This window comes from Amia ocellicauda, unplaced genomic scaffold, assembly GCF_036373705.1.
Source record: "Amia ocellicauda isolate fAmiCal2 unplaced genomic scaffold, fAmiCal2.hap1 HAP1_SCAFFOLD_34, whole genome shotgun sequence".
Lineage (NCBI taxonomy): Eukaryota > Metazoa > Chordata > Actinopteri > Amiiformes > Amiidae > Amia > Amia ocellicauda.
Window position 1 is genome coordinate 213,049 of NW_027102909.1, and position 70,693 is coordinate 283,741.

A 70,693-nucleotide genomic window follows, 5' to 3' on the forward strand; every position below is an offset into this window, starting at 1 on the left:
AAGGGGATTTGCTTGTAACTGACAAACATAACTTTTTGGCTTCTTTCTGCTTTGCTCTATTGCCAAACAGCAGAGAATGAAGACTCTGTATAGGAAGTTGAAGAAAGTGTTTTGTGATAACTATATAATGTTTTATATTAATACTAGCATTAGAAGTAGTTTGTATACAGACTGAGCAGATTAGATTTAGCAGCACAAGTAAAGGGTCAACAAGGTTAGTTTGTTAGAAACTCCTGTCAGTAATGAAAGATCACACAGTGCCGAAATAGCCTACAGATGTCTGCTGAGAATTTGTTTATGACTTAATCGTTTCTCCAGATAGGCAGGAATTGTTTCTGTTAACGAGCGATTGACACTAGGTAAATGACGACCGTGGGATCGCATCTTCCTAGTGCACATCAAAGACGGACATCTGCTTTGGATCCATCACCTCTTCACGGGAGGAAAGATCATAAAACGGACCCGGACCTGTATCTTCTGATTGGATGAACGGCCATAAGATGTTACGTCATTTTCCTATAAAGCTGCACTCATGTTGGTAAACATTAAGTTCTCACTGAAGGAATTATTCCTGACATGGGGCTTCCGAGCGGCTCGATTAAAGTTCTATTTGCTTTATCTCCACGATTTCTCCACTTATTTCCCACACGGTTCTACACCATATAATCACAGTTTAAACGATATTAAATCAAATCGCAGCCAATCAGCTTTTCTTCATTTTGAAATCATTTAATGAGAGCATTACATTTATTTTGGTAAGACTAAATTAGAATGCATATTTCCTGTAACCAACTAAACACATTTATACATTTTGCTACAAGTAAGACTTTAAAAATAGATCATGTAGTACTGTATACCCGCTGCTACAGCCATCACTGTGATTCTCTCTCCGTCACAAAAGAGGCACGTCATCAGGGGCCCAGTTGATAAGGACAGTACAGGAACCTAAAACATGCACTGCAGCAGTCACATGATTCACAGCAAAAAAAATGTTACAATACAGCTTCATGTGAAACCCTCAAAACCCAGCACAGAAGACTGGAGAATAATCATGTACTGGCACTAGGAAACACATGAAAACAAAAAACAATGAGCTCGTACCTTATCCATATTAAGATCTCTTTGTAGTGGCCTTACATAGATCATGGCAGAGCCAATGTGGATTTCTGGGTCCCTTCAATATTTCATGAGTACCCCTCATCAGGGCAAGGAATAACATCCAAGATCCTGAAATCTTCATGAGTTCAAATCCAGCCCCTCACTCAGTTTAGGATACGATTCCAAGAACTGATTTCTGAATCCTTCACAACTGCGCTCACATCCTGACATGAAATACAACTCAAATGTGAATCTAATGAACATCTTACTCACTAATAGACAACCTTGGATTCACAATAGGTTTCTATTCTTTTCATTTGTATAGCATGTGCACGTAGAACAAGCGAATGGATCACAAACGGGCAAATATTCCCGATCTGAATTCCACACATTTCATTAGGAGAGGCATCTGAAAGGATTTGGGGAGCTTTCAAATTGTAATAGTTGATGATATTTCAGTAGCACAGGACAGTGCTTTAATAAAACGTCTAAAATATCCAAGGTCATATAACATTACATGTCACTCATATAGCTGTCTTGTTTTCCCAATGTTTCTTGTGCTGTGCAGTATATGTACAACTAAATAACACTTTATAAGATCTGTCTTCTAGTTGTTTTACGGTGCTGCTCCGGTGGCGCTGCGGGTTAAACGCCCAGAGCATCAGAGCGGCGGCGGCGTCAGAGCAGCACTGGGCCCCCAAACAGCGCGGCTAGAAACCTACATAGAGCCAAACATTTTAACCTTTTGACTTGTCCATTATAACCCCAATTAAATCATTAATATCATATAGAACTCTTTTAATAATCATTATTGTAATCATCGCTTCACTGCACCGGCTCATTTCATGCTGTATTACAGCAGTGCTCTGTTCACACAATCTCTCTCTCTCTCTCTCAATTCAATTCAATTCAATTCAAGGGTGCTTTATTAGCATGACAAACAGTTTCGTAGTGTTGCCAAAGCAGTTAATATTATATACATAAATTGAAAAATAATAAAAGGTAAGAAAAATAATGTATAAATAAAATCTTAATAGACATGTACATTTACTTTATTTATACTTAACAAGTTTACAGCTGGTGCTCCTGTATGTTTTCACAGTGAGCCCCTCAGGCTGTGGCAGGCGGCTACATATTGGGCGGCCAGGGGGGCAGTGTGTCCCTCCCCCAGGAGGATAGCTATTTGTTTTTCATGTATCAATTCAGAAAATGATTTTACAATATTTATGAATTTATTAAAGAATGTGTCCCTTATTTTGGCATATTTATTGCAGTGGAGGAGGAAGTGCATCTCTGTCTGGACCTCTCCTGTCTCGCAGTGACCACAGCGCCGCTCCTCTCTGGGCAGCCAGCTCTGCCTGTGTCGGCCTGTCTCTATGGCCAGGCTGTGATCACTGAGCCTGTACTTGGTCAGGATGCGTCTCTGCTTCGTATCTCTGACAGTGAAGAGATACTCTGTCAGGGTGTTTTCTCTGTTTAGGGCCCGATAGCAATCCAGTTTACTTTGGGAATTTGGTTTCATTGTTCCAATGTTCCAGATAGGAGGTTTTGATTATCTTTATGATTTGGTTGACTCTAATTGGGGGCAGGTAAGCAGTGCTGACCTGAAGCTGGTCTCTGTTCGCAGTATTAGCGGGGGTCAGTGCCGTGAGCTTCAGGGCCAGCTGACTCAGGGGACTCTTTTCAGGGCTGAACTCTTGGGTTTGGAGGACCTTGTACTGCAGTGAGTCTGACTCACTTTTCTTCAGGTGCACCAGAATTGCAGTGCTCTTTTCTTTATATTAATGAGAGTTGGGTAGCGGCCTTATTCTGCCCTGCATGCGTGGTTTGGTGTGTTCTTCTTCTGATTGTGTAGAAAGCTCTTCTTGTTTTGTCTTTGAGTGCCTTCACTGCCAGGTTAAAGTCAGGGGTGCTGAGGACCATGTTGAACAATTTAAGCTCAGCCTCCTGCAGTTGTGCGCTGCTGTGTTTGAGCATCTCAGTGCTGATGCTGTCCGGGATGCAGGCTTTTCTGGGTGGAAGTGCCTGGAGCTTTTTAGATATTTCCTGTAGGGTGATTGGAGCATCAGTTGGGTTTTGATTATTTTTAATTGATTGTTCGAGTAATTTCAGTTTTTCCCTGGGTTCAATTTGTTTGTGTGTCAGATCATTTTGTTGGATATCTTTATAAAGCTTTTCAAAGTATTTTTTCCAAATGGTTCCATTTTGTATTGCCAATTCTTGTTGTTTTGTTGAATTTAAATTGTTCCACATTTCCCAGAACTGGATGTTTTTGATTGGATAGGTGCCTTAAATTTGTTCGTATTGATTTACACTCATCATCAAACCATGTCTGTGTGTGTGTGTGATTCTGGTTTATCTTTTTCTTTGTCTTTTTAAGATTTGCCATTGTGGCTGCAATTTGAAATATTTGATTGATATCATTTATGGCCAGATTTAGTCCTGAGATGTCAGGCTGATACTGTGAGCTGAGGAAAGAGTTGATGATGTTGGTTATTTCTGTAGAACTGATTGCTTTGTTCAATTCCTCTGTGCTGGTTGGAGCCCATCTGTATGTTTAATTAAGGTTGTACAGCTTACCGGGCTGTGTCTGTGTGTTGCTGGCCTGACTTCTGCTTTTCAGAATCGATTTGCAATGGTCATTTTGACCAATTAAGCCCAAGAATTGAGTCAATTAAGTTGTCAAGGACTACCCAGTGAAGACGTGAACTCACGACTAGGTCACACTGTGAGCTCACCAGAGCAGACATTACACTGAGCTCACTGTGAGCTCACTTAGCGCTTTTCCAGCGACATGGTGCCGGTGCTGGAGCCGGAGCTGCTGCTCGGCCTGGGATCCAGCTGATCTTTTTTGAACCGGCCCGCTTTTCCACCGGTTTTGACGTCACTGGATGTGGGCGTTCCCAAGCATGGAGTAGAAGTGGAGAAACACAGCAATAGTAATCAGCACTGAGGCGACTGCGTCTTTAAACCCCATTTAACATCACAATCAAACTCATTCCGCGTCTATGGCAAATCGTAACCCTAATGTTACAAATGTTCCCTAAATATGTGTTTTGCAGAATACACAAGCAAACGTTATGGAATATCAGCATTTTATCAACACACATGATAGAACTTATTGTTCTTTAACATTGATGAGAATAACATTAAAGTCTTTACATGCTATTTGATATATACAATCACAGTATATTTGAAATGAATGTTTAAGTTATTAATGTGTTGTACTTCTAACATACTCTTATAACATGGTAGGTGGTGGTGAGGGCGCTAAAAACTCGTCATACTTGACTGGCATTTGTAAGAACGATTTATTGTGTGTTGTGCTTTACAATAAAATCCCCCAAATCACAAAATAAATTAAACCAGATATAATTTAACTTCAGTTTTGATTCAGTGTTGGCTGTTCATCTTAATTTGTATGGTCAAAGCACAGTATTTTTATGACAAATAAATATAATCCCCAAATATCTGTGGACATAATGCAGGGTTTTATTTATTTTATTTTTATTTTAGGAAAAGAAGGCGAACTAAGAAGAAAACTTAATGACCTAACAAAAATGCCCTGTCCTAAAATGAAGAGATTACCTAAACCAAACAAAAAACTTCAAATTTCAGATGATAGTGACCTTGATGAACCACAGTTACCGGTGAGATAATTACTGCAAATATTAAATAAATGTATTGCAGGATTGTTTTTTTTTAATCATATTCATATATATATATATATATTTTCATTTTAAACTCTTTTCCTCTCTGAATACAGCACAAAATAAGAAAGAAAACCGATGGAGCTTCAAGAATTAGATCCCGTCATATTCTACAGACATTTAAAGAGTCCAGTGAAGTTGAGCTACAGCAAAAAGTTAAGCAGCTCGAAAAGGAAAACACAAGACTTAAAAATGAAAACCAATGTCTTCGAAACCGTATGGTTGATGGTAAGTTTTTTTATTTATAGCAAATAATTCCTTACCTTGATAAATGTTATTCTTCAGTAATTTAGATTCCAGAGTAATGTATTATAGTTGATCATACTGAAGTAATCTAGAACCACAATACAGACTCTTAATGTGCACTGTCTAATAGTTTAATAATACTGATTATTAAATAAAGTTTTTCAACATAACTTCATAATCCTACATTAATGACTATATGCATTACATTAGACCTGGTAATTCTTGTATTTTATCTTTTTTATTTTTTTCGTAGCTAATGTTAATGACCCACAAAAAGGTCAGTTTGCCAATAACATAGAGCAAGTCTCTCAAGTATAATTGCAGGCATTGATGGTTTTGTTTTCACTTTGTATTAAATATATTACTAGAAATGATTATCATTTAATACTAAGGTTTTTTTCTCCAGAGATTCCAGACCTTTTGGACAATCTGAAAAAAATTGTAACAAAAGCCACATTTATCAGCAATGAAGACAAAAGTGTGTCACCATCAAGTGGTTCTGACAGCCCCACAGCAAATTGTTCTGAATCTGACAAAGAATCACCAAAACAGGTATAACACTCTTGGTCTACAATATTACAAAGACAAGGTAAAAATATATATATTGAAAACAAATATTGGTTGTAAACAATCTAATGATGCTACATTATCAGTTATATTCATAGTTATAGTTGATAATAAGAATGTAATTGAATTATGGGTGTCACAGATTCACTGACTTTATTATGTCTGTAAATTAATAAACTTAGAATTGAGACATACTGTGGTCTTTAATAACACATTTCTGTAACAAAATCACAGCCTTACTGATAATGTATTCCACTTAACATAATATAAGAATAGTTTGGGGATAAACTTGTTTTTTATTTACCATTGTCTTTTAGGTGGAAATATTCCCAGGCACTGGAGTTTACATTGACAAACTGTCCTGGATCCTTGCAGAGAGGTGCAGCACGAATACGTCATATGCAAGAACCCTGACGGTTGCTGTCTTTGACTTTCCAACATTATTAAAGAGCAATCTTCGTGGTGGTGGCAGCAAGAGAGATCCAACTTCGGAGAAAAAGACACCTCTGGATCGCTTAAAGGTGGAAGCCATATATGGTATGTAAATGCTGTTGTACAAAATTTCTAACTCTCCTTTTTAACTGTATAGAACACAAAGGGTTAGCATTTGAAATGTTCCTTTGGCCTTTGTTTTAGTTTCAGAGACTAGAGTTAATTTATTAATAAATAATAATACCTTACATGTAGCAGCTGGAAAGATCCCAAAGTGCTCTACAGACTCACTTCACCCACCACCCTCTGGGGTGCAGCCATTTTGTACCAGCAGATTACTACACAGCAGTAAAGGTGGAGTCATAACAAATTTGTTAGACCTGATTGAGGGAAGCCTGACTTAGAATTCAGCCACGTCACTCTTTCAACAACACCTTGTAAATCACCTTGGATTAATGCTTCAGACATATTAATACATAATAATAATGAATAGTGCCATGGGATCCTTGACAATATAAACTTTCATGTCTCATTTAAATTTGACTTTTGAGCAAATACTTCACATTTCAGTCCAGTTGTGCCACATCAATGTAATGCTTAAGCAAGGTATTAATGGAGAAAAGACTGCCTTTGCATAGCTGCTTCGCCAAGTACAGATTTTACTATGAACTAGTGTAAGACAAGTTTAAGAGCATACACCAAAACGTTTAAATACACCCACACACAAAAATGTTGATTTACTGTGGCAATATGTAACTAATGAACCCTTCTCAAAGATATGTGGTATGTTTATTAAAAGATTTTTATATATTTATGTGCAAGTCATTAAATCTATGTGATACATGTTTTTTAGGGGCTACCTTGAAAAAATTGCCCAGTACCCCAAAGAGTGTAATTGGTGGTGCAATTAACAGCAAGATAAATGAACTACGACACAGAATGAAACCAGAGTGAAGATTTGAAGAACCAGATCTGTATTTTTTGTTTTGTTTTCAACAGGGTTGGGGTCAATTCCAATTCAATTTTTAATTCCCTTTTCAATTCAATTCCAATAAAGAATATTCTGTGAATGCAAAAAGTAATTGCAATTTTGAATTGATTTGTAGGAGGAATTGGAATTGAAAAACAGGAATTGACCCCAACCATGGTTTTCAGTGAGTGTTGTACAAATTGATAGGTCAGGGTTTCTGTAAAAACTTAATAGAGGCCAGCAGGCGTGCACGATCTGGGAAAAACTGCTCCACTACAACAGACCTCTTTCCCTTCGTTTTCTCTAAAAACCTCCTGATATCCTTCACTGCAGCTCTGACTCACCGAGGACGAGGAGGCGAGAGAGGAATCCGTGAAGCCGCCCTCACTGTCACTCCGAGCCGCGATGCTCCAGCGTGTAGCCGGACCTTTCCCCACCAAGCCGCTCGCTACCCCAGCTTCACTACTGTGCCACCACTTCTTTTACTGCCACTATTTACCAACACCGTCCGTGCTCCCTCCCAGCACCTTCTTAGTGCGTTTTTTCCACCCGGCGCCTCGGCTTGTACCGCCGAGCCTGGCCCTGCCTCCTCCTCGGCTACACCCTGTGTGTCTGTCCGCCCGTCTGCTGGCTGCTGAGGTTGTTCCTCGTCACTAACCAGCGCCCCGTGCACCGCCTCAACACCATCTCCCCCCGGCGTCTCGGTCGTCACTATCCCCCGCTGCCTCGACCCCGTCCCCCAGCTGTGCGTCATCGCCTCCGGGCAGCTCTTCCCCCGTCACGGCATCAGTGGTACCATCGGTCCGACCGGCGACTGTCTCCTCCGCCGGGGCTCGATCTCTGTCTGCCCGCTGCATCTGTGGCTGCGGGCCGGTGTCTCTATTCCTCCCCGCGTCGCCCCGCTCCTCCTCCCGCTCCCTGTCCTGCTCGGGACAGTTCCTAACGACATGCCCCTCGCTCCCACACCTGAAACACTTCATGGACTCCGAAGTAGCGAACACGACGTAGTCGGTATTGTCGATCTTAAATTTAAAAATGACATTAAGATCCTCATTGATGTTATTGAGGATCATATACAGCTGCCTTCGGAAGGACACGACGTGTTTCAGTTGCGGGGCTTTGCAGCCCAGCGGGACCCTCTTAATGCCGGACATCAGCTGCCCGAGCCGGTGCGGATGAACGGAGGGACGTTAGACAGCGTTACCTTCCGGGCAGGAGCAGCGAGCGGCAACACCGGGGTGAAAGTGTCGTCTAACACTGTGCCATTAGCCACTAGCTGATTGAGCAGATCAGTGGTTTTTAAGAAGATAACAATGGCAGCAGACTTGATATTTTCACACCCTGCTACCTCCCCAACCGCTAACACACACTGCTCTAGGGGGCAGAACTGCACCGGAGCGATCTTGACTCCATGGCGTCGGGTCAGTTTTTCAAAAGACGCATTCAGGGGGTCCGACCCCCCGACCCGGGAAGAACTACCGGTACTCCCCCCTCCCCTCCCCTGTTCCCCCACAATAAGAAAAGCCCTGAAAACAGAAGACAAAATAAACAAACTGAAAAAAGTAAAGCAACAAAAAAACGCAGCCAAAGGACAGAGCTCTCAGCAGCACTCCCGCTCACTGCAGACCCCTCCCACACACTCCCAGCTGAGAGAGAGAGAGAGAGAGAGAGAGAGAGAGAGAGAGAGTTAGTGTCTGTCTGTCTCTCTCTCTCTGTAGATGCATCATAGGGAACATATGTAACAATCTCTCTTTTTGTTTACCAAAAATGAGAATGAACGTATTTCAAGTGGGTGTTGCCTTGGTTGGAAACGTTTTAAGATTATTTATGAAGTGTAAAGTGGATTTGTCTCAGTTCTCCGTAGTTTTCAATGTATGTGCCATTCAGTAGCGTTCATGTTACAGATGTGCCCTATGCAGTGGTAGGGTCAATAAAATGTCAGTAAAACTTTATTTTAGCAATTATGGAGGGGAAGAACTGCAAATAGCGGGTCCCCACTAATTATCTAACTTACCAACAACGTTTCAAATTAGGTCTTGCGAAGCTGCCAAATAATGCTGTATAATCGTATGTGTCTTCATACACCGGCTGCTATAGTCTGATAGCTTTGATTATATATATATATATTCTCGTGAACCACAAATGCTATTTGCTTGATTTTTACAGAGTATGTTATAAATACCATTGTTATGAAGCCTGACAAATTGTATGCTGTAATTATGAATATTTTCAAATCATTTGTTTGTTTTTCCTAACATGTTACAAATGTTCCCTATGTGAAAGATGCATTATATCTTAATAACGTCTAAACAATTAAAGATATACAGATTATTATTTTCGGTAAAGTTATAACACATTGCTATTAACTATGTGTGTCAGTAAAAGTTTAAAAAATCCTAATAATTTTTTATTGATCCTGCAAAATAGGTGTTTAGGGAACATTTGTAACATTAGGGTTACGATTTGCCATAGACGCGGAATGAGTTTGATTGTGATGTTAAATGGGGTTTAAAGACGCAGTCGCCTCGGTGCTGATTACTATTGCTGTGTTTCTCCACTTCTACTCCATGCTTGGGAACGCCCACATCCAGTGACGTCAAAACCGGTGGAAAAGCGGGCCGGTTCAAAAAAGATCAGCTGGATCCCAGGCCGAGCAGCAGCTCCGGCTCCAGCACCGGCACCATGTCGCTGGAAAAGCGCTAAGTGAGCTCACAGTGAGCTCAGTGTAATGTCTGCTCTGGTGAGCTCACAGTGTGACCTAGTCGTGAGTTCACGTCTTCACTGGGTAGTCCTTGACAACTTAATTGACTCAATTCTTGGGCTTAATTGGTCAAAATGACCATTGGTTGAAGGTACTCAGGGACTGATGTGTAGAGAGACTTATTAAACCTGCAGGATTGTGGTTTTCCCAGAACAGAATTAACCAGTGTAGCGTTATGTTGGGTGTATTCTGATAAGAGCATTTTAGCTCTGAGCTGAAGCACTGATCTAAAGAAGACCTCTCCCCCCCAAATTTATCAGATTTCCTTAACTCATCAGCATGTGAACTGGTTTACATCAAAGTGACAGTCTTGGGAGGATGGCACCAAGAATGGGCCAAATAGCTTGGAATCCCTGCTGTGAGATGTCTGGGGAAGGGGGCCTGTAGGAAATAAAAACTCTTTGAAATGGACGAGAGCCGAAATCCCGACACAGAGCTACGAACCCGTGCCAACCGGCATTTCCAAAAGATGGCATGGATTGACATCAGTCATAAATCAAGCCCCCCTCCAATAGGACACTGGGGGCTGAAGCCGAAATCCAATCTCACAAACTAAAGAACCAATCACCTATTGATCTGACAGGCGTATAAAGGGTAACGCACGGCATCTCTCTCTCTCTCTCACCTAAACCATTAACTCGCTGCCACAGCTCAACTTGTATCTCTGTTGCCAGAACCGGAACCAGAAACCAACTAAGTCTTTACCAGCAACAGAAGGGTTAAACTGGGAGAAGGAGATTGAGCCGTACGAAGAATTCTTTTAAAGGACTTTATTAAATAAAGAACTTTACAGACTGCGCTGCCCGCCTGTGCCCAGCCATCCAGCTGGACAATTGACTAAGTCGACTGAATACGAAAGTCATTTAAATAGCTATTTGAGTCTTAAGAAACTTGACCCTTGGAACGAACAGGGCCCTGCTTTCCTCAAAGACTTTGTCTTCAAGTAACTACGGTGGAACCCTGCTTACAAAGAAGATTTTGTGCACAACCTTGGAGCCTTCAAACCAGTGGAAAATCTGTTTGGAAAAGACTCTACATTCGCGAAACCCCAACTTCCAGGTGCATCGACTGAGTGGAAGTTCTTGGACAAAGCCGAACCGGACTGCCTTTGTTCCAAACCACACGGACCTCGTGCCGTGTGCTGTTATCTGAGCCCGAAGCCAGAGAGGCCTCTCTGCGACGAAGTTCACATAAGTTTAACAGTTTGGAGTTTGTGATTCATGACATTTGAGAAATCAATTAGAAATGTTAATCTGTGATTCATAACTCTAGAATGTGTAATATCATTTAGTTTTCTTAAATATAAATGTGTGTTGCATTCAACTGTTTTGTTGATAATTTTAGAAATAAAATCTGTCAACGCCGAGAAATATCTTCTCATTCCTGTTTAACTGTTTAGTCTGAAATTGACACAAGTTAATAGACACCAGATTATAGGTGGCCCTGCCTATCCTTAATCATTGAATAATAATCAGTTAAGGGAAATTGTGGTAACAAGTAATGATAGGATCTTTCTCTCCACCTAAACGTTAATGAGACTGATATATATATAACGAGAAGTTACCTGACATAAATACTAACCTGCATAGTTATTGAATGTCTGACTAACAATACTAATGAGAGACTCACCTTCGTCTTACTAACCGGTATTGTAGTCAATGTGTTTATAACCTTTTTTGTTTAATGATTTGTGTGTTATCATATGCGATCCCATGGTCTTTGATTTGGTCACGGAAGTGATTTGTCTTTGATTTGTTGATCTAGAGTTGAATTTTAATTAGTTTTTCCCTTTTGTATAATTAGTGTAGTGCTACATTTAGTCTTTGTTTTTGAATAAATTTGACAATTTATATCTTTGGAATTGGTGTCTGCATCCAATTATTACAGAAAATGAGTTCTACAAGATTCCAGGATTCGTGATAAGGTGATACTATAAATTCACTTCTTTAATTGAATTTTATAAGTGTACCTTACGCTACACCTTTGACCACCACGTCTTCCTCCTCCCACTGCTTGACCTCTATTGTGACCTGGATCACCTGCCGGCTCCATGTTATCGCTGTGTTGTTGAGGTGGATAGCACGCATTTCACTCGATACTCGTACCACAATGTGAAATCAATCATCAATAACCAGTTGGCAGTATTGGAAAAGCAATTACAAGGGCCTGCATACATACAGTAATGTCAAATCTGATGTGGAAGAACAATTCCTTTATCCCTCTGTTCTCCACCAGGGTTGTGCTGATCGCCTCGATTGGCAAGTTTGCAGTGTGAGGAGTGGATCCATGTCGTCGTTCCTAGGCACTTCACAGCTGTGTGGGTGGTCAGGAGCACCTGGTAGGGCCCTGTCCACCTGGGCTGTTGGGAGGACTTTCTCTTGTGTGCTTTGATATACACAGTCATCTTGCTGGAAGGGGCGGTAAACCTGCTGGGATGGTTCAGTCTGGGCGGCTTTCATCTGTGAATGGACAGCTTCGAAAGCACGTGTTAGTCCCATACAAAAAGACAACATAGCATCATCCATCAAGTGGATGTCCATTTCCCTTACAGACAATGGAGGAGTGATGGAGAGTCTCATAAGTCATCCCATAATAATCTCACACGGAGAAAGACCTGTATTTCTCAATTTGCTGACGATTTCATTGTCATTAGGACTATAGGAAGGGGATCTGGACGTTTGAGTCCTGTTTGTTTGCATATATTAGACAGCTTATTCTTTAATATCCCATTTTGTTTCTCCACTGCTCCAGCTGACTGAGCCTGATGGGGCAGTGAAAATGTTGTTTACCTCGCAGGGCTTTGCATAGTTCCTGCACTATTGTCCCAGTGAAGTGAGTGTTCCTATCACTGGAAATTTCCCTGGAATGCGAAATCTACATATAACATCCCTTAACTGTATTTTTGCTACTTTTACTACTTCAGCCTTCCTACGGGATAGGCTTCAACCCATTTAGAACACCTATATATTATTACAAGTATATATTCATATCCACAACATTTAAGCTTTTGAACACAATCTATTTGCATATTGCAGGATTATGAGCTTGACAAATGTGGCAAGTTCTACAATATTGCTAAGCTGTTACTATAAAACCTGGGGCAAACCAATTTAAAAGACTGATGCACACATCCCCCCTTTGCCCGTGTGGCCAACACCATGCGCCACATGGGCAAACCAGGGAAAGAGTGCCTGTGAGGCAACCAATGCATTAGCAAATGTTTGAGCTCTCTTATGGAAGGTGCAGTGGCCAGTTGCAATTTCCTGGAGCTTTTACAGTGCATCTCAAATTAAATTTCATCCAGCCCCAGGTCATAAAAGTCAAACCCTAGTTACGACATACATAACACATACATTTTGTTGCTTCAAAGAGAATACAAAAGTCAGCAAAACATTCTTTTTTACAAATTCAGTTTGTAAACTGTATTGTACATATATTTGTTGCGTTTTGATTTATAAACATTATACATTGTACAAATCTTAAGTGAAGGGCAATGGACTGATTCTGACTTCATGGCTGTCATTCTATTCATTTGAATAATGTGACATCTCCACTAATAGTACATTATAAATTAAACTATCAATAGAAGAATATGTGCTACTGCGGACGTCATCTGAGCAGTTTCACAATATATTGTAGATTCCTATAATCTGGAAAACCTTTAATTATAGTATTTTAACTTATTTCTCCACTGAGTCAAGCATCACTTCAGCGTAGTGGACCTCAGCATTGGTCTGTTCAAGTTGCTGTGAGGCTGTCTTTAAAGCCGCGCCCTCGGCCTACTGTGTCTCAACAAGAACACCAGCATCTTCTCCATATGGGTCAGACATCGGTTCCTTCAGGACACGATTCATAATATGCATATCTGCCATGTGGAATAAATCAGTCTGAAGACACAATGTGTGGTTCACACAACATCAGAGATCGTCCTTATAAAAGGCATCTCTATCACATTAGTTGACATTCGCACAATCTATAAGGTTTCTAGTAAAGGGACAATTCAAAATAATAATAATCTTGATTCCAATTTATCTCATTTATCAAATTATTTCAGTACAGCACTCAGCTGTCGTCAGCAGCATCATATCTCCTGTGTTTATTGAATCAGCTTTACTTCCTAGTGTAGATACTCTTTTTGTGTGGAGTTGTCAAAGTTTCAAAACAATGTGCTTATCTTTGTCCTTTTATCTAACTTAAATACCTGAGACCATTACAATAACTATTACAGCAGCTCCTTCAACACCATAGTTAATAGTAGTTGGGTAAATGATGGCAGTTATTAATCTTTGTTTCTCAATTCATTTTTTACCAATAAACCATAATTTGAAATTATTTCCATACTCCTATTATTCCTATTTTCATTATTATTAGTTTTATGCGGTTGTCATCTAGTATGTGACGTATTCGTCTGTATCAACATCAATATTATTATCATTATTAATACAAGCAGTGTAAATTACCATTCATTACACTCTTGCTCTGTTTGTAATAAGTTATGAACCCTTACACGTACTTACAGTCTCTGCCTTGTCTCTGACTCTCTCTCTCTCTCTCTCTCTCTCTCTCTCTCTCTCTCTCTCTCTCTCTCTCTCTCTCTCTCTCATCTCAGGCTGCTTGTCTGCTCAGGCGAACAGGGGGAGCAGAGGAGCACATACGGCCCTTGCCCCCTGCCCCCCTCTTCCTAATTGATAGGGTATTTCTGTTTGTGAAAGGACTATTTCCAAACAGTTTTATAACTTGCCATGACTATGTTTCATTAAATTAGTTATGTTACACCTTTAGTTATACCTGTAGTAACTTCATTATTTTCCCTCATATTCCAGTCAATCACCATCAGAGTCTCTCGTGGCAGTACATTTGTCTCACACAGAACAAACTCTCCTTTCTCAACCGCTTTCAATTTTGGATAACATCGCACTGCATCCCAACAGCTGTTCTTTCTCCTATTCCTAATTTCTTACAAGAAAATGCAAGTTATATTTGATCGATTTGTATTATTACTATTTATATACATTTCACTACATTATTGTAGTTAATGAATGTATTTAATCTTTGGAAAATAAGCCTTTTCATTGATCTCAATAATGATGTCCAGGTACTTCAGGAAAGCACATTTTCAAAAAATGTGTCCAGTCAATGATTTCCCCAACTAAGAACCTGCGTGGGCACTAAGACTGTCCTCCTGCGCGGCTCATGTCTTTATTGTGTCACTTCCTCCTATTGAAGTCCAATCTACACCAGTACAGGTTCAGAAGAACTGTTCCCGAATCCAGATTGAACTGATCAATAGTTAATTTCTTACCTACACATTGTATTTAGGGATCTATTACTAGGGATTTAAAAACTCTTCATTGTGGAACTCATAGCTTCCAAATGAGCACATCGTTAATTTCCTGGAGTATCTGGTTATCTATTTATCAATATGTAAGAAACCTTCACCGAATGTTTGTGGTTGCCTCGGATTCCTATTTCTAAATTTGGCTCTAATTCCATTTCTAACATGTTACTTTTAACTTCTGTATTCGTAAGACCTATTTAAATAACTTAATTTTGTATTATTATTTCTGTTTGCAATAGCATTCTGTGTACAGTTAAATGCTGACTTTCTTGTAGGTCTGTTATTACAACATATTTAACTGGCGTTTTTTAGCTATCATTCTGTAACTATTTGTGACTTATGACTCTCTTAGTCATATTCTGGACTATACAGTACATGAAAAAGTCAAAATATGGACATTTACCTTGCGCAAACTGAAAACGTACAAACATACAAAGAGACACATATTAATTTATATCCATAGTAAATTCAGATACCATGGTTTTGGTTGGCATGTTATATTGACCTGCAGTGTCTCAAACTACCCTTATTTATTACTTATCTAGTAATTTTCCTTCAGTATCTTGAGGACTGTCATTTATACTGAAAAACATATATATATATTTTTAATTTGTCTTCGGGGCATTCAGATTGAATTATGCCTGTTGTCTTTTCTTTCTTTTCTCTAACAAATGTTTTAAGATAGCTAGCTTTGGTTTCTCATTTCTTAATGCTTTGTATTCCTATTTTGCAAAACCGTTTTTAGGTGCTCAAGTCTATCTGAATCAAAAGTCCCATCTTCTGGAAACCTTAATTTTCTGTCACCTATTGTCCAGTCAAACGCACCGCTTCACTCCATAGTTATCATACATGTACCTTACATGTGTACCTTTAAGTGGCGGGTCGCCCGTCTTACTAGAGCTGTTCCCACACAGTAACACGTTTTCCCATTTTCTATGTATCGTTTTGTACACAACAACCAAGGCGTGCAAGCCCGCAAAATAACAATAAACGACAGGGGAGAAAACATAGCAAAAAACAAGAAAACACAAATAATACTAAATCCTATATAGGAATAACAACAAACATGCTTTTCAATGTTTGCATTTATAGAACTTGTATATAACTTAATGACTTTTCTTCATTTACCATAAACACTATAAACTTCTATAAACTATAAACACGTTATTTTATATTATCACCGGCGTATCAGATATTGAACAATTAATTAGCGCTCCTTTTTTTTTTTTTTTTCTAATAGTAGGTCAAACCCACTTAAGCCTGCGGGAACCCAGACAGGAAAACGCAGTCCTGTTCCTTCACAAACAAGAAGACACAGTCAAGTCTATGGTAACCCTAAGAAACCATGCTCCTCGGTTATTGGTGTCAATGGATCTCATTATCCTGAAACTTTCATGATCGAAACATGGAATACTGTTTGTCAGTTTCCATAAAACTATGCATTAAGAGTAATGCAACAGTCACTTATCATTTTGAGCAGCTGTATCAATTGATAGTTAGATCTTTGTAATGAAATGAATAGACAGTGATCTCAGATGTAATGTGTGAATTGCATTTTGAAATGGTAATACTTTGATGTTAAGTTGTGTCATTTTAGTTCAATGAACAAATGATCTGAGGTTGATGTGTATTGTATCCAAGCAATTGTAAAAAAGTGTTAGAGTTTTGAAAAATGTGCATTTTGATCATCGGGTGTGAGTTTAGTGTCTAGAGTTTTGAAAAATGACATCAAGGTTCTGAAATGAGTGCCAAAGTGATTGTAAAAAAGTGTAATATCAGGGGACAGTGGCTATTAGTGATCTGGCCTTCCGTGGCCTCTGTATTAATGTAACAGGTCACATTGTATGTGTACACTGATACTTGATAGTATAATATAGTACAAGTAAAAAACATACATAGGTATCATAGAAGTATTTTGCAGAAATGATTATGGATAGTTATCAAAATGGAGAGGAAATGCTAAATCCAGTCTCCCCAGGCTGAGCTTCTATTGCTGCACCTGCTGGCCCCACTATATGGATAGAGCCACACCAAGTACAAGAGTCTCCCCATTGCTATTTATATCTCCCTATCCAAACTTATATACGTGTCAGGGTGGGGTGCCTATTCCCCTGCATGCTTTGAAACCTATAGCACCTGGGACGCACACTTGGGATCCGGTTCCTCTGCCCCTCACATACACATGAGGAATCCTAGGTGCTCAATACGTCATACTGTCTCGTTCATCTCATGTGTAAACTATGGACAAATACATGACTAAACGTGTTTAGTTGCTTTTCCCAGAATGCAAATATATGCAAATAACGGGGACTATGATTGGCTCCCTGACATTACCCACACTGCGACTGATGCTACCCATTTCACTACCCAACAAAGACCCATAATATGCATGTGTCTGTCTGTCTGTCTGTCAAAGTATGTGTGTCTGTGTCTGTTTGTGTGTGTTTGTGTGTCTGTCTCTGTGTGAAAATGTGCCTGTCTCTGTGTGAAAGTGAGTGTGTCTGTGTCTGTGTCTGTCTGTCTGTGAAAGTGAGTGTGTGAAAGTGTGTGTGAGTGTCTGTCTGTCTGTCTGTCTTTGAAAGTGTGTGTGAGTGTCTGTCTGTCATGTAACTTGCACATCTGTTAGGGCACCATATGCAGAGATGTACACATATTGTTCCTTTTCCATATACACTCACCTAAAGGATTATTAGGAACACCATACTAATACTGTGTTTGACCCCCTTTCGCCTTCAGAACTGCCTTAATTCTACGTGGCATTGATTCAACAAGGTGCTGAAAGCATTCTTTAGAAATGTTGGCCCATATTGATAGGATAGCATCTTGCAGTTGATGGAGATTTGTGGGATGCACATCCAGGGCACGAAGCTCCCGTTCCACCTGTAGCGTAAGGTACACTTATAAATTTCAATTAAAGAAGTGAATTTATAGTATCACCTTATCACGAATCCTGGAATCTTGTAGAACTCAATTTCTGTAATAATTGGACACAGACACCAATTCCAAAGATATAAATTGTCAAATTTATTCAAAACAAAGACTAAATGTAGCACTACACTAATTATACAAAAGGGAAAAACTAATTAAAATTCAACTCTATATCAACAAATCAAAGACAAATCACTTCCGTGACCAAATCAAAGACCATGGGATCGCATATGATAACACAAATCGTTAAACAAAAGAGGTTATAAACACATTGACTACAATACCAGTTAGTAAGATGAAGGTGAGTCTCTTGTTAGTATTATTAGTCAGACATTAAATAACTACGCAGGTTAGTATTTATGTCAGGTAACTTCTCGTTATATATATATATATCAGTCTCATTAACGTTTAGGTGGAGAGAAAGATCCTATCATTACTTGTTACCACAATTTCCCTTAACTGATTATTATTCAATGATTAAGGATAGGCAGGGCCACCTATAATCTGGTGTCTATTAACTTGTGTCAATTTCAGACTAAACAGTTAAACAGGAATGAGAAGATATTTCTCGGCGTTGACAGATTTTATTTCTAAAATTATCAACAAAACAGTTTAATGCAACACACATTTATATTTAAGAAAACTAAATGATATTACACATTCTAGAGTTATGAATCACAGATTAACATTTCTAATTGATTTCTCAAATGTCATGAATCATGAACTCCAAACTGTTAAACTTATCTGAACTTCGTCGCAGAGAGGCCTCTCTGGCTTCGGGCTCAGATAACAGCACACGGCACGAGGTCCGTGTGGTTTGGAACAAAGGCAGTCCGGTTCGGCTTTGTCCAAGAACTTCCACTCAGTCGATGCACCTGGAAGTTGGGGTTTCGCGAAAGTAGAGTCGTTTCCAAACAGATTTTCCACTGGTTTGAAGGCTCCAAGGTTGTGCACAAAATCTTCTTTGTAAGCAGGTTTCCACTGTAGTTACTTGAAGACAAAGTCTTTGAGGAAAGCAGGGCCCTGTTTGTTCCAAGGGTCAAGTTTCTTAAAACTCAAATAGCTATTTAAATGACTGACACTTTCGTATTCAGTCGACTTAGTCATTTGTCCAGCTGTAAAACTCCACTGATCAGGTGGGCACAGGCGGGCAGCGCAGTCTGTAAAGTTCTTTATTTAATAAAGTCCTTTAAAAGAATTCTTTGTACGGCTCAATCTCCTTCTCCCAGTTTAACTCTTCTGTTGCCGGCAAAGACTTGGTTGGTTTCTGGTTCCGGTTCGGGCAACAGAGCTACAGGTTGAGCTGTGGCAGCGAGTTACTGGTTCAGGTGAGAGAGAGAGAGAAAGAAAGGCCGTGTTTGTCCTTTATAGTCTATCAGATCAATAGGTGATTGGTTCCTGAGTTCTTGAGATTGGATTTCGGTTTCAGCCCCCAGTGTCCTATTGGAGGGGGGCTTGATTTATGACTGATGTCAATCCATGCCATCTTTTGGAAATGCCGGTTGGCCTGGGTTCGTAGCTCTATGTCGGGATTTCGGCTCTCATCCACTTCAAAGAGTTTTTATCACCTACAGGCCCCTTTCTCCAGACATCTCATAGCAGAATAACAAACTATTTGGACTCTTCTCTGTGCCATCCTCCCCAAAACTGTCACTTTGATGCAAACCAGTTCCAAGCTGATGAGCTAAGGAAATCTGATAACTTTGGGGGGGAGAGGTCTTCTTTAGATCCGTGCTTCAGCTCAGAGCCCAAATACTCTTATCCAAATACACCCAACATAACGCTACATACCCCCTTTCTTGAATGGGACTGAGGTCGACTAGGGCGTTATCCCCTTCAAGACAAAATAAGACGTTAAGCATTTATCTCAAAGTTATGTAACAGAATTCAACAGTGGACTTCACCATTCATGACCCCGAGAAATCAAAGAAAACAAACTAATAGTTCATTATTTAAGCAGAATGTATTCCAATCAAATTGACAATCCTATACTAGCACATATACAGGTTACATATTATAACACAAGTACATTAAAACAAAAAAACAATTGGTATTACTCAGTATTGAGTATGGTTACTGACGGTAACCAATAGGTGGAAGTTGATTAACAGAGGGAGGTGACTGGGAATTCAGGTGTTATTCAGGCACCTGACCTTCACTATGTCTATAATAGTTGGTAGGGACCTGGGTTCGAATGGTTGGCTTACATGGTAAGCCGGTGCCCCCTTTAGGGACATGCACAAAAAATGGTCTCATTGGGAAGTTGTACCTTGGTGGCTGTATCATATCTGTCATTCAATTCCACAGGCTTTGGTGATTCAACTTGAGCCCACAACCTGTTCAATAGATCCTGACCAATGATCAACTTCTCTGTTTCAAATTTGGAAATATAAACTGGATGAACCAACTTAATCTTCCCAAAGGTGAACTCTAACAATGCCTTTTGAGTGAGCTGTGCCTTAGTCTCTGTGTAACTTGTAATGTTCACACTACAAGCTTCCACTTTCAGTCGTTGGTCTGAGGTTTCCATAATTTGTTTCAGGTTGCCCATTGTGGTGGCAGACATTAAACAAATTTCAGCCCCAGTGTCCAACAAGGCTCCTCACTCCCACACATTCTCAATGGTCACTTCTATGTAAACTTGCTTGGCTCTGCCTCTCTGTGTCAGATCACCCAGTAACATCACCAAAGGTTCAGCTTGCCTGCAGGCAACTTCCCCCACTGGGAGGTCCCAGTGGGCTGATGTGTCAGAGAAACCCCCCTGCTGTTCCTCACATCCAATCAAAAACACAGAGGCGGGGACAGGGGGTGGTTCCAGAGCTAGTCATTCCTTAGGTGGCGAGTCCGGCCCTTTACCCTGGCTACTAACTTCCAGTTTGGGAAGAGGGGGCAAAGGGAGCAGAGCTAAGCGTAGCAGTAGCTCAGAAACTGCAACATTGCTCAGAGACTGAGTTAACCCACCTAGGCTAGGAGCAGATTTCTTTTTTTTATTGTAAGCCTGGGTGTCTTGGATTCCATCCTTGGGAGGTTCTTTCCTTCTTTGAATCTCTGTCCCCTCTAACTCCAGTGGAGAAATAGGGCTCTCAGAGCGCCTTGCCAGTACTTGGGTGCTTGAATCTTTACGATCAGAAGTGCTATTGTACTTGCTTTCCCAAGCTTTCTGTGCCATTTTTTCGAATTTCAGCTATGTTCATATACGTTGCGTCTGCATGTAATATGACCATTTCCTTAATCGTTGGGAACAAATTAGCAACAAACAACCCTTTAAAGCTCACCTCTTCCTCGGCCCCGGGTCGATCTTGACCCGCAAAATAGGTTTTCCTAAGCTTTTCATAGTAATCACGGGGGGACTCATGCTGCCATTGATGATATATAGACCCAGGCTTTTACATAGGCGCACTACCTGCTTCCTGCTCTTGTTTACCACGCTGTCGTGGCTGTGTCAGTGTGGAGGTGTGTGTGTGGCACAGCGGGGAGTCTCCGAACAGGTGTGTGTTCCCCTCTGTATTGATGTAGTCCATCTCTCTGCCAGTCCTGGCATTGAGATCGCCACACAGCAGTACAGAGCCCAGGGTCTGGAAGTGGCAGATTTCGTTTTGAAGCTCATGAAAGCCTTCCTCATTATAGTAGGGGGAGTCTGCGGGTGGCATATAAATTGCACATAGGTATATATCTGTGTTATTTTGTAGGGTGTCTTTTCTGATTTTCATCCACAGGTGTGTGTCTCCTCTCTGTACTGGGCATAGGGCTGCTCGGAGCTCCTCCCTGTACCACACGATAATCCCCCACGAGGCCCTGCCACACCTGACTTTGGGTTTTTTATAGGAGGGCACAATCAGCTCCCTGTATCCATTGTATCCATCCAGTGTATAGACATATCTGCACAGCACCAAGTCTCTACAAGAATGAAAACATCTGAACTATTTACAGTGTTGATCAGTTCAGGGCCTGTGCTCTTCATTCCAAAAGTTGAGGAGCGTAAACCCTGCATATTCCAACTGCTTATTTTAAAGGACATGTTAATATATTTTATTATACTTGTCTCTTCTACATAAGAAAGTTTAATTTGTGGTCTACAACTGATATTATATTACTATTAATAATTATATATGGATATACATAATAATCACTCAAAGATTTTATCTTTGCATCAAAATATCAGAATAATTAAATCACATTTTTTCTTACTCTCCATCTCCACAACCATATATATGTGTGTTGAGGCTCAGTTAACTCAGCAGTGTGGTACAGATGACACTGAGGAGTTGCCTTATCTGGGCCAGCTGGGCAGCATCGGGCCTCCAGGCTCTGGAAGCCGCTGCTGCGTGGCTGTGTGGCTGTGCTGGTCCCCGGCTGTCCGCTCTGCTGTGCTGGACGGGCCCTCTGGGGATGGGGGGGTGGGGGGTGGGGAATGGGGCCGCGGGGTCTCAGGGGCTGGGGCTGGGGTGGAGCCGGTGGCTGGGGATGTGGCCGGGGGCTGGGGGGTTTGCTCCTGGTCTCGAGGTGGGGGTGTGTGGGGTTTCGGCCCAGGGTTGTGTCCTTGAGGACCTTTGAGATGATCCTCACACCCGTCTTGTTGAGGTGGACGTGGTCATACAGGTGATGTGGCTGGATGTCTCAGTGGTGTGCCAGGTGGACGTTGGGGAGGAGGGCACATCTTCGGGACACTTCTGCGTTGATGGCCTGGATGATGTGCAGGGGCACGTCTGTGCGGGGCAGCAGTGTGGAGATGGAAATTTTGGCAGTTGGGAATTCCTCTGTGGCTTTCGTTGCTACCTGTCTCAGGGCTGAGGCCACATCGCCCCTGCGGGCACTCAGGTCGTTAGTGCCGGTGTGGATGAGGATGTGTTTGACTTGGCAAAGCCTCCTCTTGGAGAGCAGCTCCAGGGCTCTCTGTGCTGTGGAGCACCAAAGCTTTTTCACTTTTCGCCCAGGGAAGAGGCGCCTCTCAACCAGGAACTTCCCATTGGATTCGCTCAGAATGACCACCTCTGCGTTGACCTGCCACTCCGGGTTTGCGTCGGGAGTGGTGGGGGCAGCGGGTGTGTTTTGGGGGAGTGGCGTTTCAGGGGGTTGTGTATTAGTGGCAGGTCTGGTGATAGTGGGTGTGTCAGGAGTGGTGGGGAGTGTGGGTGGATCAGTGGGTGCGTCAGGGGTTGGAGGTGTTGTGGGGTCAGTGCAGTGCAGTCTCTGTGCTCCAGTGATGTGTAGCTCCTCTCTTAGCTCCTCCAGCTGGCTCTGCAGGCTCCTTAGCTGGCTGTGCTGGGGTGTCCTGGTCAGCTCCTCCCTCGCTCTGCGCAGCTCCGTCCTCAGGGTTTGGCTCTGCTCCTCCAGGTCTCTCACTGCTGCTCTCAGCTCATGGATCTCAGCCTTGTGCTGCATCTTTAGTCTGTGCATCTCATCCCGGAGCTGATCGCACAAGGAGGTCTGGGCCAGGGTGCTCAAGGTCTGCTCCCTGAACTCCGCAAACTCCAGCTCCAGCACTGATAGGCATTCCTTTAGTGTTTTAATGTTGCTGGAGAGTTTTGGGGAGACAGGGGGGCAGTCTGTGGGAGATGGGGCACTGTCTGGCTCCGTGTGGCTGGGGGCAGACTGCAGGGTGGCCGGCTCTGGCTCTTGTTTCTCTACCTCAGTCTGCTGCTTTGAGGTGTGGAAGCCGAGAGCTAATTGGTCCAGGCTGCTCTCGCTGCCCTGCACCATGATGGTCCCGTTGTGGTATACATTAAAAGTGAGCATCACACTGTCTGTGTCTTTCTCTACCAGCACTGAGATCTGCCTGCCTCTGCTAATGCCCCTCTTGTTGTTATTGGGGTATGTCTGGCACAGGGTTTTGTGAAAGGCGGTGTAGAACAGTAGATTGTTCTTGACCCTGTTTTCTCCTTTACCGGTGTAGTCTAGGATGAGGGTCTCAGGAGATGCTCTCATCACAGCTTGTTTGTAGTCCTTCTTAGCCTGTGCAGAGCGAATGTCTTCAGGGTATCGGATTTCAAAAGGCAGCTCTGCAGTCAGACTGCTGTTCGATAGATTTCTATCAGTCTCAGTGGCAGTTGGGCTCTCTCCTACTGTCACTCTATTCAAATCGGAGCTCTGCATTTTCATTGGCAGAGTCAACTACTGAGAATGCTTATTTATTTTATTAATACATATTTTTTTGTTTAATTATTTGTCTCTTACCTCCAATTCTTGTCTTCAGCTTTTCTTTTCTGACTTTTCTTCCTGAACTGTCTCTCTGCTTTCTTCTTTTTGTGTTTCTCTTAAAATTATTATTTTTTGAATACTTTTTCTTCTGAATTTCTATTCCATGTCTTCTGTGTATGTTTATAGTGCTATATATTCATTTGTAAATGACAAATTAAATCCGCTTATGTATAAAAACAAATGTTTTTTAGGAGCTCATATTCCTCTCTCTCTCTCTCTCTCTCTCAATTCATTTCATTTGTATTGTCAAAGCAATTGGACATACATAAACATACATACATATACACTCACCTAAAGGATTATTAGGAACACCTGTTCAATTTCTCATTAATGCAATTATCTAATCAACCAATCACATGGCAGTTGCTTCAATGCATTTAGGGGTGTGGTCCTGGTCAAGACAATCTCCTGAACTCCAAACTGAATGTCTGAATGGGAATGAAAGGTGATTTAAGCAATTTTGAGCGTGGCATGGTTGTTGGTGCCAGACGGGCCGGTCTGAGTATTTCACAATCTGCTCAGTTACTGGGATTTTCACGCACAACCATTTCTAGGGTTTACAAAGAATGGTGTGAAAAGGGAAAAACATCCAGTATGCGGCAGTCCTGTGGGCGAAAATGCCTTGTTGATGCTAGAGGTCAGAGGAGAATGGGCCGACTGATTCAAGCTGATAGAAGAGCAACTTTGACTGAAATAACCACTCGCTACAACCGAGGTATGCAGCAAAGCATTTGTGAAGCCACAACACGTACAACCTTGAGGCGGATGGGCTACAACAGCAGAAGACCCCACCGGGTACCACTCATCTCCACTACAAATAGGAAAAAGAGGTGAGACATTCAGATGGTAGAGTCAGAATTTGGCGTAAACAGAATGAGAACATGGATCCATCATGTCTTGTTACCACTGTGCAGGCTGGTGGTGGTGGTGTAATGGTGTGGGGGATGTCTTCTTGGCACACTTTAGGCCCCTTAGTGCCAATTGGGCATCGTTTAAATGCTACGGCCTACCTGAGCATTGTTTCTGACCATGTCCATCCCTTTTTGACCACCATGTACCCATCCTCTGATGGCTACTTCCAGCAGGATAATGCACCATGTCACAAAGGTCGAATCATTTCAAATTGGTTTCTTGAACATGACAATGAGTTCACTGTACTAAACTGGCCCCCACAGTCACCAGATCTCAACCCAATAGAGCATCTTTGGGATGTGGTGGAACGGGAGCTTCGTGCCCTGGATGTGCATCCCACAAATCTCCATCAACTGCAAGATGCTATCCTATCAATATGGGCCAACATTTCTAAAGAATGCTTTCAGCACCTTGTTGAATCAATGCCACGTAGAATTAAAGCAGTTCTGAAGGCGAAAGAGGGTCAAACACAGTATTAGTATGGTGTTCCTAATAATCCTTTAGGTGAGTTCATCGTAGCTCTTAATACTCTCTTTCTGTCTGGAGGAGATATAATTGAAGTATTGTACACGTACCCGGCTACTTTCAACACCCATTGCTGCACTGATATTTTTCCCTCCATTTTTCTTTATCCATTTTTTTTTTGCTGGAAGTTCCGTCAATACCCGTCAGCCTTTAAGAGACATCATGCAGCCAGGCCTCTTGGCTTGCGGCCACACCGTCCTGAACGCGCCCAATCTCATCAGATCTCGGAAGCTAAACGGGGCAAGGGTTCGTCAGTACTTGGATGGGTGACCTCCTGGAGATATCAGGTGCTGCAAGTTATTTCGTCTGCTGGGTAACTTTATCGTAGCTCTAAATACTCTCTTTCTGTCTGGAGGAGATATAATTGAAGAATTGTACACATACCCGGCTACTTTCAACACCCTTTGCTGCACTGATATTTTTCCCTCCATTTTTCTTTTTTCTTTTTTATTTTGCTGGAAGTTCCGTCAATAACCTCCAGCCTTTAAGAGACATCATGCAGCCAGGCCTCTTGGCTTGAGGCCACACTGGCCTGAACGCGTCCGATCTCGTCAGATCTCGGAAGCTAAACGGGGCAGGGCCTGGTCAGTACTTTGATGGGAGACCTCCTGGAAATACCAGGTGCTGCTAGCTTTTTCGTCTCCTGGGTAACTTCATCGTAGCTCTTAATACTCTCTTTCAGTCTGCAGGAGATATAATTGAAGAATTGTACATGTACCCGGCTACTTTCAACACCCTTTGCTGCACTGATATTTTTCCATCCATTTTTCTTTTTTTTTTTTTTGCTGGAAGTTCCGTCAATACCCGCCAACCTTTAAGAGACATCATGCAGCCAGGCCTCTCGGCTTGCGGACACAAAGTCCTGAACGCGCCCGATCTCGTCAGATCTCGGAAACTAAACGGGGCAGGGCCTGGTCAGTACTTCGATGGGAGATCTCCTGGAAATACCAGGTGCTGCCAGCTTTTTACGTCTCCTGGGGAACTTCATCGTAGCTCTTAATACTCTCTTTCTGTCTGGAGAAGACATAATTGAAGAATTGTACACGTACCCGGCTACTTTCAACACCCTTTCCTGCACTGATATTTTTCCCTCCATTTTTCTATTTTTTTTTTTTTTTTTTTGCTGGAAATTCCGTCAATACCCGCCAGCCTTTAAGAGACATCATGCAGCCAGGCATCTCGGCTTGCGGCCACACCATCCTGAACGCGCCCGATCTCGTCAGATCTCGGAAGCTAAACGGGGCAGGACCTGGTCAGTACATGAATGTGAGACCTCCTGGAAATACCTGGTGCTGCAAGCTTTTACGTCTCCTGGGTAACTTTATCGTAGCTCTTAATACTCTCTATCTGTCTGGAGGAGATATAATTGAAGTATTGTACACGTACCCAGCTACTGTCAACACCATTTGCTGCACTGATATTTTTCCATCCATTTTTCTTTTTTTTTTTTTTTTTTTGCTGGAAGTTCCGTCAATACCCGCCAACCTTTAAGAGACATCATGCAGCCAGGCCTCTTGGCTTGCAGCCACACCGTCCTGAATGCGCCCGATCTCGTCAGATCTCGGAAGCTAAATGGGGCAGGGCTTGGTCAGTACTTGGATGGGAGACCTCCTAGAAATACCAGGTGCTGCAAGCTTTTTACGTCTCCTGGGTAACTTCATCGTAGCTCTTAATACTCTCTTTCTGTCTCCAGGAGATATAATTGAAGAATTGTACACGTACCCGGCTACTTTCAACACCCTTTGCTGCACTGGTATATTTCCCTCTATTTTTCTTTTTTTTTTTTGGTGGCAGTTCCGTCAATACCCGCCAGCCTTTAAGAGACATCATGCAGCCAGGCATCTCGGCTTGCGGCCACACCATCCTGAACGCGCCCGATCTCGTCAGATCTCGGAAGCTAAACGGGGCAGGACCTGGTCAGTACATGAAAGTGAGACCTCCTGGAAATACCTAGTGCTGCAAGCTTTTACGTCTCCTGGGTAACTTTATCGTAGCTCTCAATACTCTCTCTCTGTCTGGAGGAGATATAATTGAAGTATTGTACACGTATCCAGCTACTGTCAACACCCTTTGCTGCACTGATATTTTTCCATCCATTTTTCTTTTTTCTTTTTTTCTTTTTTTTTTTTGCTGGAAGTTCCGTCAATACCCGCCAACCTTTAAGAGACATCATGCAGCCAGGCCTTTCGGCTTGTGGCCACACCGTCCTGAATGCGCCCGATCTCGTCAGATCTCGGAAGCTAAACGGGGCAGGGCCTTGTCAGTACTTGGATGGGAGACCTCCTAGAAATACCAGGTGCTGCAAGCTTTTTACGTCTCCTGGGTAACTTCATCGTAGCTCTTAATACTCTCTTTCTGTCTCCAGGAGATATAATTGAAGAATTGTACACGTACCCGGCTACTTTCAACACCCTTTGCTGCACTGGTATATTTCCCTCTATTTTTCTTTTTTTTTTTGCTGGAAGTTCCGTCAATACCCGCCAACCTTTAAGAGACATCATGCAGCCAGGCCTTTCGGCTTGTGGCCACACCGTCCTGAATGCGCCCGATCTCGTCAGATCTCGGAAGCTAAACGGGGCAGGACCTGGTCAGTACTTGGATGGGAGACCTCCTGGAAATACCTGGTGCTGCAAGCTTTTACGTCTCCTGGGTAACTTTATCGTAGCTCTTAATTCTCTCTTTCTGTCTGGAGGAGATATAATTGAAGAATTGTACACGTACCCGGCTACTTTCAACACCCTTTGCTGCACTGATATTTTTCCCTCCATTTTTCTATTTTTTTTTTTTTTTTTTTTTGCTGGAAGTTCCGTCAATACCCGCCAGCCTTTAAGAGACATCATGCAGCCAGGCATCTCGGCTTGCGGCCACACCATCCTGAACGCGCCCGATCTCGTCAGATCTCGGAAGCTAAACGGGGCAGGACCTGGTCAGTACATGAATGTGAGACCTCCTGGAAATACCTAGTGCTGCAAGCTTTTACGTCTCCTGGGTAACTTTATCGTAGCTCTTAATACTCTCTCTCTGTCTGGAGGAGATATAATTGAAGTATTGTACACGTATCCAGCTACTGTCAACACCCTTTGCTGCACTGATATTTTTCCATCCATTTTTCTTTTTTCTTTTTTTCTTTTTATTTTTTGCTGGAAGTTCCGTCAATACCCGCCAACCTTTAAGAGACATCATGCAGCCAGGCCTTTCGGCTTGTGGCCACACCGTCTTGAATGCGCCCGATCTCGTCAGATCTCGGAAGCTAAACGGGGCAGGGCCTGGTCAGTACTTGGATGGTAGACCTCCTAGAAATACCAGGTGCTGCAAGCTTTTTACGTCTCCTGGGTAACTTCATCGTAGCTCTTAATACTCTCTTTCTGTCTCCAGGAGATATAATTGAAGAATTGTACACGTACCCGGCTACTTTCAACACCCTTTGCTGCACTGGTATATTTCCCTCTATTTTTCTTTTTTTTTTTTGCTGGCAGTTCCGTCAATACCCGCCAACCTTTAAGAGACATCATGCAGCCAGGCCTTTCGGCTTGCGGCCACACCGTCCTGAATGCGCCCGATCTCGTCAGATCTCGGAAGCTAAACGGGGCAGGGCCTGGTCTGTACTTGGATGGGAGACCTCCTAGAAATACCAGGTGCTGCAAGCTGTTTACGTCTCCTGGGTAACTTCATCGTAGCTCTTAATACTCTCTTTCTGTCTGCAGGAGATATAATTGAAGAATTGTACACGTACCCAGCTACTTTCAACACCCTTTCCTGCACAGATATTTTTCCCTCCATTTTTCTATTTTTTTTTTTTTTTTTTTTGCTGGAAATTCCGTCAATACCCGCCAACCTTTAAGAGTCATCATTCAGCCAGGTCTCTCGGCTTGCGGCCACACCGTCCTGAATGCGCCCAATCTCGTCAGATTTCGGAAGCTAAACGGGGCAGGGCCTGGTCAGTACTTGGATGGGAGACCTCCTAGAAATACCAGGTGCTGCAAGCCTTTCACGTCTCCTGGGTAACTTCATCGTAGCTCTTAATACTCTCTTTCTGTCTCCAGGAGATATAATTGAAGAATTGTACACGTACCCGGCTACTTTCAACACCCTTTCCTGCACTGATATTTTTCCCTCCATTTTTCTATTTTTTTTTTTTTTTTTTTTGCTGGAAGTTCCGTCAATACCCGCCAACCTTTAAGAGACATCATTCAGCCAGGCCTCTCGGCTTGCGGCCACACCGTCCTGAATGCGCCCAATCTCGTCAGATCTCGGAAGCTAAACGGGGCAGGGCCTGGTCAGTACTTGGATGGGAGACCTCCTAGAAATACCAGGTGCTGCAAGCCTTTTACGTCTCCTGGGTAACTTCATCGTAGCTCTTAATACTCTCTTTCTGTCTCCAGGAGATATAATTGAAGAATTGTACACGTACTACGCTACTTTCAACACCCTTTGCTGCACTGATATTTTTCCCTCCATTTTTCTTTTTATTTTATTTTTTTGCTGGAAGTTCCGTCAATATCCGCCAGCCTTTAAGAGACATCATGCAGCGAGGCCTCTTGGCTTGTAGTCACACCGTCCTGAATGCGCCCGATCATATCAGATTTCGGAAGCTAAACGGGGCAGGGCCTGGTCAGTACATGGATGTGTGACCTCCTGGAAATACCAGGTGCTGCAAGCTTTTTACGTCTCCTGGGTAACTTCATCGTAGCTCTTAATACTCTCTTTCTGTCTCCAGGAGATATAATTGAAGAATTGTACACGTACCCGGCTACTTTCAACACCCTTTGCTGCACTGATATTTTTCCCTCCATTTTTCGTTTTTTTTTTTTTTTTTTTTTGCTGGCAGTTCCGTCAATACCCGCCAGCCTTTAAGAGACATCATGCAGCCAGGCATCTCGGCTTGCGGCCACACCATCCTGAACGCGCCCGATCTCGTCAGATCTCGGAAGCTAAACGGGGCAGGACCTGGTCTGTACATGAAAGTGAGACCTCCTGGAAGTACCTGGTGCTGCTAGCTTTTACGTCTCCTGGGTAACTTTATCGTAGCTCTTAATACTCTCTATCTGTCTGGAGGAGATATAATTGAAGTATTGTACACGTACCCAGCTACTGTCAACACCCTTTGCTGCACTGATATTTTTCCATCCATTTTTCTTTTTTTTTTTTTTTTTTTTTTTTTTTTTTTGCTGGAAGTTCCGTCAATACCCGCCAACCTTTAAGAGACATCATGCAGCCAGGCCTTTCGGCTTGTGGCCACACCGTCCTGAATGCGCCCGATCTCGTCAGATCTCGGAAGCTAAACGGGGCAGGGCCTGGTCAGTACTTGGATGGGAGACCTCCTAGAAATACCAGGTGCTGCAAGCTGTTTACGTCTCCTGGGTAACTTCATCGTAGCTCTTAATTCTGTCTGCAGGAGATATAATTGAAGAATTGTACACGTACCCAGCTATTTTCAACACCCTTTCCTGCACAGATATTTTTCCCTCCATTTTTCTATTTTTTTTTTTTTTTTTTTGCTGGAAATTCCGTCAATACCCGCCAACCTTTAAGAGTCATCATTCAGCCAGGTCTCTCGGCTTGCGGCCACACCGTCCTGAATGCGCCCAATCTCGTCAGATTTCGGAAGCTAAACGGGGCACGGCCTGGTCAGTACTTGGATGGGAGACCTCCTAGAAATACCAGGTGCTGCAAGCCTTTTACGTCTCCTGGGTAACTTCATCGTAGCTCTTAATACTCTCTTTCTGTCTCCAGGAGATATAATTGAAGAATTGTACACGTACCCGGCTACTTTCAACACCCTTTCCTGCACTGATATTTTTCCCTCCATTTTTCTATTTTTTTTTTTTTTTTTTTTGCTGGAAGTTCCGTCAATACCCGCCAACCTTTAAGAGACATCATGCAGCCAGGCCTTTCGGCTTGTGGCCACACCGTCCTGAATGCGCCCGATCTCGTCAGATCTCGGAAGCTAAACGGGGCAGGGCCTGGTCAGTACTTGGATGGGAGACCTCCTAGAAATACCAGGTGCTGCAAGCTTTTTACGTCTCCTGGGTAACTTCATCGTAGCTCTTAATACTCTCTTTCTGTCTCCAGGAGATATAATTGAAGAATTGTACACGTACCCGGCTACTTTCAACACCCTTTGCTGCACTGGTATATTTCCCTCTATTTTTCTTTTTTTTTTTTGCTGGCAGTTCCGTCAATACCCGCCAGCCTTTAAGAGACATCATGCAGCCAGGCATCTCGGCTTGCGGCCACACCATCCTGAACGCGCCCGATCTCGTCAGATCTCGGAAGCTAAACGGGGCAGGACCTGGTCAGTACATGAATGTGAGACCTCCTGGAAGTACCTGGTGCTGCTAGCTTTTACGTCTCCTGGGTAACTTTATCGTAGCTCTTAATACTCTCTATCTGTCTGGAGGAGATATAATTGAAGTATTGTACACGTACCCAGCTACTGTCAACACCCTTTGCTGCACTGATATTTTTCCATCCATTTTTCTTTTTTTTTTTTTTTTTTTTTTTTTTTTTTGCTGGAAGTTCCGTCAATACCCGCCAACCTTTAAGAGACATCATGCAGCCAGGCCTTTCGGCTTGTGGCCACACCGTCCTGAATGCGCCCGATCTCGTCAGATCTCGGAAGCTAAACGGGGCAGGGCCTGGTCAGTACTTGGATGGGAGACCTCCTAGAAATACCAGGTGCTGCAAGCTGTTTACGTCTCCTGGGTAACTTCATCGTAGCTCTTAATACTCTCTTTCTGTCTGCAGGAGATATAATTGAAGAATTGTACACGTACCCAGCTACTTTCAACACCCTTTCCTGCACAGATATTTTTCCCTCCATTTTTCTATTTTTTTTTTTTTTTTTTTTGCTGGAAATTCCGTCAATACCCGCCAACCTTTAAGAGTCATCATTCAGCCAGGTCTCTCGGCTTGCGGCCACACCGTCCTGAATGCGCCCAATCTCGTCAGATTTCGGAAGCTAAACGGGGCAGGGCCTGGTCAGTACTTGGATGGTAGACCTCCTAGAAATACCAGGTGCTGCAAGCCTTTTACGTCTCCTGGGTAACTTCATCGTAGCTCTTAATACTCTCTTTCTGTCTCCAGGAGATATAATTGAAGAATTGTACACGTACTAGGCTACTTTCAACACCCTTTGCTGCACTGATATTTTTCCCTCCATTTTTCTTTTTATTTTATTTTTTTGCTGGAAGTTCCGTCAATATCCGCCAGCCTTTAAGAGACATCATGCAGCCAGGCCTCTTGGCTTGTAGTCACACCGTCCTGAATGCGCCCGATCATATCAGATTTCGGAAGCTAAACGGGGCAGGGCCTGGTCAGTACATGGATGTGTGACCTCCTGGAAATACCAGGTGCTGCAAGCTTTTTACGTCTCCTGGGTAACTGCATCGTAGCTCTTAATTCTCTCTTTCTGTCTGGAGGAGATATAATTGAAGAATTGTACACGTACCCGGCTACTTTCAACACCCTTTGCTGCACTGATATTTTTCCCTCTATTTTTCTTTTTTTTTTTTTGCTGGAAATTCCGTCAATACCCGCCATCCTTTAAGAGACATCATGCAGCCAGGCATCTCGGCTTGCGGCCACACCATACTGAACGCGCCCGATCTCGTCAGATCTCGGAAGCTAAACGGGGCAGGACCTGGTTAGTACATGAATGTGAGACCGACTGGAAATACCTAGTGCTGCAAGCTTTTACGTCTCCTGGGTAACTTTATCGTAGCTCTTAATACTCTCTATCTGTCTGGAGGAGATATAATTGAAGAATTGTACATGTACCCGGCTACTTTCAACACCCTTTGCTGCACTGATATTTTTCCCTCCCTTTTTCTATTTTTTTTTTTTTTTTTTGCTGGAAGTTCCGTCAATACCCGCCAGCCTTTAAGAGACATCATGCAGCCAGGCCTCTTGGCTTGCGGCCACACCGTCCTGAACGCGCCTGATCTCATCAGATCTCGGAAGCTAAATGGGGCAGGGCCTAGACAGTACTTGGATGGGTGACCTCCTGGAAATACCAGGTGCTGCAAGCTTTTTACGTCCCCTGGGTAACTTCATCGTAGCTCTTAATACTCTCTTTCAGTCTGGAGGAGATATAATTAAAGAATTGTACACGTACCCGGCTACTTTCAACACACTTTGCTGCACTGATATGTTTCCCACCATTTTTCTTTTTTCTTTTTTTTTTTTGCTGGAAGTTCCGTCAATACCCGCCAACCTTTAAGAGACATCATGCAGCCAGGCGTCTCGGCTTGTGGCCACACCGTCCTGAATGCGCCCGATCTCGTCAGATCTCGGAAGCTAAACGGGGCAGGGCCTGGTCAGTACTTGGATGGGTGACCTCCTGGAAATACCAGGTGCTGCAAGCTTTTTACTTCTCCTGGGTAACTTTATCGTAGCTCTTAATACTCTCTTTCTGTCTGGAGGAGATATAATTGAAGAATTGTACACGTACCCGGCTACTTTCAACACCCTTTCCTGCACTGATATTTTTCCCTCCATTTTTCTATTTTTTTTTTTTTTTTTATGCTGGAAATTCCGTCAATACCCGCCAGCCTTTAAGAGACATCATGCAGCCAGGCGTCTCGGCTTGTGGCCACACCGTCCTGAACGCGCCCGATCTCGTCAGATCTCAGAAACTAAACGGGGCAGGACCTGGTCAGTACTTGGATGGGAGACCTCCTGGAAGTACCAGGTGCTGCAAGCTTTTTACGTCACCTGGGGAACTTCGTCGTAGCTTTTAATACTCTCTTTCTGTCTGGAGGAGATTTAATTGAAGAATTGTACACGTACCCGGCTACTTTCAACACCCTTTACTGCACAGATATTTTTCCCTCCATTTTTTTTTTTTCTTTTTTTTTTTTGCTGGAAGTTCCGTCAATACCCTCCAGCCTTTAAGAGACATCATGCAGCCAGGCTGCTTGGCTTGCGGCCACACCGTCCTGAACGCGGTCGATCTCATCAGATCTCGGAAGCTAAACGGTGCAGGGCCTCGTCAGTACTTGGATGGGTGACCTCCTGGAAATACCAGGTGCTGCAAGCTTTTTCGTCTCCTGGGTAACTTCATCGTAGCTTTTAATACTCTATTTCTGTCTGGAGGAGATATAATTAAAGAATTGTACACGTACCCGGCTACTTTCAACACCCTTTGCTGCACTGATATTTTTCCCGCCATTTTTCTTTTTCTTTTTTATTTTTTCTGGAAGTTCCATCAATATCCGCCAGCCTTTAAGAGACATCATGCAACCAGGCATCTCGGCTTGCGGACACACAGACCTGAACGCGCCCGATCTCATCAGATCTCGGAAACGAAACGGGGCAGGACCTGGTCAGTACTTGAATGTGAGACCTCCTAGAAAAACCTGGTGCTACAAGCTTTTACGTCTCCTGGGTAACTTCATCGTAGCTCTTTATACTCTCTTTCTGTCTGGAGGAGATATAATTGAAGTATTGTACACGTACCCGGCTACTTTTAACACCCTTTGCTGCACTGATATTTTTCCCTCCATTTTTCTTTTTTCATTTTTTTTTGCTGGAAGTTCTGTCAATATCCTCCAGCCATTTAGAGACATCATGCAGCCAGGCCTCTTGGCTTGCGGCCACACCGTCCTGAACGCGCCCGATCTCGTCAGACCTTGGAAACTAAACAGGCCAGGGCCTGGTTAGTACTTGGATGGGTGACCTCCTGGAAATACCAGGTGATGCAAGCTTTTTACGTATCCTGTGTAACTACATCGTAGCTCTTAATACTCTCTTTCAGTCTGGAGGAGATATAATTGAAGAATTGTACACGTACCCAGCTACTTTCAACACCCTTTGCTGCACTGATATTTTTCCCTCCGTTTTTCTTTTTTTTTTTTTTTTGCTGGAAGTTCCATCAATACCCTCCAGCCTTTAAGAGACATCATACAGCCAGGCCTCTTGGCTTGCAACCACACCGTCCTGAACGTGCCCCATCTCGTCAGATCTCGGAAGCTAAACGGGGCAGGGCCTGGTCATTACTTGAATGTGGGACCTCCTGGAAATACCTGGTTCTGCAAGCTTTTTACGTCTCCTGGGTAACTATATCGTAGCTCTTAATACTCTCTTTCTGTCTGGAGGAGATATAATTGAAGTATTGTACACGTACCTGGCTACTTTCAACATCCTTTGCTGCACTGATATTTTTCCCTCCGTTTTTCTTTTTTTTTTTTTTTGCTGGAAGTTCCGTCAATACCCGCCAACCATTAAGAGACATCATGCAACCAGGCCTCTCGGCTTGTGTCCACACCGTCCTGAACGCGCTCGATCTCGTCAGATCGCGTAAGCTGAACGGGGCAGGTCCTGGTCAGTACTTGGATGGGTGACCTCCTGGAAATACCAGGTGCTGCAAGCTTTATACGTCTCTTGGGTAACTTCATCGTAGCACGTAATACTCTCTTTCTGTCTGGAGGAGATATAATTGAAGTATTGTACACGTACCCGGCTACTTTTAACACCCTTTGCTGCACTGATATTTTTCCCTCCATTTTTCTTTTTTCATTTTTTTTTGCTGGAAGTTCTGTCAATATCCTCCAGCCATTTAGAGACATCATGCAGCCAGGCCTCTTGGCTTGCGGCCACACCGTCCTGAACGCGCCCGATCTCGTCAGACCTTGGAAACTAAACGGGCCAGGGCCTGGTTAGTACTTGGATGGGTGACCTCCTGGAAATACCAGGTGCTGCAAGCTTTTTCGTCTCCTGGGTAACTTCATCGTTGCTTTTAATACTCTATTTCTTTCTGGAGGAGATATAATTGAAGAATTGTACACGTACCCGGCTACTTTCAACACCCTTTGCTGCACTGATATTTTTCCCGCCATTTTTCTTTTTATTTTTTATTTTTTCTGGAAGTTCCATCAATATCCGCCAGCCTTTAAGAGACATCATGCAACCAGGCATCTCGGCTTGCGGACACACAGACCTGAACGCGCCCGATCTCGTCAGATCTCGGAAACGAAACGGGGCAGGACCTGGTCAGTACTTGGATGGGAGATCTCCTGGAAATACCAGGTGCTGCCAGCTTTTTACGTCTGCTGGGTAACTTTATCGTAGCTCTTAATACTCTCTTTCAGTCTGGAGGAGATATAATTGAAATATTGTACACGTACCCGGTTACTTTCAACACCCTTTGCTGCACTGATATTTTTCCCTCCATTTTTCTTTTTTCTTCATTATTTTGCTGGAAGTTCCGTCAATATCCTCCAGCCTTTAAGAGACATCATGTAGCCAGGCCTCTTGGCATGCGGACACATTGTCCTGAATGCGCCCGATCTCATCAGATCTCGGAAGCTAAACGGGGCAGGACCTGGTCAGTACTTGAATGTGAGACCTCCTAGAAAAACCTGGTGCTGCAAGCTTTTTACGTCTCCTGGGTAACTATATCGTAGCTCTTAATACTCTCTTTCTGTCTGGAGGAGATATAATTGAAGTATTGTACACGTACCTGGCTACTTTCAACATCCTTTGCTGCACTGATATTTTTCCCTCCGTTTTTCTTTTTTTTTTTTTTTGCTGGAAGTTCCGTCAATACCCGCCAACCATTAAGAGACATCATGCAGCCAGGCCTCTCGGCTTGTGTCCACACCGTCCTGAACGCGCTCGATCTCGTCAGATCGCGTAAGCTGAACGGGGCAGGTCCTGGTCAGTACTTGGATGGGTGACCTCCTGGAAATACCAGGTGCTGCAAGCTTTATACGTCTCTTGGGTAACTTCATCGTAGCTCGTAATACTCTCTTTCAGTCTGGAGGAGATATAATTGAAGTATTGTACACTTTGTCTTAGGGACAGTCTGGCTAGCAGTGACTGAGTGGTTGACAGACGACAAGCATCGGAATGTACGTGCTCTGTGATGTCATAGCAGTCAGCTGAGAGAGGCTCGTGATGTCATCGCTGAGCTGTCTGTCTGTCTGTCTGTCTGTCTCTCTCTCTCTCTTTCTCTCTCTCTCTCTCTCTCTCTCTTCCTCTCAATTCAATTCATTTGTATTGTCAAAGCAATTGGACATACATACATACATGTATATATATATATATATATATATATATATATACATACATATATACATCTATACATGCTAGAAAGTCATTACAATGTTATCTTAAAGGCTAACTAAGCAGAACATATATCATTATAGAACAGAGTTCATAGGTCAACACATGGTTTTAGGGAACAGGCACGTAGGTCATACCATTTGACAATGTCTCCAAGGTTCTCATCGTAAATAACAAACAGAAATCAAACTATCTTCTGGGCTGACCTTCTAGCTTGACCGTATCTTTCTTAAGTATACAAGAGAGAAAAACAGGTGTAAGAAAATAATTTCTAATTTTCCTTCTACACATATATACATACATACATACATATGTAGCGTTATGTTGGGTGTATTTTGATAAGAGCATTTGGGCTCTGAGCTGAAGCACTGATCTAAAGAAGACCTCTCCCCCCCCAAAGTTATCAGATTTCCTTAGCTCATCAGCTTGGAACTGGTTTGCATCAAAGTGACAGTTTTGGGGAGGATGGCACCGAGAAGAGGCCAAATAGTTTCGAATTCTGCTATGAGATGTCTGGAGAAAGGGGCCTGTAGGTGATAAAAACTCTTTGAAGTGGATGAGAGCCGAAATCCCGACATAGAGCTACGAACCCAGGCCAACCAACATTTCCAAAAGATGGCATGGATTGACATCAGTCATAAATAAAGCCTCCCTCCAATAGGACACTTGGGGCTGAAACCGAAATCCAATCTCAAGAACTCAGGGACCAATCACCTACTGATCTGACAGACTATAAGGAACAGCGGACAGTCTTTCTCTCTCTCTCTCTCTCACCTGAACCAGAATCTCGCTGCCACAGCTCAACCTGTAGCTCTGTTGCCAGAACCGGAATCAGAAACCAACCAAGTCTTTGCCGGCAACAGAAGAGTTAAACTGGGAGAAGGAGATTGAGCGAATAATTATTTTAAAGGACTTTATTAAATAAATAACTTCACAGACCCACCTGATCAGTGGAGTTTTACAGCTGGACAATTGACTAAGTCGACTGAATACGAAAGTGTCCGTCACTTAAATAGCTATTTGAGTCTTAAGAAACTTGACCCTTGGAATAAACAGGGCCCTGCTTTCCTCAAAGACTTTGTCTTCAAGTAACTACGGTGGAACCCTGCTTACAAAGAAGATTTTGTGCACTACCTTGGAGCCTTCAAACCAGTGGAAAATCTGTTTGGAAAAGACTCTACATTCGCGAAACCCCAACTTCCAGGTGCATCGACTGAGTGGAAGTTCTTGGACAAAGCCGAACCGGACTGCCTTTGTTCCAAACCACACGGACCTCGTGCCGTGTGCTGTTATCTGAGCCCGAAGCCAGAGAGGCCTCTCTGCGACGAAGTTCACATAAGTTTAACAGTTTGGAGTTCATGATTCATGACATTTGAGAAATCAATTAGAAATGTTAATCTGTGATTCATAACTCTAGAATGTGTAATATCATTTAGTTTTCTTAAATATAAATGTGTGTTGCATTCAACTGTTTTGTTGATAATTTTAGAAATAAAATCTGACAACGCCGAGAAATATCTTCTCATTCCTGTTTAACTGTTTAGTCTGAAATTGACACAAGTTAATAGACACCAGATTATAGGTGGCCCTGCCTATCCTTAATCATTGAATAATAATCAGTTAAGGGAAATTGTGGTAACAAGTAATGATAGGATCTTTCTCTCCACCTAAACGTTAATGAGACTGATATATATATAACGAGAAGTTACCTGACATAAATACTAACCTGCGTAGTTATTGAATGTCTGACTAACAATACTAATGAGAGACTCACCTTCGTCTTACTAACCGGTATTGTAGTCAATGTGTTTATAACCTTTTTTGTTTAATGATTTGTGTGTTATCATATGCGATCCCATGGTCTTTGATTTGGTCACGGAAGTGATTTGTCTTTGATTTGTTGATCTAGAGTTGAATTTTAATTAGTTTTTCCCTTTTGTATAATTAGTGTAGTGCTACATTTAGTCTTTGTTTTTGAATAAATTTGACAATTTATATCTTTGGAATTGGTGTCTGCATCCAATTATTACAGAAAATGAGTTCTACAAGATTCCAGGATTCGTGATAAGGTGATACTATAAATTCACTTCTTTCATTGAATTTTATAAGTGTACCTTACGCTACACCTTTGACCACCACGTCTTCCTCCTCCCACTGCTTGACCTCTATTGTGACCTGGATCACCTGCCGGCTCCATGTTATCGCTGTGTTGTTGAGGTGGATAGCACTCATTTCACTCGATACTCGTACCACAATGTGAAATCAATCATCAATAACCAGTTGGCAGTATTGGAATAGCAATTACAAGGGCCTGCATACATACAGTAATGTCAAATCTGATGTGGAAGAACAATTCCTTTATCCCTCTGTTCTCCACCAGGGTTGTGCTGATCGCCTCGATTGGCAAGTTTGCAGTGTGAGGAGTGGATCCATGTCGTCGTTCCTAGGCACTTCACAGCTGTGTGGGTGGTCAGGAGCACCTGGTAGGGCCCTGTCCACCTGGGCTGTTGGGAGGACTTTCTCTTGTGTGCTTTGATATACACAGTCATCTTGCTGGAAGGGGTGGTAAACCTGCTGGGATGGTTCAGTCTGGGCGGCTTTCATCTGTGAATGGACAGCTTCGAAAGCACGTGTTAGTCCCATACAAAGAGACAACATAGCATCATCCATCAAGTGGATGTCCATTTCCCTTACAGACAATGGAGGAGTGATGGAGAGTCTCATAAGTCATCCCATAATAATCTCACACGGAGAAAGACCTGTTTTTCTCAATTTGCTGACGATTTCATTGTCATTAGGACTATAGGAAGGGGATCTGGACGTTTGAGTCCTGTTTGTTTGCATATATTAGACAGCTTATTCTTTAATATCCCATTTTGTTTCTCCACTGCTCCAGCTGACTGAGCCTGATGGGGCAGTGAAAATGTTGTTTACCTCGCAGGGCTTTGCATAGTTCCTGCACTATTGTCCCAGTGAAGTGAGTGTTCCTATCACTGGAAATTTCCCTGGAATGCGAAATCTACATATAACATCCCTTAACTGTATTTTTGCTACTTTTACTACTTCAGCCTTCCTACGGGATAGGCTTCAACCCATTTAGAACACCTATATATTATTACAAGTATATATTCATATCCACAACATTTAAGCTTTTGAACACAATCTATTTGCATATTGCAGGATTATGAGCTTGACAAATGTGGCAAGTTCTACAATATTGCTAAGCTGTTACTATAAAACCTGGGGCAAACCAATTTAAAAGACTGATGCACACATCCCCCCTTTGCCCGTGTGGCCAACACCATGCGCCACATGGGCAAACCAGGGAAAGAGTGCCTGTGAGGCAACCAATGCATTAGCAAATGTTTGAGCTCTCTTATGGAAGGTGCAGTGGCCAGTTGCAATTTCCTGGAGCTTTTACAGTGCATCTCAAATTAAATTTCATCCAGCCCCAGGTCATAAAAGTCAAACCCTAGTTACGACATACATAACACATACATTTTGTTGCTTCAAAGAGAATACAAAAGTCAGCAAAACATTATTTTTTACAAATTCAGTTTGTAAACTGTATTGTACATATATTTGTTGCGTTTTGATTTATAAACATTATACATTGTACAAATCTTAAGTGAAGGGCAATGGACTGATTCTGACTTCATGGCTGTCATTCTATTCATTTGAATAATGTGACATCTCCACTAATAGTACATTATAAATTAAACTATCAATAGAAGAATATGTGCTACTGCGGACGTCATCTGAGCAGTTTCACAATATATTGTAGATTCCTATAATCTGGAAAACCTTTAATTATAGTATTTTAACTTATTTCTCCACTGAGTCAAGCATCACTTCAGCGTAGTGGACCTCAGCATTGGTCTGTTCAAGTTGCTGTGAGGCTGTCTTTAAAGCCGCGCCCTCGGCCTACTGTGTCTCAACAAGAACACCAGCATCTTCTCCATATGGGTCAGACATCGGTTCCTTCAGGACACGATTCATAATATGCATATCTGCCATGTGGAATAAATCAGTCTGAAGACACAATGTGTGGTTCACACAACATCAGAGATCGTCCTTATAAAAGGCATCTCTATCACATTAGTTGACATTCGCACAATCTATAAGGTTTCTAGTAAAGGGACAATTCAAAATAATAATAATCTTGATTCCAATTTATCTCATTTATCAAATTATTTCAGTACAGCACTCAGCTGTCGTCAGCAGCATCATATCTCCTGTGTTTATTGAATCAGCTTTACTTCCTAGTGTAGATACTCTTTTTGTGTGGAGTTGTCAAAGTTTCAAAACAATGTGCTTATCTTTGTCCTTTTATCTAACTTAAATACCTGAGAACATTACAATAACTATTACAGCAGCTCCTTCAACACCATAGTTAATAGTAGTTGGGTAAATGATGGCAGTTATTAATCTTTGTTTCTCAATTCATTTTTTACCAATAAACCATAATTTGAAATTATTTCCATACTCCTATTATTCCTATTTTCATTATTATTAGTTTTATGCGGTTGTCATCTAGTATGTGATGTATTCGTCTGTATCAACATCAATATTATTATCATTATTAATACAAGCAGTGTAAATTACCATTCATTACACTCTTGCTCTGTTTGTAATAAGTTATGAACCCTTACACGTACTTACAGTCTCTGCCTTGTCTCTGACTTCTCTCTCTCTCTCTCTCTCTCTCTCTCTCTCTCTCTCTCTCTCTCTCTCTCTCTCTCTCTCATCTCAGGCTGCTTGTCTGCTCAGGCGAACAGGGGGAGCAGAGGAGCACATACGGCCCTTGCCCCCTGCCCCCCTCTTCCTAATTGATAGGGTATTTCTGTTTGTGAAAGGACTATTTCCAAACAGTTTTATAACTTGCCATGACTATGTTTCATTAAATTAGTTATGTTACACCTTTAGTTATACCTGTAGTAACTTCATTATTTTCCCTCATATTCCAGTCAATCACCATCAGAGTCTCTCGTGGCAGTACATTTGTCTCACACAGAACAAACTCTCCTTTCTCAACCGCTTTCAATTTTGGATAACATCGCACTGCATCCCAACAGCTGTTCTTTCTCCTATTCCTAATTTCTTACAAGAAAATGCAAGTTATATTTGATCGATTTGTATTATTACTATTTATATACATTTCACTACATTATTGTAGTTAATGAATGTATTTAATCTTTGGAAAATAAGCCTTTTCATTGATCTCAATAATGATGTCCAGGTACTTCAGGAAAGCACATTTTCAAAAAATGTGTCCAGTCAATGATTTCCCCAACTAAGAACCTGCGTGGGCACTAAGACTGTCCTCCTGCGCGGCTCATGTCTTTATTGTGTCACTTCCTCCTATTGAAGTCCAATCTACACCAGTACAGGTTCAGAAGAACTGTTCCCGAATCCAGATTGAACTGATCAATAGTTAATTTCTTACCTACACATTGTATTTAGGGATCTATTACTAGGGATTTAAAAACTCTTCATTGTGGAACTCATAGCTTCCAAATGAGCACATCGTTAATTTCCTGGAGTATCTGGTTATCTATTTATCAATATGTAAGAAACCTTCACCGAATGTTTGTGGTTGCCTCGGATTCCTATTTCTAAATTTGGCTCTAATTCCATTTCTAACATGTTACTTTTAACTTCTGTATTCGTAAGACCTATTTAAATAACTTAATTTTGTATTATTATTTCTGTTTGCAATAGCATTCTGTGTACAGTTAAATGCTGACTTTCTTGTAGGTCTGTTATTACAACATATTTAACTGGCGTTTTTTAGCTATCATTCTGTAACTATTTGTGACTTATGACTCTCTTAGTCATATTCTGGACTATACAGTACATGAAAAAGTCAAAATATGGACATTTACCTTGCGCAAACTGAAAACGTACAAACATACAAAGAGACACATATTAATTTATATCCATAGTAAATTCAGATACCATGGTTTTGGTTGGCATGTCATATTGACCTGCAGTGTCTCAAACTACCCTTATTTATTACTTATCTAGTAATTTTCCTTCAGTATCTTGAGGACTGTCATTTATACTGAAAAACATATATATATATATATTTTTAATTTGTCTTCGGGGCATTCAGATTGAATTATGCCTGTTGTCTTTTCTTTCTTTTCTCTAACAAATGTTTTAAGATAGCTAGCTTTGGTTTCTCATTTCTTAATGCTTTGTATTCCTATTTTGCAAAACCGTTTTTAGGTGCTCAAGTCTATCTGAATCAAAAGTCCCATCTTCTGGAAACCTTAATTTTCTGTCACCTATTGTCCAGTCAAACGCACCGCTTCACTCCATAGTTATCATACATGTACCTTACATGTGTACCTTTAAGTGGCGCGTCGCCCGTCTTACTAGAGCTGTTCCCACACAGTAACACGTTTTCCCATTTTCTATGTATCGTTTTGTACACAACAACCAAGGCGTGCAAGCCCGCAAAATAACAATAAACGACAGGGGAGAAAACATAGCAAAAAACAAGAAAACACAAATAATACTAAATCCTATATAGGAATAACAACAAACATGCTTTTCAATGTTTGCATTTATAGAACTTGTATATAACTTAATGACTTTTCTTCATTTACCATAAACACTATAAACTTCTATAAACTATAAACACGTTATTTTATATTATCACCGGCGTATCAGATATTGAACAATTAATTAGCGCTCCTTTTTTTTTTTTTTTTTTCTAATAGTAGGTCAAACCCACTTAAGCCTGCGGGAACCCAGACAGGAAAACACAGTCCTGTTCCTTCACAAACAAGAAGACACAGTCAAGTCTATGGTAACCCTAAGAAACCATGCTCCTCGGTTATTGGTGTCAATGGATCTCATTATCCTGAAACTTTCATGATCGAAACATGGAATACTGTTTGTCAGTTTCCATAAAACTATGCATTAAGAGTAATGCAACAGTCACTTATCATTTTGAGCAGCTGTATCAATTGATAGTTAGATCTCTGTAATGAAATGAATAGACAGTGATCTCAGATGTAATGTGTGAATTGCATTTTGAAATGGTAATACTTTGATGTAAGTTGTGTCATTTTAGTTCAATGAACAAATGATCTGAGGTTGATGTGTATTGTATCCAAGCAATTGTAAAAAAGTGTTAGAGTTTTGAAAAATGTGCATTTTGATCATCGGGTGTGAGTTTAGTGTCTAGAGTTTTGAAAAATGACATCAAGGTTCTGAAATGAGTGCCAAAGTGATTGTGAAAAAGTGTAATATCAGGGGACAGTGGCTATTAGTGATCTGGCCTTCCGTGGCCTCTGTATTAATGTAACAGGTCACATTGTATGTGTACACTGATACTTGATAGTATAATATAGTACAAGTAAAAAACATACATAGGTATCATAGAAGTATTTTGCAGAAATGATTATGGATAGTTATCAAAATGGAGAGGAAATGCTAAATCCAGTCTCCCCAGGCTGAGCTTCTATTGCTGCACCTGCTAAGTGGCTGCTGGCCCCACTATATGGATAGAGCCACACCAAGTACAAGAGTCTCCCCATTGCTATTTATATCTCCCTATCCAGTCTTCTGTAGGTGTCAGGGTGGGGTGCCTATTCCCCTGCATGCTTTGAAACCTATAGCACCTGGGACGCACACTTGGGATCCGGTTCCTCTGCCCCTCACATACACATGAAGAATCCTAGGTGCTCAATACGTCATACTGTCTCTTTCATCTCATGTGTAAACTATGGACAAATACATGACTAAACGTGTTTAGTTGCTTTTCCCAGAATGCTTTGCGCCACGATATGCAAATAACGGGGACTATGATTGGCTCCCTGACATTACCCACACTGCGACTGATGCTACCCATTTCACTACCCAACAAAGACCCATAATATGCGTGTGTCTGTCTGTCTGTCTGTCTGTCTGTGTGTGAAAGTGTGTGTGTGTCTGTCTGTCTGTCTGTCATGTAACTTGCACATCTGTGAGGGCACCACTAATGCCGAAAGAGATGTACACATATTGTTTATTTTCCATATATATGTATGTATGTATGTATGCATATCCAATTGCTTTGACAATACAAATGAATTGAATTGAGAGGGAGAGAGAGAGAGAGAGAGACAGACAGACAGACAGACAGAGAGACACACATACACACACACACACACACACACACACACAGAGAGCCAGCCAGCCAGCCAGCCAGCTCAGCGATGACATGACGAGCCTCTCTCAGCTTACTGCTATGACAGCACAGAGCACGTACATTCCGTTTAACAAATCGTTAAACAAAAAAGGTTATAAACACATTGACTACAAGACCGGTTAGTAAGACGAAGGTGAGTCTCTCGTTAGTATTATTAGTCAGACATTAAATAACTACGCAGGTTAGTTTTTATGTCGGGTAACTTCTCGTTATATATATATCAGTCTCATTTACGTTTAGGTGCCGAGAAAGATCCTATTTGTTACCACAATTTCCCTTAACTGATTATTATTCAATGATTAAGGATAGGCAGGGCCACCAATAATCTAATGTCTATTAACTTGTGTCAATTTCAGACTAAACAGTTAAACAGGAATGAGAAGATATTTCTCGGGGTTGACAGATTTTATTTCTAAAATTATCAACAAAACAGTTTAATGCAACACACATTTATATTTAAGAAAACTAAATGATATTACACATTCTAGAGTTATGAATCACAGATTAACATTTCTAATTGATTTCTCAAATGTCATGAATCATGAACTCCAAACTGTTAAACTTATGTGAACTTCGTCGCAGAGATGCCTCTCTGGCTTCGGGCTCAGATAACAGCACACGGCACGAGGTCTGTGTGGTTTGGAACAAAGGCAGTCTGGTTCGGCTTTGTCCAAGAACTTCCACTCAGTCGATGCACCTGTAAGTTGGGGTTTCGGGAATGTAGAGTCTTTTCCAAACAGATTTTCCACTGGTTTGAATGCTCCAAGGTTGTGCACAAAATCTTCTTTGTAAGCAGGGTTCCACCGTAGTTACTTGAAGACAAAGTCTTTGAGGAAAGCAGGGCCCTGTTTATTCCAAGGGTCAAGTTTCTTAAGACTCAAATAGCTATTTAAGTGACTGACACTTTCGTATTCAGTCGACTTAGTCAATTGTCCAGCTGTAAAACTCCACTGATCAGGTGGGTCTGTAAAGTTATTTATTTAATAAAGTCCTTTAAAAGAATTCTTCGTACGGCTCAATCTCCTTCTCCCAGTTTAACTCTTCTGTTGCCGGCAAAGACTTGGTTGGTTTCTGATTCCGGTTCTGGCAACAGAGCTACAGGTTGAGCTGTGGCAGCGAGTTTCTGGTTCAGGTGAGAGAAAGAGAGAGAGAAAGACTGTCCGCTGTTCCTTAAAGTCTGTCAGATCAGTAGGTGATTGGTCCCTGAGTTCTTGAGATTGGATTTCGGTTTCAGCCCCCAGTGTCCTATTGGAGGGGGGCTTGATTTATGACTGATGTCAATCCATGCCATCTTTTGGAAATGCCGGTTGGCCCGGGTTCGTAGCTCTATGTCGGGATTTCGGCTCTCGTCCACTTCAAAGAGTTTTTATCACCTACAGGCCCCTTTCTCCAGACATCTCATAGCAGAATTCCAAACTATTTGGCCTCTTCTCGGTGCCATCCTCCCCAAAACTGTCACTTTGATGCAAACCAGTTCCAAGCTGATGAGCTAAGGAAATCTGATAACTTTGGGGGGGGGAGAGGTCTTCTTTAGATCCGTGCTTCAGCTCAGAGCCCAAATGCTCTTATCCAAATACACCCAACATAACGCTACATATGTATGTATGTATGTATATATGTGTAGAAGGAAAATTAGAAATTATTTTCTTACACCTGTTTTTCTCTCTTGTATACTTAAGAAAGATACGGTCAAACTAGAAGATCAGCCCAGAAGATAGTTTGATTTCTGTTTGTTATTTACGATGAGAACCTTGGAGACAATGTCAAACGGTATGACCTACGAGCCTGTTCCCTAAAACCATGTGTTGACCTATGAACTCTGTTCTATAATGATATATGTTCTGCTTAGTTAGCCTTTAAGATAACATAGTAATGACTTTCTAGCATGTATGGATGTTTGTATGTATGTATATATATATATATATATATATATATATATATATATATATATATATATATATATATATATGTATGTATGTATGTATGTATGTATGTCCAATTGCTTTGACAATACAAATGAATTGAATTGAGAGGAAGAGAGAGAGAGAGAGAGAGAGAGAGAGAGAGAGACAGACAGACAGACAGACAGCTCAGCGATGACATCACGAGCCTCTCTCAGCTGACTGCTATGACATCACAGAGCACGTACATTCCGTTGCTTGCCGTCTGTCAACCACTCAGTCACTGCTAGCCAGACTGGCTGGCTGGCTGGATGGGGGGGCTGCTTGCTGCTGCTGCGTACCTTAGCAAGCTTATTTGCTTGACCGGCCTTCCTACTCCTCTGCCCACATGCCCACCTATGCCCGATCTGCTGTTCACCTGGATCACAGCTCCGCCCCAACAAGGCAGATCTTCCCAAAAATGGTACAAACTGATCCACGTTCCCCTCCACGGAAAGCTTTAGCCCAAAATAAGGGACACATTCTGTAACAACATAATGGATGCCCACCCAACCTGTGACAAAACTTAGAAAAAAGAAAAACGGTCAGTCCTCCTGGGGGAGGGACACACAGCCACCCTGGCTGCCCAATATGTCAGCGCCTACCACAGCCTGAGGGACACAGTGACACACGAGCACCGGCTGTAAATATAATGTAAATACTCATTTGTAATGCATGTCATTGTATTTCAAAAAAGGAATCTGGAAATAGTAAACCAATTTTCTTTATTTGTATGTATTTAAGATCACATTTTATTACATTTTCTTTTTCTGTACTTGATAACATCTTATTGTGATTCAAAATTCTATTATTTATGTTCCGTATGTATGTATGTATGTATGTATGTATGTATGTATGGAAGGAAAGTTAGAAATTCTTTTCTCACACCTGTTTTTCTCTCTTGTATACTTAAGAAAGATTAGGTCAAGCTAGAAGGTCAGGCCAGAAGGTAGTTTGAATTTTGTTTGTTATTCACGATGAGAACCTTGGAGACAATGTCAAACGGTATGATGGCAGCATCACTTACAATTTTGACAGCCGGAAGTCCCGCCCTCCCTACGTACCATAGACCGGAAGGCCCACCTCACCTTCCGGTTACCCCCACCTTTGAACCGGAACTTCTCTCTCCTTCCCATCACCCCCAGGGTTACCCTTTTACCCTCCCTTGTCAGCCATCTTGGATGATATCGGCCATATTGGATGTCAGCCATTTGTAAGGTCATAGGTCATCTGGTAAGATGGGAGCCATTTTGTTACCATTTGTAAGGTCATAGGTCATTTGGTAAGATGGTAGCCATTTTGCTAGGGTGACATCCATCATGGTGAGGGTCCGAGTGTACCTCACCCTGCTTGTGTGGAGGTGTAATGTTTTATAGCATAAACTGTGTTTTTAAGGTTATATTGTCTTATGATACTGTTTTAGTAAATTAAAAAATACAAGTTTTAAATACACACATATATATTGGACTTGGTCATGATAGGGATGGTGTTTCCAAAAGAACTCTGGAGAACTTTTTGAACAGCTGTAAAAGCAGGTACACCAGGACGTGGATCTTTATACAGCATTCTCTTGAGCATGTTGGGGAGGGCATCCACTGTTTTCACAATATCCTCAACCAGCAATGTCACATTAGGATTACTAGTGTCATACAAATCACCAAACTTGTGAGCTATTAGAGTGAGGATGGCATCTTCAAGCAGAGATTCCTCAAACATACGTATACATAAACCCACGGCAGCAGGAGTTTTCTTTCTCTGGAAAAAATATATATAATGTCTTATTGCAAAACAAATTTGTAAAACATCTTATAAGGCTTGTTATTTATAACCTTCTCAATTAATTGTATCACTTACTCATCTACACTTTCCAACAAGTCACTTAACCATCTCGAAGGTAGAGTGCATGTTTCTAAGCTATGCAAAAGAGATTTCACTTCTTTCTCAGTCTGTCTGGTGATGCATAGCCCACATAGGGCACGTGCAACACATAACACAACATTTAGAAAGTGGGTGACACTTATTTTGTTACATATAAGAGCGACACTACTCCAGACACTCCCTTGCTCGTGATCTAAAGTTAGACAGAGATGCTGTGCTTGGCTGGGGTCACCTATCAGACAGGCCTCACACTTATCAACTAATTCACGGCCAATACAATGTTGTAACACTAGCGCAATAATGCCCTTTATGGTGTGTGTCATCACTAGTGTTACATGATCATCATAGTTTTTACAATTATATCTCGGAACTTCCCTGTCTGAATCAAAACTCTTGTGGGTTCTAGCAAGGCAAGAACAGAAGCATGCAATGTTCAATCTTGTTCGGGGTCTTAAAGAGTTGACAGAGGAATCCATATCACTGGTGTCTGGTACTCCACTATTCTAATGAAGAGAAAAGAAAATAACACTTAAAACTGTAATGTGTGTCGGTCAGTAAAGAAGTACACAACTATACACAGTTGTAGGACCTCTATATTTACCTCTCTTTCCATTGATGGTCCAACTCCATCATCAGTGTCTGAGGTTTTATCCTCCCTGCCATGTTCATGGTCCTTGTCATCATCTTCAGACTCATCACCAGTGTTGACACCTTCGTCTTCATCAGACATTGGGAGAGCATCCCTGGGGCTCGGAGGAGGAGCGCTGACACTATTCTTTTGATAAACATACAAAGAAGAAAACATGCATTTAAATTCACTTTGCATTGAAATTTATATATACACACATACGGCCTAACAGCATGTAAACACCGGCATACGTTTAAAATTAATAATAATATTCTAAACACGTTTTTAAAGTAAAATAAAGTGTTACCTCTTTTGGGTCCCTGTCTTCCGACCATCTTAATTTTGTGTTAGGTGCCCCCGCATCTTCATCAGCAGTGTGGTCGCTAGGGGGTGTCTTCTTAGCTGGTGTAGCCATAGTGCGCTATGGGGGTTTCCACCAGTTACCGCAGACCTGTTCTGTCCCGAACGGGTGACATGTTTTCTGTGTTTACCAGCATGCTCTTTATACTGTAAATGGTGGCCGGCGGCTCTACAGAGGAGGCGTGGTGTGGGTGGGGTTGGGGGCGTGTGTGGGGACACGTGGGTAAATGGGGGGCAGTGGCTCTACAGAGGAGGAGGAGTGTGGGCGGAGTTGGGTGCGTGTATGGGTGCCACGTGGGTACAGTCATTTGTACCCATTAGGCTCGTGTCCATAACAAATATGTGATAACAATTTATCTCTCCAAATGGTCACCTCACCCAGTGTGTACACGTTGTTTTGAACGTGAGACCATGACCATAGCACGCATAGATACAGATGTCTGTTGGAGATCAACTTTATCGGAGTGAAATAGACACCCCAACATACCGCCCCAACTGAATTCTGTAATAAGAACAACATTTTTGGCGGTTTCCTGGTATGTTATGTGGAATACAATTTTGTGTGATTCTTAGAAAAATTATGAAATACCATTTTGCCCCCCCATAAATAAGCCGCTCCAAGCAGTTAATTTTACACATCCAATATAATATATGAAGGGACACACTCTTCATAATGGCATCTGACTGGGGTCCATTTGATGAGGAAGAGCTAGTAAATGCGTTATCATGTATTGATGGTAAGAATGTTTTTTATAGTAATAGAGTTGGGTTTAAAAGTGTTAGTATATCATGCATAGTTCATGGTTTGTATAATTTAAGGTGAGAGAGAACCGAGATATTACAGCACAGAATAACAGAGCCGAGACTGTCGGGCCGAGCACCCCGCAGGGGACCACGGAGAGTGGAACTCGCAACCCCCAATGCCTACGTCCCGAACAGCGCCTTCCAAACCGCAGGAGACACGTGTTCTGAAGGTGGGCCAAAGCAATGTGTTTAATGGCCAGTTTTATTCAGATTTCATGGTATGCCATAGAACAAGTTGTTACATATTATAAATTAATTACATCTTCTAAAACATTATATTGTGTACATTTATGGGACCAATGTTTGTTTTTTGATTTGACAGTTGTTTAACCCACATAACTAAGCACTCCCCCACCCACCCCAAGTCACAGAGCAAACTTTGAATGGAGGTGTGTAACATTCACCGTTTTTACCAATGTTATTAATAATAATAATAATAATAATAATAATAATATATTTTGTATTTGTTCGAAATGTAGTGAAAAGTCACTGTATAAAGTGTAATTGACATGTTTGTTTTATTATAGCTAAAAATGCGGCACAGCCTGCATTGCCCTGCTTGAGAGGCTTGTCAAGTGGAAAACAGGTGAAGAGATCCGATCGTGCTGATGAAGGGAGGTCCGTTCTACAGCGGGGGAGACAGCCACCAGTCACACAAAGGGGAAACACAGCGCCCAGAAAAGCCCTGAGTAAGACAAACCGGGTGGCACACGACACCACCGATGTGGGGGTGCAATGTGTGAAAGTGAACCGACCGAGCTCCGCTACTGTAAAAAGAGGTAAACGGGGTAAAAGCACGGTTAAAGCCACCACTAGTGGGGATACTGAGATGAAATGTGATCAATCACCCTGTGTTGACATACAGACCCCTGGTGATTGTAGGGCCCTGGTGTTTAGCAAGATATGCAGTCAGCTTGTGGAGGCGTTAAACACCGCTCAGTGCATAATACATGTTTTGACAAATTTGTTAAAACAAATAGGGAATTGCCCCGTTTCTGATGAGAGTTTGATGAATCTGTAATTCACACTGTGAATCAATCAGTCTCTGCAAGATCGAGAAGGGTTGTTACAAAAAACAACCAATTCTGAAAACAACAATTGACAAACAATGAAAAAGGAGAAGCACAAAATCTGTCAGTCTGCTTGTGTAATTAGGGGGGTAATGCGAAATAAAATTAATGCTGCGAAAAGAATGCTGCGTAGGCTTAAATTTAGAACAAATGTGTCACAATTAGCACGGTCACAGACACTGTTGCACACTCTCCAGACGGGAGGCCATCCGGTAAACTTGGAAATTCAGGAATATATAGATCAGGATGTATCTAAGGAACTAGCATCGGTAGCTAATAACAATGATAATCAGATCGGGGGTGGTGATGCTGCAATGTTAGAGATGAATAATGAAAATGATGAACAAATGGCTGAGGGTGGCGTTGGCGGGGACCCTCCTCGGGGGTTTTTGGAGATTATTCGTCGCTATGACCGAGAAATTAATAGGTTTCGGGGTATGGAGTTTTATGAAGAATTCAGGTTTGTGAACCTGGATCTGGTACAATCTTATATGAATGCTGTCCGTATTGTGCATGGAGCTGTGCAAGGATTGCTAAATGAAATATCACACAATGTGGGTCCTAATGATTTTGTACAGCTGAGACCGAGCTCGGGGTCATTACATAATCCTTTCTAATCGAGGAGTCGAAATGTGGGGGAGCTGGACGCTGCAGATTTCTTAGAGAGCATAGCTAATTTACTACAAAGTCACAACAAAATTCTATCACATTTGAGTTTGCGAATAACGGTCACTGTGATTAGAAATATGCAAGGTGGTGGTGGTGCGCGGAGGCGCTTAAAAGGTATTTTATTTTGTAAAATAATAGACATAAACCAAGGTAACAATTTATGTTTTGCTGCCAGTGTGTACCGCCTGTGGAAGGGTAAAGAATGCACAGATTCCGAAATGTTAGATGGTGCCAAACGAATGCATAGCCAGCTAGGGTTTTCAATTCAGAAAAAAAAAATGTTTTTCAGATATTCAGGCATTTGAAAGACTATTGGGGGTCATTATCAAAGTATTGTACCATGAAAACGGATGGGAATATTTTACTACGGGGCCTACACCTATAAATTCTAAGTATCCGTTGCTCTTATCCTGTATCAAGTGTTGCTCATTGCTTCGCTGTCCTCGTCCTGTACCCTCAGTGTTTTCAGAGCCCGTTCTTGATCTTGTAGAAATATATTGCAGAAGAGCAGAACTACAATCACACTTTTTCAATGCTATTGCTTTTTTCTACCTCCCTGGTGAGGTACCAATGCGGGAAGTTTGAGAGAGTATTTCTAAAATGTGTATGATCCAATACACACAGTTATTTAAAAAGCTGACGTCTTGTACATGCTCACCAGAACCAAGCCTAATTAAATAACACATTTAATATAAAATAAGTACATGTGCAGTAGCCACTTGGACAATTACAGATCCCCAGGTCAAAACACAACAGAAAGACATGGAAGATCGTATTTTCAAATCACACCTGTGGCCCCCCTAACTGTAATTTGGTATTAGTGGGTCAAAGGATTTATTTAGTTCAAGTCATAATAAGATTATATTTTGAAAGGAAACACTACAGGATGTAATATTTAAAATGACTGTGAGTACCTTTCATTAACATTGTTTTAAAGGCTGGGACCAATATGGTGGAATATCTCCAACACACGGACATTGAGAGACTCGACCCCTTTGTGCTGCTGCTCAGAGACCAACTCTCAGTTGTCTCTGAGTAGGCTATGGATCAACTTCCTTTCCTAATATGAAGGAGACAATGGATACAAAACCTATAGGCAACTATGAAAAACAGGTGATTATTGTTATTCTTCTCATTATAAACTACTTAATACATCTCTCCCATAAAGTACAACAGGATAGTGGTGACGTCATTCAGGATTGGATTGCCATTGGTCAAAAGCCCTCTGAGAGAAATTGTGTGGCGACACTCCACACTCTTAGAAGATATTGTTCTGCACAGAACCATAAAGGGTTCCTCGAGTAATCGCTCTGGTGGATCCCTTTATGGTTCTATGTAGAACCCCTTCAAAGGGGTTACATGAAGAACCCCCAAACATAGCGTTCTATACAGAACCATTCGTTTTAAAATGTTATATATAGAACCCATTCAAAAGGGGGACACGTGCTATACCTGAATTTGTTTTCCAAATACAATCTTTAAAAAATGTATGAGTTCATATATACAAACACACATACACAACGTAGAAATCGCACTACTAGTGAAGTAACTTCATTTACATTATATGCCACAACTCCTCAATTTGGAACGCAAAAACAAGACATCTGATGTAAAAGTGTAAACTAATTACGAACAGCACTTTTGATTTTTATCTTCAATTCAGGGGCTACTTATTCGAACAGTAAACTGTATTCTCTCTTCAGAGTGACTGGAATGTTTTTGCCTACATTCAACTTAAATATGAAAGTTTCCAAAAACGGCATAGTTTTCTTTAAGGCTATTCAATGCCAAACACAAAATTCTCTCTGCTTTCAGTGCTTGTCCTTCAGCACAATTACACAGGTTCATGATGTTCTCATTTCAATACATTGTTTTCTTATTTAAACTATTTGACTTTGAGCTTACATTGAGAATAAAATCACGTTTGCAAGTAAAACCTGGCCAAGAAAGGAAGCAGCACTACAATAAAACAATACACAGAATACAAAGCAGTTCCTTCAAAAGTGAAAGTGATAAAGAGTGATGTCTGTCAGTAAATTACGTTGAGATCTATTGCATAATCTACAACACCTTATACATCAAACCCAATTTACTAATATTATTGTTATGCATTAATTTGTCACATCTGCCTTTGTTGGTTAGGATAACAGTACAGGATCATCAATATGTACTGAAACGAAACCTGTCCTAGTAAGGTCGTGTCCTAACTGGATTTGACAGAGGAGCGTGTAGCTGCCACCACCTTTGGTTTACCGGACGGTCCGGTCGAATAACCCTGGAAGCTAAAATTAGTGATGTAAAGGGAGAGTGAAAAGCCAAGAGGAAGTATATAACCAAGTCTTTTTAATAACCAATTTAATACGCTGGGTACACAATGTGCAATTTAGGCAAATAGAATAACAATCACAGTATCACTAAACAATCCATAAAAAGTCAATATCCATTAAACAGTTAAGTTAATTTCTCCCTCAAATACATACGACCAATTATTATAATAAAACCGCAATTGACCTTCATTAAAGAAATACTAAAAAAAAACATACAATAAACACCAATGTAAGTGAAAAGAAACCACAATATAAACATCAGATAAACCATACAATAAACACACCAATATAAGTTACCACAATTACAACAGCAATTTCAACTAAAAAAGGACACAATACAAACTCTTCAATGTAAAGCCAAAATTCACAACAAGCCAAAAAAAAAAAAGACAGAATAAAAGTATGAATGTTGTGTTGATGTGCTGCGTATGATGACATTGTCCCGGTGCTCCCGTTTGGTGCAGCACACACCTCAACACAACATTCAGTCAGTGCGAGTGGTGCGGCCGAGCAGTGTGGCGAAAAAAAAATACGATCTTCCAACCGCAATTTCAACTACAAAAGAACACAATACAAACTCTTCAATGTAAAGCCAAAATTCACAACAAGCCAAAAAAAAAAAAAAAAAAGGGTTAATTGCTGTTTTAGATCAATTGATTGGAATATAGCTAATAGGATCAGCAAAATCCAATCAATCAATCACTCACTTGGCCCTGTTACACAGACTGATTAATAGCAGTATGTTTAAGTCTAACCATAAATTCATAAATTAAAGCAAAGACATTGTTACTATTGGCAAGGACTTGTATAAAACCAAGTTTAAACAATGAAAACATGTAATCAAATACACATAATCCCACAAACAAACACATATAGATTTAAAATAGAGTCAGAGAGCTCCCGTCAACTGAACAGCTCCCCAGTGGCTCCAGAGGTTCAGCTCCAGGCTGGATCTAAACATTTAACTGTATATAGAGTGCATATAGAGTGCATAAGGCATCACAAATTATAAATAAATTATATATTCTATTATGAGAATAATGTTAAAGTAATACACAATATACACTAAATAATAAAAATAAAGTAATAATAAAGTAAATAAATAGTAATGGTGTTGTCTAAGACCCAGAAGGACAAGGATTTGTTTGTTAAAAATCATATTATGGACAAATTCTATAAAGTCAAATTAAAGGGAAATGAAAGGCTGACATCCACAGGAGCAGCACTCTGGTGCAGCCCTGACAGCCTGATGTAAAATCCAGGCAGGAGAATGTAAACAGAATAGTGATATATTATAGTCTTATTTTCAGAAAATGTTTGGGGCCAGCATAAAATACCTGAAATAAATTAGACCTTGGATTTAAGATGAGTGAAGTAGTCAAAGGGTACGAATTTGAAGGATACTATAGAAATATAAAATGACAAGCATTGAAGAAGTGAGCTAAATTAACATTGAACCATTTAAAGGAGAAAATAAAAATAAAATACTATTTTACAACCCAGAAATACAAAATAAAATGTTGAAAATTGAATTTGAGCTAATTTCTGAAATGGGAATCTGAGGAAACAGTAAAATATGGTGAAGATATGAATACATAGATGTAGAACCGTCTCGGAAATAAGTGGAGAAATCGTGGAGATAAAGCAAATAGAACTTTAATCAAGCCGCTCGGAAGCCCCACGTCAGGAATAATTCCTTCAGTGAGAACTTAATGTTTACCAACATGAGTGCAGCTTTATAGGAAAATGACGTAACATCTTATGGCCGTTCATCCAATCAGAAGATACAGGTCCGGGTCCGTTTTATGATCTGTCCTCCCGTGAAGAGGTGATGGATCCAAAGCAGATGTCCGTCTTTGATGTGCACTAGGAAGATGCGATCCCACGGTCGTCATTTACCTAGTGTCAATCGCTCGTTAACAGAAACAATTCCTGCCTATCTGGAGAAACGATTAAGTCATAAACAAATTCTCAGCAGACATCTGTAGGCTATTTCGGCACTGGGTGATCTTTCATTTCTGACAGGAGTTTCTAACAAATCAACCTTGTTGACCCTTTACTTGTGCTGCTAAATCTAATCTGCTCAGTCTGTATACAAACTACTTCTAATGCTAGTATTAATATAAAACATTATATAATTATCACAAAACACTTTCTTCAACTTCCTATACAGAGTCTTCAATAGATAACCAGATACTCCAGGAAATTAAAGGGTCGTTTGGTAGCTGTGAGTTCCACAATGAAGAGTTTTTGAAATTCCCAGATATAAGATCCCTAAATACAATGTGTAGGTAAGAAATTAACTATTGATCAGTTCAACCTAGTTTCGGGAACAGTTCTTCTGAACATGTACCGGTGTAGATTGGACTTCAATAGGAGGAAGTTGACACAATAAGGACATATGAGCCGCGCAGGTGGACAGTCTTAGTGCCCACGCAAACTCTTCATTGGGGAAATCATTGACTGGACACATTTTTTGAAACTTTGTTTTCCTGAGGTACCTGGGAATCATTATTGAAATCAATTAAAAGGCTTATTTTCTAAAAGATATTTTGTTAAGTAAATATTTTAGTTAAAATAATGGAGTGAAATGTGTGTATAAATAGTAATAATACATGTCAATAAATATAACTTGAATTTTCTTGTAAGAAATTAGGAAAAGGAGAAAGAACAGCTTTTAGGATACAGAGCAATTTAGTGGGTCTGAGTGATGTTGAGGAAGGTTTGAGGAAGTTGACGAGGGGTTTAAGAGTTGATAAGGCTTGGGAAGCTGGAAAAAGGGAGTTTGATATGTGTGAAAGACATGTGCTGCCACTTTCAGCATGAGAGTTGTGAAGGTGGTTGAATGGAATATGAGGGAAAATAAGGAAGTTACTGAAGGTATAACTTAATGTAAAATAAATAAATCATTGAATGAGATATAGTTTAAAGTCTAAAGGCATGATATTGTATGGAAATAGTCCTTTCACTAACAGAAATACCCTATCAATTAGGAAGGGATTCACCCCCCAGGAAGGAGGGGGGGTCAGTGAAAGTGTCTGTGAGCTCAGCTGGGAAATTGAGAATAGTTACATTACTAATGCTAATAATATTGATGTTGATAGTCTTTGGCAAGATGGGCAAGATGGGCACTGCCTGTGGTATCTGTTCCAACACAGCTCTCGATTGCTTAATTGAACCTTAATCAGAGCATTTTCATTATTTTTAACTGTAGAGGGTTTAAGTTAAGCATAGAATTGTATGAATAACATATTAAAGAACCAACTATTTTTTACACAATTTGAAAAGTACAATCTAAGCCGGTTGTTCATTCAATGGAGTCATTGAGTGTCCGGTTGAACAGAAAGCAGCAGGTCGGGGCCTAACCGATGAGCCGCTGCCCTCTGCTCAAACCTGCAGCTCGCCAGGCAGGCGAGCAGATCCAACACGATTCATATTAAAGATGCGACTCGGGTCCGAGACCGGCAGCAGCCAATGAGAGTCGAGCACATCCACGAAAACAAGTTACATTATTTTGAGTTTTTGATTTTGACTTTCATAAGTATTGATTCAAATACCTCAAATAACAATAGTTGTTTTGGGGCATCATGATGCAAAAGACCTAAATTCCGTGAAATCCTGCCTGTCGTTAAATGTGAGCAGCCCACCATTTTAAATATCGTCTGGGATTTAAAGAATCGCGTTAGCGTGGGTCTAGCTTTAATTTCAACACTTGTCAAGACACTTTTGGACTTTTGCACTTTTTTTACACAACATGAAATGAAAGCTTTTACTTTGCAGAACAATCTGAAGCAGAGTGACCATGATTTCACTTTGCTGTAAAATCATGGTTGCTCTGCGTCAGATTGTTGTGCAGAGTAAAAGTGTGGAAGTGGAAACAGTGTAGCTCATTGCCAGAGCCAGGGATCGGACCTGGGGCTTCATACCTTCAGTCTGACGCGCTCCCGACTGAGCTACTCGGGCAACTCCGGAAAGACCCGGAAGAGCGCTATTAACTGTGCGCTGTTTCTGCTGTCACTCATCTCCTGCAACAGGCCCGTAGCCAGCCTAGTGGAAGGGGGTTCTTTTTTTCAAAAAGTGGACCTTTTTGCAGTTTTTCCCCTCATTTTGTATTCAATTATGAGGTTTAAATACTTCATTTTGGTTACTTTTTATGCACTAATTTGTGCTGGATTAGCTTGTCTGCTGCTATTTTAACGAGGACGCTTTTTGATGCACCGAAAATATTTACTACAATGTTGTCAAATTGCTTACCAAGATCATGTACCACCTTTTTCAGTCCAAACACACGCATGCACGCACGCAGACACACAGACACATGCGCACACACACACACACACGTGAATGGAGCGCCGACACATCACACATATTCAGGGTAAAAATCTTCTGAATCGGTCACTGTAGCTAGCTAGTCCCACTGGATGGATAATGGTCAGAATTTACTGTGTTCTTCCTTGACCCATGCTACACCCCTCCACTGAGTTTCGTGAAAATCGGTCTTGTAGTTTTTGTGTAATCTGACAGACACAGACACACACGAGTAAAAACATTAGCTACCTTCTGCGTGGAGTTGACGACTGTTTGCTAGCACGTAGTTAGCGTTATCTATCTCAACTGTTAGATTAGGTAGTAAATATAACAACCTTACCCTGTTTGGCAGTGTTTTTGAACATATGTTCAATATTCTGCGACAATGACGCTGCTGCCTGCTTTCTCTCCCGTCTCTCCTGCTCTTTTCACCCCATACTCACTATCCAGCTGGATGTCGTTTGCATAACGTCAGTTGCTGCGCACAGGGCCAATTTGGTGCCCTAGGCAAGATTTTAAGTGGTGCCCCCTGCATCGCAGGGTCATTGTGTTCATACACTCACAGACTGCATAGCTTTATGTCTTTGAGATCTTCTTTATTTTAGAAACAAAACCCCCACACAAACAGTATAAAAACAGTATTAAAGAAACAAGTGACATAAAATGAATTATAAATACAGTATTATAAAAGTATTGCACGAAAAAACGATATTACAGACACCTTAGTGCAATATGCATAATGTAGCAATGTTCTACAGCAGGGGTAGTCAATTATGTTGTGTCAGGGTCCACATTTCTTGGTCAAGGTATAGTCAAGGTCCAGACATGGACTAAATCTGTGAATTAGTCATTTACCCCGTTGCTTATATTTAGTACATTCATTTCACAAAGTACAAAAATCAACTGGTTAAATAAATGTATATATTTGTATTAAAACGGTTTCAGACCACTTACATTTTAATTTGTTAAAGATTATTGTAGTCATATAGATAAACATAATAGAAACTTTCAAGCATTTTGTGTCTTATTAGATTAAAGTCTGTACCATTTCCCTTTGTCCCACTGTGCACTGCACAAAATTAGTGTTGAAAAATGAGGGCGAAGACGATTGAGTAATTCAGGGTGCGGGTTCTGGGGAAGATGTTAACAACTGGAGACAAGTCAAAAAACAGCTCAAAATCTCCATGAAATCAGGCAGATTTGGACTCAAACATATCTTTGCTTCACAACCACACATCAGCAGCGGAAAATCCCATATCAAGCAACATTATATATGCAAACTGGACGCGGTGCCGGTGGGTGTGATGGAAACGTGTCGCTGCTGAAACGCGTCTGCACTGAAATCCGCTGCGTCCGCCGCTGCCGGACGAGTTTCTAGGTGAACACAAGCTATGGCACCGTGACCCCCGGTCGTGTGCGCACTTTTATATTTTAGAGGCGAGGTTGACAATGTCCAATTTTAGCTGCTTATGTATAGAAATCAGCAAAACCCAATAGCTGTGTTTGTGTTGTTTTTGACAGTACAAAGTGCCGCTGTTGCCCAGTGCAGAGAGAGCAGGGAATCTGCGCGCAGTCAACTCACTGACTGACTCCCTAACAGCAGCTCTATACAGGACATCCCATATTAACACTCACATCCTATTGGCTAATAACCAGGAATTGCTGTGACTTGGTTCCACACAATAACAAGCACTGAGTGCAACAAACCTCCGTACAAATGTTCACTCTTTCGGGCGCCCCTAGCATTTGCCTATTCCGATAGGGCCGGCCTTGGCTTCGCATGTAATACTCCTGTAAAGGATCATTTTAATGAAGACAAAAAAACGGACTTTGGCTACAGGCATGTGCAATGCCGTGTTTATGTGAGAGCTGTGACGCGCTGTAGCAGCAACTACATGTTTTCTACATCTCATCTCTAATGTGAGACAATAAATACATGCATGTGCAAATAGTGCTACATGTTCAATGAATCGCCAACATTGGAATCGGCAGGGACATGTATCTATGTATTTAATATTGGTTTAGTTATTTATTCCTGTAGTGTAAAATAAAAACCGCAAGAGTAGAAAAAGCATTTTTGCACGACCACGGTGTATTTCTGCGCTCGATCATTGTAGCAGTGAATGACGTCATACAAGCCCGCTGTGTCAATCACAGCCAGTGGGCGGTGTCCAGTGCGCTTATTGGCCGACATTATACTTCAGCGTTTAGTGTCACCGTCTCACAAACACTGAAACCCCAGAGGAGATGAGATGTAGTAAACATGTAGTTGCTGCTACAGCGCGTCACAGCTCTCACATAAACACGGCATTGCAGGAGATGAGTGACGGCAGAAACAGCGCACAGTTAATAGCGCCCTTCCGCGCCGATGTTCCGTTGCCGGAGTAGCTTAGCTGGAGAGCAGCAGGGTGACGATCCGGAGGATCCGGCTTCGAGGTCTGGCCCGGCAATGTGTGACTTGACATCCAGCCAATGTTTTTTTATTTGCAGGACGATGTCAAGCAGCGACCATGATTGCACTGCGCTGTATAAGTCATGCTCGCACTGTCCCGGGCCTTTGCTTTTGTATGCAGGATAATCCATGCCAGAATTAAAAATGAATACACAGAGAAAATCATCAATGAATCAATACATGTTGAAAGAAATAAATGAATACATCAATAAATAAATAGACATTTAGACAATAGACATAGGTCAATATGCAGCGGCTCGTTTGGAAAACCGAGCTCAACATCCTTCCCCAACAAATAGGCCACGACTTGCCGCAGCCCTGTAGACGGGGCGTCCATTTTCCACATGAATTTACTAGCTAAGAGTTGTATTGTTGTGCAGAAGCTATTTTTGACTTTGTTCTGAATCGCACTGTCTGTTACACGTGGCTCGAAGCCCAATGTTTGCGCTACAATGTTAACGTTCATATTTCACACTTTCTATTTTTGTCTTTTTTTTAGCCCAAGTGTCCAGGCTTTTCGCGCATGTAGACGATGTGCAAAAAGAAGCGCACTTTCCCGCTCCAGCGCCGCGCTGTTATGTCATGCTGTAAATATAGTAGTACTGTGATGAGCCAGTCGGCTCTGTCACTGATTGAATTGGCTCTTATTAACCCTAATTGGACTGAGCATTGCGACCAATCACGGGATGTCATACCGGGAGCAGATGGGGATATAAGCAGTGCTCAGAAGACACAAGAGAGACTCTTTCTACGGCTAGCATTGCTTGTGTTGGTTTGTGTGCAGATAATAGGGGGCTGCTTGTTTTTACATGTGCAGTGTGCAGTGTGCAGTGTGCAGTGTGCAGTGTGCAGTGTGCAGTGTGCAGTGTGCAGTGTGCAGTGTGCAGTGTGCAGTGTGCGCCAAATGCTGGGGAGCTGTTCAGTTGACGGGAGCTCTCGGACTCTATTTTAAATCTATATGTGTTTGTTTGTGGGATTATGTGTATTTGATTACATGTTTTCATTGGGCAAGGACTTGTATAAAACCAAGTTTAAACATAGTAACAGTTTCTTTGCTTTAATTTATGAATTTATGGTTAGACTTAAACATACTGCTATTAATCAGTCTGTGTAACGGGGCCAAGTGAGTGATTGATTGATTGGATTTTGCTGATCCTATTAGCTATATTCCAATCAATTGATCTAAAACAACAATTAACCCGTTTTTTGTTTTTTTTTTGGCTTTACATTGAAGAGTTTGTATTTTGCTTTTATAGTTGAAATTGCTGTTGTAATTGTGGTAACGTATATTGGTGTGTTTATTGTATGGTTTATCTGATGTTTATATTGTGGTTTCTTTTCACTTACATTGGTGTTTATTGTATGGTTTATTTTAGTATTTCTTTAATGAAGGTCAATTGCGGTTTTATTATATTAATTGGTCGTATGTATTTGAGGGAGAAATTAACTTAACTGTTTAATGGATATTGACTTTTTATGGATTGTTTAGTGATACTGTGATTGTTATTCTATTTGCCTAAATTGCACATTGTGTACCCAGCGTATTAAATTGGTTATTAAAAAGACTTGGTTATATACTTCCTCTTGGCTTTTCACTCTCCCTTTAACATCACTAATTTTAGCTTCCAGGGTTATTCGACCAGACCGTCCGGTAAACCAAAGGTGGTGGCAGCTACATGCTCCTCTGTCAAATCCAGTTAGGACACGACCTTACTAGGACAGGTTTCGTTACAGTACATATTGATGATCCTGTACTGTTATCCTTACCAGCAAAGGCAGATGTGACAAATGAATGCATAACAATAATATTAGTAAATTGGGTTTGATGTATAAGGTGTTGTAGATTATGCAATAGAGGGCGGTGACGTGCACTAGGAGACTATACTATTTTGTGCATATGGCTCTCCTAATATTTTCGGTCAGCTTATTACCCAAAATATCAAATACTCTTCAGGATTGCATTCCACAAATAAAGCCAATCCGTTTTTAGTGTTTCTCTGAACACATCCAAGCTTACCTAGGCGCTACATATTCTTTTCAATTACCCGTAATTCTGATCTGTATTTTGGCTTGTTAATAGAAGTTATTGAAGTTGGACTCCTAATTCAAAATAACCAATATGTATCTCAACGTAATTTACTGACAGACATCACTCTTTATCACTTTCACTTTTGAAGGAACTGCTTTGTATTCTGTGTATTGTTTTATTGTAGTGCTGCTTCCTTTCTTGGCCAGGTTTTACTTGCAAAAGTGATTTTATTCTCAATGTAAGCTCAAAGTCAAATAGTTTAAATAAGAAAACAATGTATTGAAATGAGAACATCATGAACCTGTGTAATTGTGCTGAAGGACAAGCACTGAAAGCAGAGAGAATTTTGTGTTTGGCATTGAATAGCCTTAAAGAAAACTATGCCGTTTTTGGAAACTTTCATATTTAAGTTGAATGTAGGCAAAAACATTCCAGTCACTCTGAAGAGAGAATACAGTTTACTGTGCGAATAAGTAGCCCCTGAATTGAAGATAAAAATCAAAAGTGCTGTTCGTAATTAGTTTACACTTTTACATCAGATGTCTTGTTTTTGCTTTCCAAATTGAGGAGTTGTGGCATATAATGTAAATGAAGTTACTTCACTAGTAGTGTGATTTCTACGTTGTGTATGTGTGTTTGTATATATGAACTCATACATTTTTTAAAGATTGTATTTGGAAAACAAATTCAGGTATAGCACGTGTCCCCCTTTTGAATGGGTTCTATATATAACATTTTAAAACGAATGGTTCTGTGTAGAACGCTATGTTTGGGGGTTCTTCATGTAACCCCTTTGAAGGGGTTCTACATAGAACCATAAAGGGATCCACCAGAGCGATTACTCGAGGAACCCTTTATGGTTCTGTGCAGAACAATTTCTTCTAAGAGTGTGGAGTGTCGCCACACAATTTCTCTCAGAGGGCTTTTGACCAATGGCAATCCAATCCTGAATGACGTCACCACTATCCTGTTGTACTTTATGGGAGAGATGTATTAAGTAGTTTATAATGAGAAGAATAACAATAATCACCTGTTTTTCATAGGTTTTGTATCCATGGTCTCCTTCATATTAGGAAAGGAAGTTGATCCATAGCCTACTCAGAGACAACTGAGAGTTGGTCTCTGAGCAGCAGCACAAAGGGGTCGAGTCTCTCAATGTCCGTGTGTTGGAGATATTCCACCATATTGGTCCCAGCCTTTAAAACAATGTTAAAGAAGATGTTAAAGATCTTGTAGAAATATATTGCAGAAGAGCAGAACTACAATCACACTTTTTCAATGCTATTGCTGTTTTCTACCTTTCTACCTAGTATTTCTAAAATGTGTATGATCCAATACACACAGTTATTTAAAAAGCTGACGTCTTGTACATGCTCACCAGAACCAAGCCTAATTAAATAACACATTTAATATTAAATAAGTACATGTGCAGTAGCCACTTGGACAATTACAGATCCCCAGGTCAAAACACAACAGAAAGACATGGAAGATCGTATTTTCAAATCACACCTGTGGCCCCCCTAACTGTAATTTGGTATTAGTGGGTCAAAGGATTTATTTGGTTCAAGTGATAATAAGATCATATTTTGAAATGAAACACTACAGGATGTCATATTTAAAATGACTGTGAGTACCTTTCTTTAGTGACGGTTCTGAGGGGGGCAGGGATTAGTTGAGTGTGCTAATTGGAGCTGTGAAGTGTGCAGAGAAAATACAAATGTTTTCTTTTAATATGAAAACAAAGAACTTTTTTTTAACACCGACCTGGGATTGTGTTTCTTTCCAAGTTTCCTTATTGTTTCTGAGAAGAGACTGTTCACTTGCAAAGTGAACTGGACCCGTGTGACTCGCAGGTAAGGAGAGCCCGTGTTGAACTAAGATGGCTACAGTGAGTTTTCCTGGACAAAGCTCGGGCAAAGGATAGCGCAGAGTGCACCTGCACCTGAGATTGTGTTGAGAAGCTTTGTGATAAGAGCAGGTAAAGAGGGAAAAGAAACACAAGTATTTTCTTTGTTTGAAGAACACATTTTGTTTTAACTGAAACGGGACTACAACTTTTGAAAGGGAAATAGTTGCTAGTGCACTGTATTTTTATTGAGTTTATTAGAAGAAAAAAGCTTATATTTTGGACAGAACGAACTCGTTTGGCATGCAACTAGCAGCAAACGATGTGAAGCAAACAAAACAGTTAGCAAGTTAGCAAGTTACAGTCTGTCCTAGGTCCGGGGGTGCTTATGGTTGTTTATGGGTTCCCTTACCTTAGCCAGTGTCATGTACGGGTGTCCGTACCTTACTGGAGTGTTTGTTTTTATTATAATATATATACATAATATAATATATAATAATGTAATATTTCAGATAAATCGTCACAATGAGTGACACCAGCATTATTGGTTTTTTGAGAAATAAAAAAACAGAATGTAGAGAAGAAAATGTTGGAAGGAAGTTGGGAGAAAGACTGGTCTTCGAAGGAGCACCGGGACTGGTGGAAGCAACAACAACCAGATAAGACAGAGAAAGGAATTGTGATATTGTGTCAGGTTGGTGAGAATCAAGAAAAGAAAATAACAGAAATGGAAGATCATCATAAACAGTAATGTGAATTGAGAGCAGAAGTTGTGAAAAATACGATAGAATTAATAGAACTACAAGGCAAATTAGAAGGGCAAGAAAAGTGGTCAGAAAAGGTGAAGGTGTAGGTGCGCGATGTGCTGCCGTGTTAGGAGCGCGTCGCGACACAGATCACTCCGAGGACGACAGGCCCGATTGGGATGATTTAGATCGCAAAGCATGGGAATATGAAAAAGGAGGTTTTGCTAGCGCTCCTCCCCCATATAATCCGGAATATAAATCAATCACTGATTTTGGTTATAATAATACATTGTATCCAGATCTGACCGCTCTGAAAACGGTCCCAGCTGCACCCATGCAAGTCAAAACTAGACAGAGTAAAGAGGAAGGTCAATCAATAGTCTATACGACTAAAACCCATGTCCCCTTCTCCCCAGGAGAAAAAGAAATGATATGGGCGTCCCTCCCAAAATTAAAACCAAACCAGGGTAACACAACTTTTTGGGATATTCTAGATGAAAAGATGGTTATTCACCTCCTTCACCCGCACGATGTACACATCATCGTGAAGGCTAAATGTCCGCCCAACATTTGGATACAGTTACTACGAGAATATCAGACCGGGGAGTGGGCTAATGTAGCCTCTACAGATGAGGAGGAAATAACAGAACTTTTTCACAATGGATCAAGAAAACTGAGATAGTGAAATAATGAAATAATCGAGTGGGATTATTTGACATTTTATTCTAAATAATCATAAGCTTAAATAATAAGTTATAAGGGCTGTTTGAGACACTGCAGGGTCAATAAAACATGCCACAGATCGGATATCTGAATTATCTTTAGATATCAATGTGTATGTGCTTTGTGTGTTTATGAATATGTATAGTTTGAAGGTGATATAAGGTAAATGTCTATGTTTTGGCAATCATTTTAGAATTATATTTAAAAATGTAACAACAGATTTATCATATTCATGAGGATCTTTGGCTCTATACAGAGTGCCTCAAGCATCAGAAATCAGAAAGAAAGACTATTATAAGAAAAGTAATCCAAAATATACATTGAATAAACAGATGGATAATAATAGTAATACATAAATAGTCATGGTGTCTCCACAAGAAGAACCAGAATTTGTTTGTTAAACATCATGTTATGGACAAGCTCTGTCAAAAGTCAAATTCAAGGAAACGAAAGGCTAGAAGAGAGCCTGGTGCAGCCCTGACAGCCTGTGAAAGCAGGAGAATGTAAACAGTCTGGTGACATGTTACAGTCTTTCAGAAAATGTTTGGTTATTGGTGCCTAGCATATAATACCTGAAATGAAAGTCAAAGTAGACCATGGTTTTAAGATGAGTGATGTAGGAAAAGGGTAAGATACCGCAGAAGTATAAGATTACAACTATAGAATAAGTAAGCTCAAGTAATATAAAATGCTTTACAGGAGAAAAGTAAGAATGGAAAGGAAGAGTAAAAGAGAAGGTGTCCTAGGATTATGGGAATCATTATTGAGATCAATGGCCTATTGGCTAATATTTTGTTAGGTACATATATGACTTCAATAAACGAATAATGGAGTGACATCTGTATAAATATAAATAAAACATATTGATAAAAAAACCTGAATACATTTCTTGTAAGAAATTAAGAATAGGAGAAAGAATAGCTGTTAGAATGCAGAGCAATGTTGACCAAAGTTGAAGAGGGTTTGAGTAAGTTGACGAGGGTCTGAGTAAGTTGATAAGGCTTGGGAAGCAGGAAAAGGCGAGTTTGATGTGTGTGAGACAAATGTGCTGCCACTTTTAGCACAGAGAGCTTCTGATGGTGATTGAATGAAACGTGGGAAAATACGGACGTTACTGAAGATATAACTTGATGTAGAATAAATGAATAAATAATTGAATGAGATATGAGTTAGTTTAAAGTCTAATGTCATGAAACTTTGACTGTATGGAAATAGTTCTTTCACAAACAGTAATACCCTATCAATTAGGAAGGAAGTCCATAAATAAACCAGTGTAAGGGATTGAGATTAGGGAACTGCCTTATGAGTAAATGCAAGTGTTCTACTACAAACGGTGCAACAGTGTCTATAAACTAATGTCCTGGGATATAAGGAATGGTTACATTACTAGACGCAACACCACTTTTGCAACAGGGCCTAACCATCCTCACTGCTCCCTGGACAAGTCGGTGGCTCCCCCTGTCCAGTCCACGGTCCCTGTCACCCCCTGTGTCTGGACCGGACGGACCCCCACTTCTACCATGTCTGGATATCGGAACTGGAATGTCGCCTCATCCTCAGTGATAATGTCCTGCTGGTCTATACGGGAGAGTCTAGCCAGTGGGCAGCGCTGGGGCACATCTACAGGGTAGGGGAAAAGATTTAACACTGGCAACGGGACCCTACCCTGGCATACCCACGTGATGGTCCGTGCCACCTGCCGCTCTCGCTCCTCATCCCAAGCCTCGATCAGGACACAGTATTCCGCTATGTGGGGGAACTCTGGCACCTGTGCCCACAGCACCATCTCACTGCAGGGCGGAATCTGGACAGTGGACTGCCGGGTCAGCCTCGTTAACGTTAATGTTAACCCTCTTCTCGCTTTCTCTGTTTGCCGGTTTCCCTGTTTGCTGGTTTCCAGCTGCCCTGCCCACTGCATGGAGGAATACCCAAGCAACACACCGCCCAGGTTAGTAGGTCCAGTATGTAAACAGACACTGTAATGTTCAATGTCTTTCCTCGATCGCTTATAATCCAAGGAGGGGAGAGGGGTGGGCACAGCAGGAAATCACTCGCAGCTTGGCGTCTTAAACTTCTCTACGTTTCCACACTCCATGGAAATCAGCGAAACCAAAGGTGCACTCACTGTAGCCTCCAGAGGAATCCATCTCTCTCTGCTTCTGTCCTAGTGATGGGAATTCCGGCTGGTTTCAGTGAGCCAGACCATTTGGCTCAATTCAGCAATAAGAGCCGGCTCTTTCGGCTCCCAAATGGCTCTTCATTTAGTACCACTTCTGGCTTTTATAATTCAGGCAAATTTAGCAATGTTTGGACCTATGATTGGTATGTGTGCACATACATCACTTATTCAATGTAATTATACTTAATCTTATAATTTCCAGAATACCATAATTTACATGTTTTGTATTAAAAAAAAAACGTAAATCATGTGAAAACATCAAACCCTATTACACGTGTATTGAACGTTTTATTTATATTGAACTATCCAAAACACAAACCATTCCAAGCAAACCACACTCAAAATGGAACCATATAACAAATAAAAAATGAATTACAATGCGCATAACGGCAGCATCCAACAGTTCTAGATGTATATATTACCAGTGACCTTGTCTTTAGTGCAGACTGGCATTAAGAAAGTCTAAGTGCCTCAGCTTACAGGGGCTGATCCGGTTTCTGTTATTATCTGCCCTGTTTTGGAGAAGATTCTTTCTGAAGGGACTGATGTTGCTACGATGCAGAGTCTCCCTGCCATCACCTTGACCAGTCGTGGGTAGACTGAAGCCTCGGTCTCCCACCAGCTCAGCGGGTCTGTGGCTCTTTGGATAAGGGGCTCTTCAAGATAGGATCTTACTTCCAGTATAGCATCTGCTGTGGGATTCCTTCTTGCAGTGTCTCCTGTTGCTCTTTCATCAAAGAACCTCCAAACAGCAGACGTTTGTGGCTCCACTTCTAGTGC

At 41.3% G+C, this 70,693-nt stretch overlaps 11 non-coding genes and 23 pseudogenes across 11 annotated transcripts; all 34 read left to right on the forward strand.

The window, feature by feature from the left end:
* Window positions 1–25,865: 25,865 nt before the first annotated feature.
* On the forward strand, window positions 25,866–25,984 carry LOC136732091 (uncharacterized; annotated as a pseudogene).
* A 215-nt stretch (window positions 25,985–26,199) lies between these two features.
* LOC136732486 (uncharacterized) lies at window positions 26,200–26,318 on the forward strand (annotated as a pseudogene).
* A 211-nt stretch (window positions 26,319–26,529) lies between these two features.
* LOC136732087 (uncharacterized) lies at window positions 26,530–26,648 on the forward strand (annotated as a pseudogene).
* Window positions 26,649–26,867: 219 nt separating this feature from the next.
* Window positions 26,868–26,986, forward strand: LOC136732400 (uncharacterized; annotated as a pseudogene).
* Window positions 26,987–27,202: 216 nt separating this feature from the next.
* On the forward strand, window positions 27,203–27,321 carry LOC136732249 (5S ribosomal RNA). The gene has a single exon (XR_010809895.1). It is a non-coding gene; the product is annotated as a 5S ribosomal RNA (ribosomal RNA).
* Window positions 27,322–27,531: 210 nt separating this feature from the next.
* On the forward strand, window positions 27,532–27,650 carry LOC136732557 (uncharacterized; annotated as a pseudogene).
* Window positions 27,651–27,874: 224 nt separating this feature from the next.
* Window positions 27,875–27,993, forward strand: LOC136732302 (uncharacterized; annotated as a pseudogene).
* Window positions 27,994–28,202: 209 nt separating this feature from the next.
* Window positions 28,203–28,321, forward strand: LOC136732476 (5S ribosomal RNA). Its single transcript, XR_010809937.1, has one exon. It is a non-coding gene; the product is annotated as a 5S ribosomal RNA (ribosomal RNA).
* Window positions 28,322–28,541: 220 nt separating this feature from the next.
* Window positions 28,542–28,660, forward strand: LOC136732496 (uncharacterized; annotated as a pseudogene).
* A 224-nt stretch (window positions 28,661–28,884) lies between these two features.
* LOC136732269 (5S ribosomal RNA) lies at window positions 28,885–29,003 on the forward strand. The gene has a single exon (XR_010809914.1). It is a non-coding gene; the product is annotated as a 5S ribosomal RNA (ribosomal RNA).
* A 210-nt stretch (window positions 29,004–29,213) lies between these two features.
* Window positions 29,214–29,332, forward strand: LOC136732189 (5S ribosomal RNA). The gene has a single exon (XR_010809827.1). It is a non-coding gene; the product is annotated as a 5S ribosomal RNA (ribosomal RNA).
* A 220-nt stretch (window positions 29,333–29,552) lies between these two features.
* Window positions 29,553–29,671, forward strand: LOC136732338 (uncharacterized; annotated as a pseudogene).
* Window positions 29,672–29,891: 220 nt separating this feature from the next.
* Window positions 29,892–30,010, forward strand: LOC136732233 (5S ribosomal RNA). Its single transcript, XR_010809880.1, has one exon. It is a non-coding gene; the product is annotated as a 5S ribosomal RNA (ribosomal RNA).
* Window positions 30,011–30,226: 216 nt separating this feature from the next.
* Window positions 30,227–30,345, forward strand: LOC136732522 (uncharacterized; annotated as a pseudogene).
* Window positions 30,346–30,565: 220 nt separating this feature from the next.
* On the forward strand, window positions 30,566–30,684 carry LOC136732614 (uncharacterized; annotated as a pseudogene).
* A 228-nt stretch (window positions 30,685–30,912) lies between these two features.
* LOC136732556 (5S ribosomal RNA) lies at window positions 30,913–31,031 on the forward strand. The gene has a single exon (XR_010809945.1). It is a non-coding gene; the product is annotated as a 5S ribosomal RNA (ribosomal RNA).
* Window positions 31,032–31,242: 211 nt separating this feature from the next.
* Window positions 31,243–31,361, forward strand: LOC136732465 (uncharacterized; annotated as a pseudogene).
* A 220-nt stretch (window positions 31,362–31,581) lies between these two features.
* On the forward strand, window positions 31,582–31,700 carry LOC136732569 (5S ribosomal RNA). Its single transcript, XR_010809946.1, has one exon. It is a non-coding gene; the product is annotated as a 5S ribosomal RNA (ribosomal RNA).
* A 210-nt stretch (window positions 31,701–31,910) lies between these two features.
* Window positions 31,911–32,029, forward strand: LOC136732491 (uncharacterized; annotated as a pseudogene).
* Window positions 32,030–32,256: 227 nt separating this feature from the next.
* On the forward strand, window positions 32,257–32,375 carry LOC136732580 (5S ribosomal RNA). The gene has a single exon (XR_010809947.1). It is a non-coding gene; the product is annotated as a 5S ribosomal RNA (ribosomal RNA).
* A 220-nt stretch (window positions 32,376–32,595) lies between these two features.
* Window positions 32,596–32,714, forward strand: LOC136732394 (uncharacterized; annotated as a pseudogene).
* Window positions 32,715–32,930: 216 nt separating this feature from the next.
* On the forward strand, window positions 32,931–33,049 carry LOC136732524 (uncharacterized; annotated as a pseudogene).
* Window positions 33,050–33,260: 211 nt separating this feature from the next.
* On the forward strand, window positions 33,261–33,379 carry LOC136732605 (uncharacterized; annotated as a pseudogene).
* A 217-nt stretch (window positions 33,380–33,596) lies between these two features.
* LOC136732253 (5S ribosomal RNA) lies at window positions 33,597–33,715 on the forward strand. The gene has a single exon (XR_010809898.1). It is a non-coding gene; the product is annotated as a 5S ribosomal RNA (ribosomal RNA).
* Window positions 33,716–33,932: 217 nt separating this feature from the next.
* On the forward strand, window positions 33,933–34,051 carry LOC136732609 (5S ribosomal RNA). Its single transcript, XR_010809950.1, has one exon. It is a non-coding gene; the product is annotated as a 5S ribosomal RNA (ribosomal RNA).
* A 219-nt stretch (window positions 34,052–34,270) lies between these two features.
* On the forward strand, window positions 34,271–34,389 carry LOC136732411 (uncharacterized; annotated as a pseudogene).
* A 217-nt stretch (window positions 34,390–34,606) lies between these two features.
* LOC136732431 (uncharacterized) lies at window positions 34,607–34,725 on the forward strand (annotated as a pseudogene).
* Window positions 34,726–35,273: 548 nt separating this feature from the next.
* Window positions 35,274–35,392, forward strand: LOC136732353 (uncharacterized; annotated as a pseudogene).
* Window positions 35,393–35,606: 214 nt separating this feature from the next.
* On the forward strand, window positions 35,607–35,725 carry LOC136732120 (uncharacterized; annotated as a pseudogene).
* A 213-nt stretch (window positions 35,726–35,938) lies between these two features.
* Window positions 35,939–36,057, forward strand: LOC136732606 (uncharacterized; annotated as a pseudogene).
* A 215-nt stretch (window positions 36,058–36,272) lies between these two features.
* On the forward strand, window positions 36,273–36,391 carry LOC136732268 (5S ribosomal RNA). The gene has a single exon (XR_010809913.1). It is a non-coding gene; the product is annotated as a 5S ribosomal RNA (ribosomal RNA).
* A 215-nt stretch (window positions 36,392–36,606) lies between these two features.
* LOC136732668 (uncharacterized) lies at window positions 36,607–36,725 on the forward strand (annotated as a pseudogene).
* Window positions 36,726–36,941: 216 nt separating this feature from the next.
* On the forward strand, window positions 36,942–37,060 carry LOC136732628 (uncharacterized; annotated as a pseudogene).
* A 213-nt stretch (window positions 37,061–37,273) lies between these two features.
* LOC136732607 (uncharacterized) lies at window positions 37,274–37,392 on the forward strand (annotated as a pseudogene).
* Window positions 37,393–70,693: the final 33,301 nt, after the last annotated feature.